Source organism: Macaca nemestrina, chromosome 8 (genome assembly GCF_043159975.1).
Source record: "Macaca nemestrina isolate mMacNem1 chromosome 8, mMacNem.hap1, whole genome shotgun sequence".
Classification (NCBI taxonomy): domain Eukaryota; kingdom Metazoa; phylum Chordata; class Mammalia; order Primates; family Cercopithecidae; genus Macaca; species Macaca nemestrina.
The window spans coordinates 70783610-70855698 of NC_092132.1; the positions used below are offsets into that span (position 1 = coordinate 70783610).

The 72089-nt window shown below is 38.4% G+C and overlaps 1 long non-coding RNA gene across 1 annotated transcript; it reads right to left on the reverse strand.

Annotated features, from left to right (window-relative positions):
* Positions 1-23444: 23444 nt before the first annotated feature.
* Positions 23445-34475, reverse strand: LOC105483570 (uncharacterized). Its single transcript, XR_988418.3, has 3 exons — positions 34245-34475; positions 24874-25121; positions 23445-23471 (listed from the first exon to the last, which is right to left on the reverse strand). It is a non-coding gene; the product is annotated as an uncharacterized lncRNA (long non-coding RNA).
* Positions 34476-72089: the final 37614 nt, after the last annotated feature.

Sequence of the window (72089 nt, forward strand, 5' to 3'; positions counted from 1 at the left end):
CTGCCTCAGCCTCCTGAGTAGCTGGGACTACAGGTATGCACCACCACACCCAGCTAATTTTTGTATTTTTTTTTTTTTTTTAGTAGAGACGGGTTTTCACCATATTGGCCAGGATAGTTTTAATCTCCTGACCTCATGATCCACCTGCCTTGGCCTTCCAAAGTGCTAGATTTACAGGTGTGAGCTACTGTGTCCAGTTTCAGTGTCTATCCTTATCCCCACATTGAGAGAAGCTCCATGTTTGGAAGGGAGTAATTAATTTAAATGCTCCTGATTTTCAAACTGTGGATTAAAGAAGTGAAAGTAAGATAGAACCTAAGTGATCAAACATTAACAAAGGCATTAAAGGAGCTGTTGGTAACATCTGAAACCATGATGGGACTGTGACAAGCAAAACTCACATAAGTACCACCATGGCTCAAGTGGCTCCCATTCAAAGTATTACTGGAAAAAGGGAATACCAGTGTGTAACAATGTCATCGCACTTGCAGACTAGTTCAATGGATACAAATGTCCACATCAGCTCTTTTATTGCTTACTGGGGACCTTAACAAAAAAATGTATGTTTATTGAAAGTTATGAAGATAATGAAATAACAATGCCAAGGCACAACCTAGAATTTGTCAAAAATACTAAAATTTCCAATAGAAACATAATTGACATCACTTTTTCAACAGAGAAAAAATAAAATGTGAAAGAAAATATGCAACAACATTTTTAACAGGAGTTTCATACATATCATGGGCTAAGCATTGAGGATAAAACAATTTGCAGAAATGAAACACAATTATTGCGTTCCCAGAGCCCTAGACTACATTATTAGGTTGGATGTCTTAAAATTCTGCAAAGATAAATAACTGTATGTGACCAGTTGTGCAATCTTCATAATTTGAGCTATTATGTTCCCATTCAAGGCAGAGTTTCTGTACCCAAAAAACTTTCTGGATTAGTAGGATATGTATGCCCAAATGATGAAAGGAAAGGTAGCCTGTTACAAAGATCACATAAGGTGTATAAAATGACAGATGAATGTAAAAGTGAGAATGTGTCTCCGAATGGAGGATCAAAAAGATTTTTATAAAGCAGATTCAACTTTAACTAAATCCTAAAATACGGATGGAATCCTGCAGACTAATTGAAAATATGATATAAACATGGGCTGAAAGGCAGGAGAAAGAAAGAGTTTTAACATCGACCAAGGTCACCCATGACAAATCAAGCCCGCAGGAGAACAGACACTTTTCAAATGTGAATCTCAAGGCTACTCAAACCAATTTACCCATAGAAATACTTTTCCTTCTTGAAATACTCTCTTCCTTTGTTTTCTTTTTATTTATTTATTTAATTATACTTTATGTTCTAAGGTACATGTGCACAACGTGCAGGTTTGTTACATATGCATACATGTGCCATGTTGGTGTGCTGTACCCATTAACTCGTCATTTACATTAGGTATATCTCCTAATGCTATCCCTCCCCACCTTCCCCCAACCCATGACAGGCCTCAGTGTGTGATGTTCCCCACCCTGTGTCCAAGTGTTCTCACTGTTCAATTCTCACCTATGAGTGAGAACATGCAGTGTTTGGTTTTCTGTTCTTGCGATAGTTTGCTCAGAATGATGTTTCCAGCTGCATCCATGTCCCTACAAAGGACATAAACTCATCCTTTTTTATGACTGTATAGTATTCCATGGTGTATATGTGCAACATTTTCTTAATCCAGTCTGTCATTTATGGACATTTGAGTTGGTTCTAAGTCTTTGCTATTGTGAATAGTGCCGCAATAAACATACATGTGCATGTGTCTTTATAGCAGCCTGATTTATAATCCTTTGGATATATACCCAGTAATGGGATGGCTGGGTCAAATGGTATTTCTAGTTCTAGATCCTTGAGGAATCGCCACACTGTCTTCCACAATGGTTGAACTAGTTTACAGTCCCACCAACAGTGTAAAAGTGTTCCTATTTCTCCACATCCTCTCCAGTACCTGTTGTTTCCTGACTTTTTAATGATTGCCATTCTAACTGGTGTGAGATGGTATCTCATTGTGGTTTTGATGTGCATGTCTCTGATGGCGAGGGATGATGAGCATTTTTTCATGTGTCTGTTGACTGCATAAATGTCTGCTTTTGAGAAGTGTCTGTTCATATCCTTTTCCCACTTTTTGATGGGGTTGTTTGGTTTTTTCTTATAAATTTGTTTGAGTTATTTGTAGGTTCTACATATTAGCCCTTTGTCAGATGAGTAGATTGCAAAATTTTTCTCCCATTCTGTAGGTTGCCTATTCACTCTGATGGTAGTTTCTTTTGCTGTGCAGAAGCTCTTTAGTTTAATTAGATCCCATTTGTCAATTTTGGCTTTTGTTGCCATTGCTTTTGGTGTTTTAGACATGAAGTCCTTGCCCATGCCTATGTCCTGAATGGTATTGCCTAAGTTTTCTTACACGGTTTTTATGGTTTTAGGTCTAACATTTAAGTCTCTAATCCATCGTGAATTAATTTTTGTATAAGGTGTAAGGAACAGATCCAGTTTCAGTTTTCTACTTATGGCTAGCCAGTTTTCCCAGCACCATTTATTAAATAGGGAATCCTTTCCCCATTTCTTGTTTTTGTCAGGTTTGTCAAAGATCAGATGGTTGTAGGTGTGTGGTATTATTTCTGAGGACTCTGTTCTGTTCCATTGGTCTGTATCTCTGGTTTGGTACCAGTACCATGCTGTTTTGGTTACTGTAGCCTTGTAGTATAGGTTGAAGTCAGGTGGCGTGATGCCTCCAGCTTTGTTCTTTTGACTTAGGACTGTCTTGGCAATGCGGGCACTTTTTTGGTTCCGTATGAACTTTAAAGTAGTTTTTTCCAATTCTGTGAAGAAAGTCGGGGTGGCTTAATGGGGATGTCATTGAATCTATAAATTGCCTTGGGCAGTATGGCCATTTTCATGATATTGATTCTTCCTATCCATGAGCATGGAATGTTCTTCCATTTGTTTATGTCCTCTTTTATTTTCTTGAGCAGTGGTTTGTAGTTCTCCTTGAAGAGGTCCTTCACATCCCTTATAAGTTGGATTCCTAGGTATTTTATTCTCTTTGAAGCAATTGTGAATGAAAGTTCACTCATGATTTGGCTCTCTGTTTGTCTGTTATTGGTGTATAAGAATGCTAGTGATTTTTGGACATTGATTTTGTATCCTGAGACTGCTGAAGTTACTTATCAGCTTAAGGAGATTTTGCGCTGAGACGATGGGGTTTTCTAAATATACAATCATGTCATCTGCAAACAAGAACGATTTGACTTCCTCTTTTCCTAATTGAATACCCTTTATTTCTTTCTCTTGCCTGATTGCCCTGGCTAGAACTTCCAACACTATGTTGAATAGGAGTGTTCAGAGAGAGCATCCCTGTGTTGTGCCAGTTTTCAAAGGGAATGCTTCCAGTTTTTGCCCATTCAGTATGATACTGGCTGTGGGTTTGTCATAAATAGATCTTATTATTTTGAGATATGTTCCATCAATACCGAATTTATTGAGAGCTTTCAGCATGAAGGGCTGTTGAATTTTGTCAAAGGCCTTTTCTGCATCCATTGAGATAATCATGCGGTTTTTGTCTTTGGTTCTGTTTACATGATGGATTATGTTTATTGATTTGCATATGTTGAACCAGCCTTGCATCACAGGGATGAAGCCCACTTAATCATGTTGGATAAGCTTTTTGATGTGCTGCCGGATTCAGTTTTCCAGTATTTTATTGAGGATTTTTGCATCAATGTTCATCAGGGATATAGGTCTAAAATTTTCTTTTTTTGTTGTGTCTCTGCCAGGCTTTGGTATCAGGATGATGTTGGCCTCATAAAATGAGTTAGGGAGGATTCCCTCTTTTTCTATTGATTGGAATAATTTCAGAAGGAATGGTACCAGCTCCTTCTTGTACCTCTGGTAGAATTCAGCTGTGAATCTATCTGGTTCTGGACTTTTTTTCAGTTGGTAGGCTATTAATTATTGCCTCAATTTCAGAGCCTGTTATTGGTCTATTCAGGGATTCAACTTCTTCCTGGTTTAGTCTCGGGAGAGTGTATGTGTCCAGGAATTTATCCATTTCTTCTAGGTTTTCTAGTTTATTTGTGTAGGGGTGTTTATAGTATTCTCTGATGGTAGTTTGCATCTCTGTGGGGGTCAGTGGTGATATCCCCTTTATCATTTTTTATTGCATCTATTTGATTCTTCTCTCTTTTCTTCTTTATTAGTCTTGCTAGTGGTCTATCAATTTTGTTGATTGTTTCAAAAAAACAGCTCCTGGATTCATGGATTTTTTGAAGGGTTTTTTTGTGTCTCTATCTCCTTCAGTTCTTCTCTGATCTTAGTTATTTCTTGCCTTCTGCTAACTTTTGAATGTGTTTGCTCTTGCTTCTCTAGTTCTTTTAATTGTGATGTTAGGGTGTCAATTTTAGATCTTTCCTGCTTTCTCTTGTGGGCATTTAGTGCAATAAATTTCCCTCTACACACTGCTTTAAATGTGTCCCAGAGATTCTGGTATGTTGTGTCTTTGTTCTCAGTGGTTTCAAAGAACATCTTTATTTCTGCCTTCATTTCGTTATGTACCCAGTAGTCATTCAGGAGCAGGTTGTTCCGTTTCCATGTAGTTGAGTGGTTTTGATTGAGTTTCTTAATCCTGAGTTCTAGTTTGATTGCACTGTGGTCTGGGAGACAGTTTATTATAATTTCTGTTCTTGTACATTTGCTGAGGAGTGCTTTACTTCCAACTAAGTGGTCAGTTTTGGAATACGTGTGATGTGGTGCTGAGAAGAATGTACATTCTGTTGATTTGGGGTGGAGAGTTCTGCAGATGTCTATTAGGTCTGTTTGGTGCAGAGTTGAGTTCAATTTCTGGATATCCTTTTTAACTTCCTGTCTCATTTATCTGTCTAATGTTGACAGTGGGGTGTTAAAGTCTCCCATTATTATTGTGTGGGAGTCTCTTTGTAAGTCTCTAAGGACTTGCTTCATGAATCTGGGTGCTCCTGTATTGGGTGCATATATATTTAGGATAGTTAGCTCTTGTTGAATTGATCCCTTTACCATTATGTAATGGCCTTCTTTCTCTCTTTGGATATTTGATGGTTTAAAGTCTGTTTTATCAGAGACTAGGATTGCAACCCCTGCCTTTTTTCATTTTCCATTTGCTTGGTAGATCTTCCTCCATCCCTTTATTTTGAGCCTATGTGTGTCTCTGCACGTGAGATGGGTTTCCTGAATACAGCAAACTGATCTGTCTTAACTCTTTGTCCAATTTGCCAGTCCATGTCCTTTAATTGGAGCATTTAGCCCATTTACATTTAAGGTTAATATTATTATGTGTGAACTTGATCCTGTCATTATGATGTTAGCTGGTTATTTTGCTCGTTAGTTCATGTAGTTTCTTCTTAGCATCAATGGTCTTTACATTTTGGCATGTTTTTGCAGTGGCTGGTACTGGTTGTTCCTTTCCATGTTTAGTGCTTCTTTCAGGAACTCTTGTAGGGCAGGCCTGGTGGTGACAAAATCTCTCAGCATTTGCTTGTCTGTAAATGATTTTATTTCTCCTTCACTTATGAAACTTAGTTTGGTTGGATATGAAATTCTGGGTTGAAAATTCTTTTCTTTAAGAATGTTGAATATTGGCCCCCACTCTCTTCTGGCTTGTAGAGTTTCTGCTGAGAGATCCTCTGTTAGTCTGATGGGCTTCCCTTTGTGGGTAACCTGACCTTTCTCTCCGGCTGCCCTCAACATTTTTTCCTTCATTTCAACTTTGGTAAATCTGAAAATTATGTGTCTTGGAGTTGCTCTTCTCAAGGAGTATCTTTGTGGCATTCTCTGTATTTCCTGATTTTGAATGTTGGCCTGCCTTGCTAGGTTGGGGAAGTTCTCCTGGATAATATTCTGCAGAGTGTTTTCCAACTTGGTTCCATTCTCCCCATCACTTTCAGGTACACCAATCAGACATAGATTTGGTCTTTTCACATAGTCCCATATTTCTTGGAGGCTTTGTTCATTTCTTTTTACTCTTTTTTCTCTAAACTTCTCTTCTCACTTCATTTCATTCATTTGATCTTCAATCACTGATACCCTTTCTTCCAGTTGAGTGAGTCGGTACTGAAGCTTGTGCATTTGTCACGTAGTTCTCGTGTCATGGTTTTCATCTCTATCAGGTCATTTAAGGACTTCTCCACATGGGTTATTCTAGTTAGCCATTTGTCAAATCTTTTTTCAAGGTTTTTAGTTTCTTTGCACTGGGTTTATAATTCCTCCTTTAGCTCGGAGAAGTTTGATTGTCTGAAGCCTTCTTCTCTCAAGTCATCAAAGTCATTCTCCGTCCAGCTTTGTTCCATTGCTGGCAAGGAGCTGTGTTCCTTTGGAGGGGGAGAGGCGCTCTGATTTTTAGAATTTCCAGCTTTTCTGCCCTGCTTTTTCCCCATCTTTGTGGTTTTATCTACCTTTGGTCTTTGTTGATGGTGATGTATAGATGGAGTTTTAGTGAGGATGTCCTTTCTGTTTGTTATTTTTTCTTCTAACAGTCAGGACCCTCAGCTGCACGACTGTTGGAGTTTGCTTGAGGTCCACTCCAGACCCTGTTTGCCTGGGTATCAGCAGCAGAGGCTGCAGAAGAGTGAATATTGCTGAACAGCAAACGTTGCTGTCTGATCGTTCCTCTGGAAGTTTCATCTCAGAGGTGTACCTGACCACGTGAGGTGTGAGATGTCAGTCTGCCCCTAGTGGGGGATGTCTCCCAGTTAGGCTACTCAGGGGTCAGGGACCCACTTGAGCAGACAGTCTGTCCGTTCTCAGATCTCAAACTCCATGCTGGGAGAACCACTACTCTCTTCAATGCTGTCAGACAGGAACATTTACATCTGCAGAGGTTTCTGCTGCCTTTTGTTTGGCTATGCCCTGTCCCCAGAGGTGGAGTCTACAGAGGTAGGCAGGCCTCCTTGAGCTGCGGTGGGCTCCACCAAGTTCGAGCTTCCCAGCCACTTCGTTTACCTGCTTAAGCCTCAGCAATGGCAGGTGCCCTTCCCCCAGCCTTGTTGCCACCTTGCAGTTAGATCTCAGACTGCTGTGCTAGCAATGAGGGAGGCTCCATGGGCATGGGTCCCTCTGAGCCAGGTGTGAGATATAATCTCCTGATGTGTCATTTGCTAAGACCCTTGGTAAAGCACAGTATTAGGATGGGAGTGACCCAATTTCCAGGTGTTGTGTGTCATGGTTTCCCTTGGCTAGGAAAGGGAATTCCCTTCCCCCTTGCACTTCCCAGGTGAGGCGATGCCTTGCCCTGCTTCGGCTCTCACTTGTTGGGCTGTACCCACTGTCCTGCACCCACTGTTCAACACGCTCCAGTGAGATGAACCCAGTACCTCGTTGGAAATGCAGAAATCACCCATCTTCTGTGTCGCTCATGCTGGGAGCTGGAGGCTGGAGCTGTTCCTGTTTGGCCAACTTGGCGCCACCCCCTTCCTTTGTTTTCTAAGGAATCAATCTCTCCTAATTTTCCTCTTGCTATTGATAGCTCATTCCCAAGCCACTTTATAGGCTTTGTTTTGTTTGTTTGTTTGTTTTTGCTCATGACCTAATGTTCATGTTCTCCAGGACTCCTTTCAACCTTCTGACTCTACATACTCCCCCAAAACAATCACATCTATTTCCATGGCTTTCAATTTCACCCATATCCTGATGATGCCCAGATTAATAACTTCAAGTCAGATTTCCCCACTTAGTTCTGAACATATATCCCTTACTCCTACTCTACATCTTTACTTAGGTATTCCAAGAGACCATCAAGCATGTGTCCAAGTGTAAAGTTATCTTCTTCCCCTCAGAGACAGTGCTTCTCACTGTTTCCCCAGCTTAATAAATAATATCTGCCCAAACCTGAAATCTTGCTGTCATCACTGACTTCTCTGTCTCCTGTATCCACACTACTCCCCAAAATCCTCATATGTGAAATAATCTACTTCTCTCCATTTCTACTGCCACCTCTGTCATACAAAAGCATCAGCATATTTCACCTGAGCAATTGCAACAGCTGATCTCTCACCTCATTTCAACCCCTTCAAGTCATCCTCCATCCTGCAGCCTGTATAACAATGTCAAAATGTAAAGTTGTTTATGTAAGTTCCCTGCTTAAAACACTTCATTGTTTTTCATTACCTTCAGCATGTTTATGTTCATTACACAGTGTACAAAGCCTTCTGCAACTGGCCTCTTCTAGCTCTCATTTCTCTCTCATACTTTTAGGTCAAATAATATTGAATTTCTCACAATCATTTGAAGATTTGAAGGCTTCACATGCTCTCATTAGCCTAGGATACCTAGGATACCTCATTTTGTATGTGCTGTTCTCTCTCTATCCCTCCCCAACTTCCATCAACCACCCCTCTGATAACTCCCTTTATTTTTCAGGAGCTCAAACATCACTTCTTCACAGTGTACACAGTAATGCGTACACTGACTCCCATTGTAAGTAAGATCCCTATAATATTTTGTTCTTTTATAATACTCATCATAATTTATTGCATTTACATGTAAATATCTATCAGTGCCATGAGAACATGAGCTCCTTTAAAGCAGGTTCCACATCTTCTGGGTTCAAAACTACATCCCTAGAGTCAAACACATATTCTGGCACATAGCAGGCATTCCATGCATTTATTTTTCAGTTAATAAAAGATAAATATTCCACTTAGATGGTAAAGTAGAGCATTGAAGGGAAATACAGTAAGTGAGAGGCTAGAAAGATAAATTGGAGTCAAATCATAAAGGACTGTTCATGCCATACCCAAAAATGTAGACCTTATCTGTAAACATGAGGCCCCACTTACAAGGCAACTACATTCCAAGGAGGGAGGAGAGTAGGGCAGATTTGAAGCAGCTTGCTAGAAGAATCTCAGAAAGCTTATGTATGTTTTTCAGAGTGATACTCATGAAAGTTCTCCAAAGTGTGCTATTTATATTTCGTTTAAAAACTCCAAGTTACAAAGTTAAAACATGGCTTAAGGACAAAAATTCCCTGTTAAAATTGACTGTGTTTTTCTGAAGATAAAACTGATTTGTAAGCAAGCAATATGGCAACTTTGACCAGGATCATGTGTGTGTGTGTGTGTGTGTGTGTGTGTGCGCGCACACACAAGTGTGTGTTTGAGTGCTCATTTTACTTAATTTTCTCCCCCTATCTCTCACAAAATTCCTTAACGTGTTTGCATGTGTATCCTGGAAGAAATAAGCGAATTAACCTGCCTTCCTTTTAGTCCGATCTCCAACCTCTTTTCCATGTGCACCCTAAGTCCCAGCCACCTGGGTCTACGGAGCCCATGGATTCTGACATGTAGTCCTTCCATCTGGAAAATCTTCCATGCCTGCTCAGATCCTTCACATCTTCCTAGGTCCAGTTTAATAAGTTTCCTCTTCTATGAAACCTTTCTGAATTTCTCCTACTCTCCACAAAATGAATCCTTTCTTCCTTTCTATTCTCAATGAAATATGTGTATCACTGTATTCAGATTGCCTTATATTTGCTTTTGATGTACCTAATGACCCCATTATATTATGAGTTCTTTATTAAAGAGAATCTCAAAGAGTGTTGCCACCCAAAATGTGGTCCCTCTACCAGCATAGCTGTGAGCGTATTAGAAATGCAGACCTTCAGATCCCAACCCAGACCTCAGAATCGGCATCATAATATACCTCCGGTTCATTTTTATCACAATAAAGTCTGAAAAGTGGTGCCATAGAGTATCTAGTATGCTTAACACAAAAAAGGTATTTTGTATAGGCTTGCTTGATGAATGGAAAGGGCATGGAAAAATCAACGAGAGGCATTTAATATGCTGCTCTCAATGTGCCAATATGGTCTGGGAATTTATCTCAGGGTACACGATAGGTAGCATGGACAATGTATTAAATTTATGGACCACAAAACACCACTAAGAGCCATAAAATGGTGAAAGACATTGATGCAAACCTGGAGTTTTTGGCAGAGAATATCATAAAGTATTCTGAAATTTGAAGATCTTTTTAAAAATCACTCTAACTTGACATATCTTGGATTCGTGTTTTGAGCTATTCCACTGCATTCAAGTATTTGTTTTCATTCTTGCATATTTTCTTCTCCCTCTCCTTCCTGCATAAATTTATATATGGAACTTAGTTAACTCAGACTGTCAGCTGGTAAAACTGTTTTCTGAGAAAAAATGTAAAAGCATCCTTAATTCAAGGACAAGAATTTGCAGATGGTGGATGATTGGAGCACCACACAGTGAGAAATACATTAAAGGCTGTCACCACAGCAGGACTTGGAACAAGGTAAGGTCTACAGAAAGGTAAGTAAGAACAGGTCAACTTCTGAACCTTCTGGATCCCCCCTCTAAAAGAAACAAAATGAAATTACTCCAATTATTTTCAGACACTGAGGCCAAGCATGGCTTACTAAGTTCCAAAATGGTGTCTCACCCCTCATGGAAACAAAAAGGAACTGAAACAGAGGCAACTGAGGACACCTCGGAGGACAAGACATGAGCCAGGAAGGGGGCCTGACACAGAAACAGAGATAAGGAAAGAAATGATGAGTTTGTTTGCTCTTTCTGTGAAAGTTTTAATTCCCACATTTCCATTACTTAATATGTCATTATTTTACTTTTCAGAAATTGGCAAAGCAAAAGCATTCCACCATTTATTTTAAAATTTGTAGTCAACACGCAATACATCAGACTTTTATATTGCCTCAAATAAAAATTCTCTAAAGAATCAAATCTAAATCTGTGCTATAAATTTCCCAGGGGAAGTTAATCCTAAAGTCCTTAGACATCAATATATGCTCCTGACCAAAGGTTGGATTTCAGAGGTCATGATGACATAGATTGATAAAATCCTGCTGCGTAATCCAGCCGCGAATTACGTGTTGACATTGATAAGCAACACTTTTCATTGCCTATTAAATAAAGGTCAAACTCTTCAGCCTGGCATTAAAGGTGACCCCAGTTTGAATTTCGAACTTATTTCTCTCCACTCTAGCCAAGTAGAACAAATTGTGTTCTGTGTGTGTCCTTTAGTTTACTGTCTTTATGGTTTTGCTTACAGCTCCTTTCACTTGCAATTCTCTTTCTTTCTATATCTATGGATCCCAAACCTACCCAGTAATTAAAGACCAGTGCAAATGACATCTCCATTGGGCCTCCAAATACCCAAACAGCTGAAAATGTACTCTTTCAAATATCTCCTATATGCCTGATAAACTTCATCTCATGTTATATTTATTTATGTATATATTTAATGCAATTCACTAGATGTAAAGCTTCCTGATAGTAAAAAAAAAAAAAAAAAAAACAACAAAACAAAACAAAAAAAACTGTTTTTCTGCTTTCTGTACCTAGTATAGTGATTTGCACATAGTAGGTACCTATACATATTTCATAATTCTATAATTGTGGAATTATTATAGGTATTCAGTCAAATGAGACCATAATACCCTTTTTGGTGTGCTGTTCTCCCTTTTTCTCACATTTCCATTCACCCCCAACCCCCCAAATTTCTCTAAAATCTTAATAAGTCATTTTCACTGTAACTTATCCAGTTTTTCATGGAATTATCAGATAAAAATTAGGCTAATGAATATACATTTTCCTTCTTTTGAATAAAAATAAGCCATATTCCTGGCATAATGTCCATATCTGACATTCAATAAATACTTGAAGAAAGAGTGGATCAATTAATCAATCAATCAATTGTCCTGCCAAAATCTCAGTGAGTCTAGCATGACTAGCATAAAGCTATGGATCCCTCAGATTTCGTTGTCCATTTCTGTCTTGTGATACCTGTGAAGTAGTGGTAAATGTCTCCTGATTGTATACAGTGGTCTTATAAAGTGAATAAAAGCAGTGTATTAACAGATTACATGATGTTGCTTCCTTAAAGATAATGTCTGTACTCACTCATGGTAACAAAAGTGTAAGTTTGACTATATTAAGCCACATAAGTCCCCAAGGGGACTCATCCCAAGATTAAGCACTGAGTAAATATTACAATAATTGCTGCTGCTACTTGAAAATTATAGTAAAACTCAAAAAAAATTTTAAGGTGAAAACGTGTTAAGAATGTATTAAGAAATTATTTTGCAAGAGTTATAATCATGACAGATTATAAGTAAAGATACAGGTGACAGCTGTCAAATACTACACGATGTCAGCAACAAGTTTCTCCTGCCTTTGGCCCGATTATTTGTACATAGGTTGTTCTGTGTAAACCTCTGCCTTGTTGTCTCTGCCTCAATTAATAGCTTACTAATACACTGGTAATCTGGTCTTTCTAATTCTGGAAATTGGCAAGTCTTTTCAATCCCTTTCTCCAACCTAAACTGAAATCCGTTTCCTGAATGCCTGTTCTAAGTATTGGTAGTTCCTGAATTCACCAATAGCATGCCCTCCCTACCTTTCAGGAAGCCTAAATCTGAAGAGCAAGAATGCTTTCTACAAGTGTTAGAATAAATAGTAAAATGAGAATCAAGCCTCCCCACCTTACTGAAATAACTTAATGTCCTCCTCCTCCTCCATTAGGCTTTGAGATATTTGAGGAAAGAAACTGTCTATTAATTCAACTTTCATTCTCCCTCTTAAAAGAGGCTCAGTACATCTAATGTGCCCAATGATTGTTGAATAAGCTAAGAAAAGACTGCATTAACCAACTTAGAAATGTACAAACCATTCTTAAGTTTACAGAGCATTATATCTCCATTATAGCAGTCAAAGGCTCATAGTTACATCTCTGTATGTCTTTGTAACCAGTCAATTGCATATCAATACATCTATCAGGACAATCAACAATATAAGCCTAGAACGAAGTTACTATCTTTAGTGTACTCAGCATCAATGCTGAGTGCAGCCCCAATGAACAGTACACATGCAAATACCTAAACAGACGTAACAGAACTAGTAGTACATTGAATGTAGGAAACCCATAACAAGTACAACACATGCAAGTGACAAGACAATGCTAGAAATCAATCTCTGCTGTCATTTAGCAAGATAAGATGGCATTCTGAGGAGGAGGCTTGTGGTTAAGGAATGGAAAGAAGCCAGAACAATAGTAACAACAAAAGTAGTTTGTGAGTACCTGGTACCAGAGTGCTGACTTTTTCTTACTTGTGCCTGACAAGTCATAATGCCTAAGAACTACCACCAGGGGTGTCACAATGGAGAGTAACATACACTAGAAGCACCTAATGAGGAATTAAGAGTGGGGATGTATGCTGGAAAGGGTTCACACCTATAAGCACAGTACTTTGGGAGGCTGAGGTGGGAGGATCACTGGAACCCAAGAGTTCAAGACCATCCTGGGTAATATGAAGAGATCCCGTCCCCAAAAAAAAAAAAAAAAACAAAAAAAAACACACACCATTAGCCAGGGGTGGTGGCACATGCCTGTGGTCCCAGCTACTCAGAAAGCTGAGGTAAGAGGACTGCTTGCGCTTGGGAGGTTGAGGCTGCAGTGAGCCATGATCACACCACTATACTACAGTCTGGGCAACAAAGCAAGACCCTGTCTCAAAACAAACAAACAAACAAAAAAGGAGTGGGATATATCGTATAGTAATGGGAGAGAAATTATCAAAGTTGAGTGCTGAAGGTTGGACTAGACAGGGAGTGGTGACATGAGAGCCAGAAAACAGAGACAGAGCCTGGGAGTCATTGGCTGTATCATAAAACAGAGACTATTATAAAAACAGTGAGGTAGGTGTCCGATCATCACAAGCTGATTATGCCAAGAAGTTTGTCTTCAGAGAAAAGAGCCCTGTAGAATATTTCTTCCAATTCCCATCATAATTATCTCACCCAGGGAAATGGGGAAAGGCTAGCACTGACAACCTTAATATTCATAATTACATACAGAATATTGGTGAAGGATAACACTAAAGTCATACCAAATATATTTACATTGAGATGTCATATGTGTTTTACTTTAAAATGTGCAGCAAATTATAATTTTTAAGCCTGAAATTTAAAGTGCTTTTATTTCCAGAATTAATATAAATTTTTCTCCCTAAGTAAGTTTTTTTTTAGTCCCTAGGTAAGATAGCAGCACCTCAGAGATGATTTGGAAAATAAATGAGTTGATAAGAGGTAAGTGTAGCACTCAGGGAGCACACACGGGTCAAGAAGGCTCTCCCCTGAAAGAAAGTGCAGGAGCACTATGGAATAAGCCCCAACCACAAACGCAGGTTCTTGTGGCCATGCATCCTGCTGGTGGCACCCTGAGACCAAACTTGCTCCTCTGGATCTCCCTGGCAAGAGTCTTGGAGAAACCTGTGCAGTCATGCCATGGTCCAGGAGAAGCCACTATCAATATGTCCTCCGATAGCCACAGTCGGCTCAAGGGGAGGGATGCCCAGATCATAAGGATTGCCTGCAATGGAGCAGTGAGTGGAAAAATGGCCTCATAGAGGTGTTGTGATGCCTAAGCTAGAGGGGTTTCATCCTCTTCCGTTTCTCTTGCTGAGTATGTTTGATATACTCCTAAGTGAAATAAGGAGGCTGCTATGGTCTGAATGTTTGTGTCCCTCCAAATTTATATGTTGAAACCAAACCCCCAATGCAATAGTTTTAAGAGGTGGGAACTCTGGGGAAATTATTAAATCATGAGGGCCTCATGAATGCAATTCGTGCCAATATAAAGGAAGGTGAAGGGAACATGTGTGTCCCTTTCACCATGTGAAGACACAGCATTTGCTCCTTCTGCCATGTGAGGATGCAGCACATAGGTGCCATCTCTGAAGCACAGCAAGTCCTCACCAGACACTGAATCTGCTGGTGCCTTGACCTTGGACTCCCCATCCTTCAAAAACGCAGGAAACAAATTTCTGTCATTGATAAATTACCCAGTCTAAGGCATTTTGTTATAGCAGCCCAAACTAAGACAGAGGGTTTTTGAGAAGTTATTACTACTGGTCCAAAATGTTTCTACCAATTCACAGAAACCATCACACCAACAGCTGTTTAGGTACCTTAAACAGGTAAATATATGATTAGGTAATTATATTAAATCTCTGTGTCACAAAAGGTAGAAGAATCTTAAATGTTAAAGAGTCAAAAGAAGTAGAAATATGCCTCTCAATTTCAAATCAAAAGAATAAAAAGCAAATCAAGTAACTCTCAAAGCTTTCAGAAAAAAAGGATAGAACTAATTATTCAGATACATCAAACATTGTTTTCCATTTATTCTTCTATATCAGAAACCATTGCTGCTATAACTAGCAATAATCTCTTAAGATTTGTTGTTGGAAGAAAAGAGGCAGATGTATATTTAATTTCCCTCCAACTCCAAAGATAACCAAATGAGGAGTCTGGCTGTCACAGGGACTATCTAGTCCACCAGGCCAAAAGGCCTGTGTTTATTGTTAGAGTGTCCTGAATGAGGCGGGCATAGACTCTGAGCAGTGTACCTTACATGATAACTGCTCTGTCCTCAAACTACCCTAATACGAAAAAGTTTCTTTTTTATTACCAACCATAACTCAGAGAAACCCTATCATCCCTAAAATCTCGGATATGAGGAAAATGGAGAACGACATTTGCCTTTAAGTACACATAATTACATTTAAGCATAGATGAAAGCACATGCCACTCAATAAATATATGAAGTTGGGCAAATTATTGAATCTCTGACCTCTGGTTTCCTCATTTTTACAAAGAAGATAGCAAATCAGTCTGAGGATCAAATGAAGTAGACTATAGGAAACAACTTGCGTGGTAGCTGAGGTGTCAGAGGCACAAAATGGTAGTTCCTTAACACTTCCCACTCTTATTGTGAATGGTTAATGTGGTGCAAAATAGAACAAATGGCTAAGGAGATGTAGGTGCTATATTATGCCATCTGGAGCTCACCGCCAGGAATGTCCAGCCAGTGTTTTGTCCTTCAGTTTCCAGAGGGCTTGTTTCTGAAGCTCAGTCGAATGTTTTTGCTAGCTATCTATCCCTAGAGAATTCCTTATCATCAAAGTTTTTTAAGCTGGATTGCCCTTTTTCTTTTCTTTTTTTTTTTTTTTTTCAGAGAAATCTTTGTGCACTGTTGTCCTTTTTCTGAAGATTCTTTCCTCTTTCTGGGGTAAAAGGCTTGCCAAGATAGCCCTCTTAACCATTTCCTCTTGGCTCTTTACCTTCTCTGTCCTTGGACAGAAAAATGGACATTTGCAAATGTTAGGACACCCTTCCAAGCCTGACTTGTCTCTTGCCCCAACATCCAGAAAGAGCAGCAGCCTGCTGCCTGGGGGAGAAAAAGGGAAACTTCGTTTCCAGTCCATTGATTAAATATGTCAGATTTTCTCTCTTGGAAACAATGGGCAAGGAGGGGAGCATTCTTGGGAGTCTATTTTGAGCTGAACAAAAATAACTGTTTTGATTTAGGAAAAAAAAATATGTTTAGCATTATTATCAGATACCACCCGCACATTTTCACTTGTTTTTCATTCTAAACAGACCTGAACTTCCACTATGACATCAATTCATTGTCCTAGCTTTTGAACATGCCTTCGAACAACTCTTTTCTCTGCCTGTAATGATTTTTCCTCCTTCTTCAGTCAGAGAATTCCTAGTATATTTATCCATTCAACAAACGTTTATTTGGAGAAAGCCTGGCTGGACGCATGGGTGAGGGAGTCATGAGGACATCAGAAGGTGGTGCTGAGTTGCAGCAGAGGAGAGGGGACTTTGCTTAGAGAGAAATAACAGTTGTGAGCACAGGGCTAAGGTTGTTGCCGGGGAAACATCCCTATTCAAGCTTTGTGAAAGAGGAGTCACCATTGATATATTTATTATTCATCTCCCAGTCACTCTTGTGGTTGGCCGACGCCGTTTTGGTGCACCATTCAGATACCCTGTACTGGGCCAATGCGCCACCTCCAGCTTCTATGAGTGTTGGCTGCAAAAGGCTTCCAGCAGCTCTCCTTCTCTAAAGAATTGCCCTCAGCTGACAGGAGTCAGCTCTCTGAAAGTTAAGTACCTATGCCCTCAAGGAGAGCCCTGCAGCCTATGACAACACTATACTGGAATGCGAAAGGCTGGCCCCTTGCTGTTTCCTCCTTTCACACCTTCCTTTTACTCTTCCATCCTTCTAGACCACTTCCAAGGCTCCCCCATCCTAGGCATCACCTACTGTAGAAAACCATCCTGGAAGGAATTCTCTCCAACCTGGCTAAGTGCTCCTCTCTGCTTGTTTCAATCACTTTGAAATTTCTAATGTCAAAAATACTTCCTGGCTCTTAACGTTTGGCTTCAATAAATATTTGCTGAGTCAGGGAATAAAGGAATGAGTAAACTGCTAGTGCTCATTTAATATATTTAACAGTTTACCGTGGCCTAACAGCATAGAGCTTCTGTCATCAAATAAGTTGCTTGCCAAAAGCTTTAACTTGTTAAAAATGTTTATGTGATGTTTTAATGAAAGAGTATGCTAGGCAGTAAATTAGTTTCATGAGGAAATCCCTGTGAAAGCAACCAACCCACTGGCTGAATAAGAGGAACTCAAAAAGTCCTCGTTCAATAAAACAATGAACTGGAGGGGATTCTCCTTTAAAAAACCTTCACAATTTTTTTCAAGTGAAATGCTCTCTCCCATCAGACTACTGGAAAATCGTAGAGCTCCTGTCTAGACTATCAAACAAGATACCACCTTTTTCTTTTCCAGCAATTTTCTGCTTCCTGGGCCACCACAGTCTTCTATGCTGTTTTTGATTGAAACCATTTTCGGAGAAGAATCAACACCAAAGGTCAGACTTATACAATTTCATCATCTCTTGAATTATACTTTCTAATATTTCTCTAACTGCAACTCTATTAAGCACCTTCTTTATCCTACTACTGAACTCCTAGAAAGTAAACTTCAATTCTCATACAGTTTGTAACCTTTGATCATCACTTAAGACTCAAAAACACCTCAAAGTAGTTTGGAGCCTGAACTGTGGAGATCCAGACCAATTAGAAGTTGCCCTCAAAATGCCCAGTTTTCCAGTTTGCCAATTAGGCTTTGCCCCAAGCACTGTTTTTACTGAATTAGCTGAACAAGGAGCTAGGCTGAAAAAGGAAGCTCACCACCACCACAACCTTCCACATCTATAAGCTTCTGACAAAATATTTTTCATCTCCAATGTTCATCTGAGCCACACGAACAGAGTTTGATATTTTAACCTGACTTAGAGATTATCACATTTTTTTCTTTTTCTCATTTCTCGAGGTAGTTATGTTTTATTGCTTTGGACCATCCAAGCCCTTGAACGAATGTTTAGTTTCTGCTTTCAAACAAAGACTTTTGTCCAAAGAGTTCCTGGGTTCTCCAGATGCTTTGTTTCCTTTGGTTTTATGCTTCCCTCATCTCTGCATCTGTCTCCAATCCCCAGGACCAAATCTTTTGTAATAGATATCTGTTCTAATTTTGAACTGGTCTTTAATTCAAATATGAATTATTCTCTCTTCCTCGTGCCTGTGTTAACAATGACAAGAAGCAGAACAAGCCAATCAGAAGGCATTAGTCATCACTGTCCTCGCCAAAGGCCCCAAAACCCCAGCACTATGGAAAAGGAGAGCACAATCCTTATGCCATGTTCAGCTTAAACCAACAATCAACTCAGGCTGTCAGCCAGGCTACATGGCTACTAAGCTTGATAGATTTCAACTTAAAGGCCCTTTAGATCCTCCATATCCCTAATTGTAATCTTGCTAACATGGAAGATGTCATTAAGAAAGTAGAGATTTAATCATTTCATTTAAAAAAATGCTTATATCATACTTTAATTACATTCAGACATCCTGGAGGATTCCCTAAATATTCAGCACATGTAAAACAACCAACACACCAACACATCATTACATGGACAACCACATGTTAAAGGAATAACTGACATAATTATTTGGGTCATATAGAACAAATTCACTTTACTCGTACCTGTCATTATCAATCTCACATCAAAGTGGAATTTGGTACTTTTTAAAAAAATCTGTGATCTGCATTACTTAAGTAATAGCTTTAATTTTCCCGTAAAAAATCTAGACCAAAAATAGGAAGGTGATGCCTGAAGATTTTTCAAATAGACATTAAGTGTATTTCATGCTACTGGCATTATTTCTTCTCAGAATGCTTCTACAGTATCCAAATTATTCATATAATGATTTGGGTTTGGCAGAATTTTTATGAGCCCATATTTTCAGATATTCAGCAACACTTATCAGCCATTGATCAGGTGCTTTCTAAGGGTCAGTTCTCAGTCTAGAATAAATAACAAAAAGAGACAAACGTCTTGCTCTCACGCAGCTTATAGTAGGGAGTGGGAGAGATTAAACAAATTATGGCACTTATCAATGTATGATTATAAACTGTGATGTGTCCTAAAGGAAAGGCATATGGTGTCTTGAAAATATGAAACAGCAGAACCTGACTGGACTGAGGATTTTTCTAGATAGCATATGTTCTGAGCTCTGAAAGGTGAATGTGTGTTGGAGACTACGGGCAGGGTGAGAGCCAAGAAGGGTGCAGGCCATGTTAAAGGACATGACAGAGGCCACCGCGGCTGCCCAGCCAGAGGACAGTAGAATATTTTAAGGCTGGAGAATTAAGCAGAAAATAAAACATAAACACTTTGAAGCCATATTAAGGATTTTTGTTCTTTTTCCTAAGAAAAATAGTAAGATATGAAAGGTTTTCAGTGGGCTGTGTTATAATCCGGTCTGCATTTGTAAAAGGTCAGTCTGGCTGCAGTGTAGACAATGTACTGGGGAATGGAGGAGCATGTGGAGTAGCAATGTAGGGGTGTCCGGGTATGAAATGATGGGGACTTTCACCTTGGCCTGTCAGCAAAATGTGGAAATGCCGGATAACTCAAAAAATACAGAAAGAGATGGGTGCAGATGCTGACAAGTTCTTTTCTATTACTGGTAGAGAATGGTAGTATTCATGGCATATAGAAGATGAAGCATCGTGTTGCTTAGAGCCCTGAAATTCAATCTTATGTCCTGGAATTTTTGTCCTAGATCTGACTTCAATTTCCCATTCTATATCCTGAGAATATTCTCTATATTCTCAAAGGAACTGGCATAACTTTGCAGGCACCTTGTCTAGGAGCCCTCTTACTTCCATCCACAGAGAAGGTACTACTAGTTATAAGAAACAAATGGCCCAATCACTGTACTTTGGCACACTAATGCAAATAAACTACAAGTTTCTGAAAGGAAGTTATCCACTCAGCCCTTAGTGGCCAAGCCAGGACCTAGGGGTATAGGAAATAAGGCAAAATCTTTTTTATGATCAGCAGACTGATTTGAAGATCCTAGGAGGTCACCCCAGGAGAAGTGGCTCTAAAGGGGTATCCAGTGATAACTGCTGGCAGCAAAATGGGAGCAGAACCCAGCACTTGCTGCTCTGCTCTGAGTAAGCCAAGGAGGTGCAGTTCTCCCGGGGCACCCACTTCAACAGTTACTGCCTAGTGCTGCATTGTAGACAGGGTGTAGACAGGGTGTCAGGGAGCTGCTGGAGAAGGTCCTGTTTCAGGTGTCCAGGGAGTGCTAGTGTGGAGGCTGGGGGAAGAAAGGAGTCTCTTTGGGGCTCCTGTAATTAATGTTATAAGTGATGTTCCCAAATATTCATCTTTGCAGTTTGGCTAATTTACCATTTAAAGGCATCCAAGATTGCTGTAGCGTGACTGCTTTTATAATGTATGTATAATAATTACAGATTATTTTCAAAAATTTTATCAATTTGAAATGCTTGATTTGAGAAAGGCAAATTGGAATCAAAAATCAACTTATATTATTGCAAGAATCTTTAATATTACATTTGTCAATGAAAGGGGAAAAATTAAAATAAAATAAAAAATATAATTTCAATTGTCAAGGTCTTTAAATGGTTGTAAAAACAGTCTTTAACTTTATTAACTATTTGGGTAAATGGTTTCTTGATGATGGCATCTATTGGAATTTTGGACAGATAATCACTGAAATAATAATTATGTTTAACTCTCTAAAATAGAAACAGAAGCAAGTTTTTCAAAATTTGCTCTTCAAAATTTGTGCTGTCATGTATGTTTATTGCGGCACTATTCACAATAGCAAAGACTTGGAATCAACCCAAATGTCCATCAGTGACAGACTGGATTAAGAAAATGTGGCACATATACACCATGGAATACTATGCAGCCATAAAAAAGGATGAGTTTGTGTCCTTTGTAGGGACATGGATGCAGCTGGAAACCATCATTCTTAGCAAACTATCACAAGAACAGAAAACCAAACACCGCATGTTCTCACTCATAGGTGGGAACTGAACAATGAGATCACTTGGACTCGGGAAGGGGAACATCACACACCGGGGCCTATCATGGGGAGGGGGGAGGGGGGAGGGGGGAGGGATTGCATTGGGAGTTATACCTGATGTAAATGACGAGTTGATGGGTGCTGATGAGTTGATGGGTGCAGCACAGCAACATGGCACAAGTATACATATGTAACAAACCTGCACGTTATGCACATGTACCCTAGAACTTAAAGTATAATAATAATTTAAAAAAAAAAAAATTTGTGCTGTTTTACCAAAATCTGCATTTTGGTAAAATTTACATTTAAAATTTTACATTTTAGTTTTTATGATTATATGTCACCAAACACTATATAAATGCCTTCAAATCTTTTCCAGCTTACCTCAGTGTGCTCTACAAATACTATCATTTTTGTGCACTTCATAAAAGGTACTCATGGCTGGGTGCTGTGGCTCATGCCTATGATGCCAGCACTTAGAGAGGCTGAGGTGGGAGGACTGCTTGAAGGCAGGAGTTCAAGACAAGCCTGGGCAACATAGCGAGACTCTGTCTCTACAAAATAAAAGTTAAAAAAAATTAACCAAGCATGATGATGTATGCCTGTAGTCCCTGCTATTTGGGAGGCTGAGTCAAGAGGACCACTTGAGCCCAGGAATCTGAGACTGCAGTGAGCTGTGATCACACCACTAAACTCCAACATGGACAACAGAGCAATACCCTGTCTCAAAAAAAAAGGTATTCAGGTTCCATAACAGCAAGTTACAAGAACCAAAATAATAATCATTATCAGAACTTTTACTCCTGGATCCATATGGTTTGTGAATACAGGTTTTCATCCTTTAATGTACTCATCTGTGCTCTGTCCAACTTTCCATGATCTTCCTTAACTCCTTCGCAGCTAAAGCTCAAAAAAAAGAATCACATTTCTTCCTTCCTTTGCATTTGTGGTTGAATTATTTTAGAGACAGAGTGAGAAAAGAATACAGAATTCAACAGGCAGGTATGATCAGAAAGAACACAACACAAAGTATTTAAGTGTTAGGAATACACAAACAAATATAAATATATGCACAAGTGCCATGAGGCCTGGAAATTTTAAGGGAAAGCACCATATTAATATGACTCTAAAAATCAAAATTTCATCAGGTCGATCAAATGTATTTACAAGCATTTTTGTCAATGGATAAATACTGCTTTTCAATACATGGCAAGTATACAAACTCCGGAAAATTACTCTCTCACAGAATGTCAGGTAGGAGATAGTTGGGAATCTGGATTTAAAAACAACAACAACTAAGGGAAGAGCCAGTTGTGTACTGAATGATATGAGAACCTGATTAGAAGCAAATGCTTCATTTCAGTAACAGACTTAGGTTCCACAAAAATTCTCCAGTGTATTTACAGAAAGTCAATCTAATCATACCACACTGGTTGCCCAGAAGAAACATCAAGAACATGCTTGAAGTGAAATCAACCCCCTTGGAACTTTAGGCAAAGTGACATAAGCCCTGAAACTTGGCTGTAGTACCAATGATGTGGAAAAGAATGATATGCTTTCAATTTGAAGAGACTCACTTGGCCCTTGGGTGGTGCCCTAAAAGCTATACAACAGTTTGTGGCTAATTGTTCCCGGAAAAAAATGGAAAATCAGTTGGACCAAAATCTCCATGATTTCTATCTTTGCCGAAACTAAAACACATATTAGTTCTTTTTGTAAAACTAAAATATTACCAATTAGTCACAAGCTGGCTCTTTTTGGTCGTGCCGTAAATAGCTTTTGGAAAGGTACTACATCCAGGATGCCAAATATAAAAGGGAATATAACTGCTTGGCTCCACTGCTTTTGAGATGGGTAAGAAAAAGTACCCTTCTAATTTCATGATTAAAAATGTTAACTTTTTAACTTTGTTCACCCTGGCAGCCTTTAACAAGATTTCTCTTTCACTGGCCTAATCAATGTTCAATATCCCTTATATACAGATCATTAAGCCATGTAGCAATTCAGATAAAGACCTAACATGAAGAATTCTATTCTGAGATCCAGAAGAAATGAATCACAGACCCAGTTTGGTTTTTTTCACATCTTTGTAATACTGAATATACCCCTACCCTTCCCAAGTCTTTGGTTACTTGGCGTGTTCAGAGTATGCTTTCCACAGTCCTAGAGAGAAAAAGTAAGTTTTGTTAGTACCTGACTCCATTGAAAGATGTGCCATTTAAAAGATCGTAAAAGACCTTTTTAATAATGACTTTGTATTTCTTTTAGAATAAAATTTAAAATTAAAAAACATTTTATCATGATCTTTAAGTCCTGAACAGTTGACGTTCCTGCCTATCTGTTCAGTCTCCTTTTGTACTTTTCTCCCTGATACTGTGTACGCTTCAGTGACATGAATGCATCTTCTGTTACACTGACTGCATGTTCTCCTTCTTGCCCCAGGGCCTTGGCACATGTTCCCTCTGTGTAAAATGTACCCAGTTGCCACTCCCACCCAAGGAAATTTCTCTGAGCTTTCAATTTTATTAAACTGACAAATAAAAATTATACATATTTATGTGGTACAGCATAACTTTTTAATATATGTATATATTGTGGAACGGCTAAATCAAGCTAATTAACCTAACAATTACCTACCGTTCTTATATTTTTTGTGATGAGAACGCTTAAAATATACTCTTTTACAAATTTTCAGATATACACTATGTTGCTGTTAAATATACTTACCATGGTGAACAATAGATCTCTTGAACATATTCTTCCTGTCTTACTGAAATTTGTGTTCTTTGACCACCATCTCCCCAAATCCCTGCCCTCAGTCCCTTGTAACCACTACTTTCTGCTACTGTGACCCTTATAAGTGAGATCATGTGGTATTTATCTTTCTGTGCCTGGCTTATTTCACTTAAGGTAATGCTCTCCAGGTTCATCCATATTGTCGCAAATGACAGAATTCCATTTTTAATTTTTTGAGGAAACTCCCTGTGATTTTTCATAATGGCTGTACTGTACTAACTTACATTTCCACCAACAGTGTGCCAGGTTTTTTCCCCACATGCTCGCCAACATTTGTTATTGTTTCTCTTTTTAATAATAGCCATTTCTGATAGGTAAGGTGATACCTCATTATGGCTGATGATTAGGGATGTTGAGCATTTTTTTTTATTTTTTTGTCCTTCCTTTTTAAATTTTTTTTTTTTTTTTTTTTTTTTTTTTTTTTTTTTTTTTTTGAGATAGGGTCTCACACTGTGGCCTAGGCTGGAGTGCAGTGATGAGATCTTATCTCACTGCAACCTTCACCTCCCAGGTACAAGCAATTCTCACGCCTCAGCCTCCCAAGTAGCAGGGACTACAGGCACATGCCACCACATTCAGCTAATTTTTGTATTTTTAGTAAAAACAGGGTTTTATCATGTTGGCCAGGCTGGTCTGGAACTCCTGAGCTAAAGCTATCTACCTGCCTCAGCCGCTCAAAATGCTGGGATTACAGGTGTGAGCCACCACATCCAGCCAGCATTTTTTTCATATACATGTTGACCATTTATATACCTGTTGGTACATTTACCTTTTCGAAAACGTCCGTTCAGAATCTTTGCCCATTCTTTAAACGGATTATTTATGTTCTTGCCTTTAAGTTATCTGAGTTCTTCATATATTTTGGATATCAGTACCTTATCATATACATAGCTTGAAAATATTTATTCCCATTCCATAGGTCATCTCTTCACTCTCTTGATTGCTTTCTTTGCTGTGCCGGTGCTTTTTGGATTGATGTAATCCCATTTGTCTCTCTCTGCTTTTGCTGCCTGTACCCTTGGGATCATACCAAAAAAAAATCATTACCCAGACCAGTGTAAAAGAGCTTTTAACCTATGCTTTCTTTTAGTAATTGTATAGTTACAAGCCTTACATTTGAGTCTCTAATCTATTCTGAGTTGGTTTTTGCATATGGTATAAGATAAAGGTCTAGTTTCATTCTTCTGCATGTGGATATACAGTTTTTCCAAAACTACTTACTGAAAAGATTGTTCTTTCCCCATTGAGTGGTCTTGGCAGCCTTGTTAAAAATCTGAGTTCTCCATTCTGTTCCAGTGGTGATATGGTTTGGCTCTGTGTCCCCACACAAATCTCACCTTGAATTGTAAGCCCCACATGTCAAGCATGGGACCAGGTAGACACAATTGAATCATTGGGGCTGTTTCCCCCATGCTGTTAATAGGAAATCTCATGAGATCTGATGGTTCCATAAGCATCTGGCATTTCCCCTGCTTGCACTCACTCTGTCCTGCTGCCCTGTGAAGAGGGTACCTGCTTCTCCTTTGCCTTCTGCCACTATTGAAAGTTTTCTGAGACCTCCCAAGCAATGCAGAAATGTGAGTCTATTAAACCTCTTTCCTTTATAAATTACCCAGTCTCGGGTATTTTTTCATAGCGGTGTGAGAATGGACAAATATAGTAAATTGGTACCACAGAGAGTGGAGTGCCGCTATAAAGACATGTGAAAATGTGGAAGCAACTTTAGAACTGGGTAACAGGCAGAGGTTGGAACAGTTTGGAGGACTCAGAAGAAGACAGGAAAATGTGGGAAAGTTTGGAACTTCCTAGAGACTTGGAGGGCTCAGAAGACGTGGGAATATTTGGAGCTTCCCAGAGACTTGTTGAATGGCTTTGACCAAAATGCTGATAGCAATATGGACAATGAAGTCCAGGCTGAGGTGGTCACAGATGGAGATGAAGAAGTTGTTGGCAACTGGAGTAAAGGTCACCCTTGCTATGCAAAAAGACTGTTGGCATTTTGCCTCTGCCCTAGAGATCTGTGGAACTTTGAACTCGAAAGAGATGATCTAGGGTATTTGGTGGAAGAAATGTCTAAGTGGCAAAGTGTTCAAGAGAAAGCAGAGCATAAAAGTTTGAAAAATATCCAGCCTGACCATGCAATAGAAAATAAAAACCCAATTTCTGGGGAGAAATTCCAGCCTGCCGCAGAAATTTGCACAAGCAATGAGGAATGGAATGTTAATCACCAAAACAATGGGGAAAATGTCAGAGACCTTCATGGCAGCCCTTCCCATCACAGGACTGGAGGCCTATGAGGGAAAAATGGTTGCAGGGGCCCAGTCCAAGGCCACTCTGCTCTGTGCAGCCTCAGGTCATGGTGCCATGTGTCCCAGCTGCTTCAGCTCCAGCCCTGGCTAAAAAGGGTCAGTATACAGCTCAGGCCATTGCTTCAGAGGGTGCAAACTCGGAGCCTTGGCAGCTTACACGTGGTGTTGGGCCTGTGTGTGCACAGAAGTCAACAACTGAGGTTTGGGAACCTCCACATAGATTTCAGAGGATGTAGGGAAATGCCTGGATGTCCAGACAGAAGTCTCCTGCAGGGGCAGAGCCCTCATGGAGAACCTCTGTGAGGGCAGTGCAGAAGGAAAATGTGAGGTTGGGGACTCCACACAGAGTCCCCATGGGGGCACTGCCAAGAGGAGCTGTGAAAAAAAGGCCACTGTTCTCCAGACCCCAGAATGGTAGATCAACCAACAGCTTGCACCATGTACCTGGAAAAGCCACAGACAATCAATGCCAGCAGTGAAAACAGCCAGCATGGGCTGTACCCTGCAAAGCCAGAGGGGCAGAGCTGCCCAAGACCATGGGAGCCCACCTCTTGCATCAGCATGACGTAGATGTGAGAAATGGAGTGAAAGGAGTTAATTTTGGAACTTAAGGTTTAATGATTGCTCTATTGGATTTCAGACTTGCATGGGGCCTGTAGCCCCTTTGCTTTAGTTAATTTCTCCCATTGGAATGGGTATACCCAATACCTGTATCCCCATTGTATCTAGGAAGTAACTAACTTGCTTTTGATTTTACAGGCTCATAGGCAGACAGGACTCACCTTGTCTCAGATGAGACTTTGGACTTGGACTTTTGGGTTAATGTTGGAATGAGTAAAGACTCTGGGCAACTGTTGGAAGGGCATGATTGTGTTGTGAAATGTGAGGACATGAGATTTGGGAGGGGCCAGGACAGAATGATATGGTTAGGCTTTGTGTACCCAACCAAATCTCATCTTGAATTGTAATCCTCATGTGGGACCAGGTAGAGGTAATTGAATCACAGGGGCTATTTCCCTTAATCTGTTCTTGTGATAATGAGTGAGTCTCATGAGATCTTATGGTTTTATAAGTGTCTGGAATTTCTCCTGCTTGCACTTACTCCATCCTGCCACCCTGTGAAGAATATGCCTGCTTCTCCTTTGCCCACCATGATTGTAAGTTTCCTGAGGCTTCCCAAGCAATGCAGAACTGTGAGTCTATTAAACCTCTTTCCTTTATAAATTACCCAGTCTCAGATATTTCTTCATAGCAGTGTATGAATACACTAATATAATTGGTCTATGAGTCTGTTTTTTTGCCAGTACCATGCTGTTTTGATTATATAGCTTTGTAGTAAATTTTTGCAATCTGATAGTGTGATGCCTCCAGCTCTGTTCTTTTTGCTGTAGATTGCTTTGGCTACTGAGGTCTTTTGTGCTTCCACACAAATTTTAGAATATTTTTTCTATGAAAAATGTCATCAGAATTTTGATAAGGATTGAATTTTATCTGTATATTGCTTTGGGTAGAATGGATATTTTAACAATATTAATTCTTTCAATCCATGTATATAGGATATGTTTTTATTTATTTGTGTCTTCAATTTCTTATATTAATGTTTTATAATTTTCAGTGTACAGATCTTTCAGCTTTTTAAAAAAATTTATTCCTAAGTACTTTTTGTAGCTGTTCTAAATGGGATTGTTTTCTCAAATAGTTCATTGTTAGTGTATAAAAATGTTATTGATTTTTGTATGTTGACTTTGTATCATGAAACTTTACTGAATTTCCTTGTTAGCTCCAACAGCTTTTGCATAAAGTCTTTAGGGATTTTTATATATAAAAGCATGTCATCTTCAAACAGAGACAATTAAACTTTTCCATTTCCAGTTAGGGTGCATGTTATTTCTTTCTTTTGTCTAATTGTTGTGGTTAGAACCTCCAGTACTATGTTGAATAGATGTGGTGAGAGTGCGCATCTTTGTCTTATTCCTTATCTCAGAGGAAAATCTTTCAACTATTCACCATCAAGTATGATATTATCTGTGGGCTTGTCATATACGACTTTTATGTTGTTTTGGTACATTTCTTCTATATCTAATTTGTTGCAAGTTTTTACGATGAAATGATGTGAAATTTGTTCAAATGCTTACTCTGCATCTATTGAGATGATCATATGGTTTTTGTCCTTCATTCTGTTAATGTGATGGATCACATCAAATATATTCTTAATGTACTGTAAGACCCCTCCCTTCTGGCGCTCATTATCATTATTTATGCATTTAATGAATATTTATAGAGTGCTGACTATGTTCCAGTTACTTGGGGCACTTGGAATAGAACAGTGAACAAAACAATGTCCCTTTCCTCATGGAGCTTTTATTCTGATGGGAGGAGAAAATTAATAAACGGGCAAATTGATATGTAAAAACTGACAGTGATAAATTCTATTAAAAAATAAAATTGGGCAAGAGGACAGAAAATGGTGAGCAATTCAATCTTGATCAAGTGGTCAAAGAGTGCCTGCTGATGAGAAGAAACATTTGAGAAAAGAAAGCCCTGAGGCAAGTTTCTAAATAGTGCTTAAAGCTGTGCAATTGGCGGCCATCACTTGGTGAATAGATGCATCTAGAGAAGCAGAGAAATGGTTCAAGGACTGAATAGTACGGCACTTATCCATTTAGAAGTTGGGAACATGAGTCTTGTGCAGCCAATGAGACTGAGAAGAAACAGCCGGAAAGGTAGAAGAATCAAGAGTTGTATCCATCACTAACCATCAGAGAAATACAAATCAAAACCACAACGAGATACCATCTTACACCAGTCAGAATGGCTATTACTAAAGAGTCCAAAACAATAGATGCTGGCAAGGATGTGGAGAAAATGGAATGCTTATGCACTGTTGGTGGGAATGTAAACTAGTACAATCTCTATGGAACACTATGAAGAATTTTCAAAGAACTAAAAATAGAACTACCATTTGATCCAGCAATCTCACTACTGGATATCTACTCAAAGGAAAATAAATCATTACATCAAAAATATGCCTGAACTTGTATGCTTATCATAGCACTATTCACAATAGGAAAGTAATGAAATCAACTTAAGTTTCCATCAACAAAGAATTGGATTTTTAAAATGTGAGAGAGATATATACACATATCTGTATATATATTTTATATATATATATACACACACACCACATTTTTATATATAATGTGTGTATGTATGTGTGTTTATGTATGTGTATATATGTATGTATGTATACACACCCACACACACAATGGAATACTACTTAGCCATAAAAAATAATGAAATAATGTCTTTTGTAGCACCATGGATGGAACTTGAGGCCATTATCCTAAGTAAAATAGCTCAGGAACAGAAAAACAAATACTACACGTTCTCACTTATAAAAGAGAGCTAAACAATGAGTACACATGGACATACAGGGTAGAATAATAAATATTGGAGACTCCAAAAGTTGGAAGGGTGGAAGGGAGTGAGGACTGAAAAATTACCTCTTGGGTACAATGCTCACCATTTGGGTGATGGGTACACTAAAAGCTCAGATTTCACCACTATATGATATATGTAAGAAATCCATACTTGTACTCCTATATATTAAAAAATTAAAAATGTTTAAAGAGTTTTGTCTAAAGGAATAGTGAAGAAAGAAAGTATTTAATCAGAGAGTAGAGTATGATCAACTTTTTCAAAGGATGTTCATAGAATGCAAACTTTGTAAAGGCCAGGATTTTTTTTTAATATTTTTTTCTTTTACCTTCATGGCCCCAATACCTGAAACAGCGCTGGCATGTGGCATAGCCTCAGAAACATTTGCTAAATGATACCTCGTCTATAGGAGGAGGACTCGCTCTTGACCATTAGATTTAGCCATGCAGAGGTCAGGTCAAGAGTAACCAGAGCAAGAACAGTTTTGGTGCTGTGATGGGTCAAAAGCCCAAGTCAGGTAGATTTAAGACAGAGTAGGAGGGAAAGAAGCAGAGAAAACAAGTCTATCTATGGGCTTTAATGTATGTTTACTTCCTTCATTTACACTGAAAGCTCACCACATATCCACAGTGCCTGGTATATAATTGCTGTTAGATTATATTTTTATAAGAATAAAATGAAAACCAGAAACAGGGATGCAAAATAGAATATTGCAATTATATAAGCATAAAGTCCTCAGAGTATAGGGACAGTGATACTTAAAAAGAAAGGAAGGTGAGACATGGTATTAAGCACAAAATTTAACAGACATGATAGATAATTGTATATATAAAATATAGAAGAATCAAAATATTTGCATTTCTCTGATGGCTAGTAATGATGAGTATTTACATGAAAAAATGCTCATCATCACTGGCCATCAGAGAAATGCAAATCAAAACCACAATGAGATACCATCTCACACCAGTTAGAATGGCAATCATTAAAAAGTCAGGAAACAACAGGTGCTGGAGAGGATGTGGAGAAATAGGAACAATTTTATGCTGTTGGTGGGACTGTAAACTAGTTCAACCATTGTGGAAGACAGTGTGGAGATTCCTCAAGGATCTGGAACTAGAAATACCATTTGACCCAGCCATCCCATTATTGGGTGTATACCTAAAGGATTATAAATCATGCTGCTATAAAGACACATGCACATGTATGTTTATTGCAGCACTATTCACAAAAGCAAAGACTTCGAACCAACCCAAATGTTCATCAATGATAGACTAGATTAAGAAAATATGGCACATATACACCATGGAATACTATGCAGCCATAAAAAAGGATGAATTCATGTCCTTTGTAGGGACATGGAGGAAACTGGAAACCATCACTCTGAGCAAACTATCGCAGGGACAGGAAACCAAACACCACATGTTCTCACTCATAGGTGAGAACTGAACAATAAGAACACCTGGACACAGGGTGGGGAACATCACACACCGGGGCCTGTCATGGGGTGGGGGAAGTGGGAGAGGGATAGCATTAGGAGATATACCTAATGTAAATGACGAGTTAATGGCTGCAGCACACCAACATGGTACATGTATACATATGTAGCAAACCTGCCCGCTGTGCACATGTACCCTGGAACTTAAAGTATAATAATAATTTTTAAAAGCAGAAGAATCAAAACATTAGAGAACATAAGACAAGGGAGTTGCCAGTCACACTGAGAGCTGAAATGCAGAGCTAGTTAAATTGTATTTTGAAATACTGAGTTTGAAGAGTGGATACAGTCAAGTGAGATGAAAGAACACTGGACTAAAAGGAACACGTGCTGGATTCCGCACCCATCTCTGCCAGTTTTGTGTTTTCCTCATCTGCAAGATGGGGATGAGGCACAGTGGACTCAGCTTCTGGCTGCAATAATCTTTGATCCTATGAAAGGAGCTCACACTTGAAGATGAGCTATTCTCAAGATGACAGTAGAGCTAGAGTTGTGAAAGTAGGTGTAATTACGAGGATGGTGACAGTTGAAGCTCAGAGAGTATTTGAGTTTGGAGGGAAAAGCGGAAGATGGTGGATTGAGCCCCGTGTGTCATTAACCGGCTCCGTAGGGAGGTACAACCCACACAGCTGGCTGTCTTACCTCTCTTCTCTGACCTATTCACTTGGCTGGTGCTGTCAATGAAGTAGGCTAGAGAGCAGCTGTTCTAAGGAGGAAGTGTGGGAGAGACAGCAAATCATTAAAGAAAATAAGAGACTAGGAAGATGGATAATTCACCCAAAGCAAAGTCAAATTAAAATTGGTTCTTCCTTTGATGCTTTGAGCTATAGAGTAATTTTGAAACCTTATTAAGAGGAACTTAAAAAAAAAATTCAGGGATATTTTGCCTCATGGGAAAAAATTGTATTCAATCTAGTGGAAAAAAAAAAAAGATGAAATTGTCTTTTCTATAACATCCCTAGTGATAACAGTGTCAAAATATTCATCCACCCTATATCAGAGCAAAATGTTGGTCTGAAAAATTCCTATTGTTAAAAAATGCTAGATTAAAAGAAGTAGCATGTATTTTTTAAATTGGGAAGAAAGGAAAGGAAAGCAAAGTAAAGAAAAGAAAAGAAAAAAGAAAAGAAAAGAAATAGGAATCAGAATAGAAATAAAGAAAAGAAATACAAATAAAGGAAAATATTATAGGAGGAAAGCAATGTAAAGAAAAACTACCCAAAGATTAGAAGACAACTTGCCTTTGAGGAGTTCAAGTTATAAAAGAACTTAATAAGCATATGAATTCAAGAAAAACTAGAACCCAAATATATGATTTTTTAAAGAATGAGACAACAAATTGAGAATTTAAAAGCACCATTATAGATCAAATAGATCAATTATAAAAGCAAGGACCAGGATAGCCACTGTCAAAAAATCAAATCACTGTCTTAGACAACAGGTAGAAGATAATGATTGTGAATGCAGAGAAAAAAAGACAGAAAGATCAAAGTAAAAAGAGGAAATATTTTTAACAGATATTTTAACAGGCATAAAAGGCCAACAAAGATTATCTGACTAATAAATTAGTGTTTTTATTAAACACTGACTAAAAAAATTAGTGTTTTTAAAATACTGAAACTACTCGGTGGATCAGAGAAAGGATTCAACAATATTCAACTCTTAGAAGTTACTGTTGTCACTGTTTCCAAGCCAAAGGAGAAGAAACAATGGAAATAATTTAAAATGTTAGGTAACTGAGTGAAATCACAACATTTAAATCATCCGAACGACTATTTGAATCCTCTGTTACTCTGAGGAAGATGTGAAATCATTTATTAGGATTTCTCAAATTACAGGAAAAAGTCCCTGATAAAGATTCAGAAAACTAAATATGTAAAACTACTGTCTCCATCAATCAAATTCATGTAAATATCTAAAATTCAATGCATAACCAAAACACACATAATTCATGGCCACTAGCTTCTGACTAGATCTGACCGTCATATTTTAAAAAAATCCCTCAAAACCAGATCAACAAATCCTGATAACGGCTTAAAAATTGAATCCCTGCAGGCCAGGCATGGTGGCTTACGCCAGTAATCTCAGCACTTTGGGAGGCTGAGGCAGGTGGATCACGTGAGGTCTGGAGTTCAAGACCAGCGTGGCCAACATGGCAAAACCCAGTCTCTACTAAAAAATACAAAAATTAGTCGGGCGTGGTGATGGGCACCTGTAATCCCAGCTACTTGGGAGGCTGAGGCAGGGAGAATTGCTTGAATCTAGGAGGCTCAAGTTGCAGTGAGCCAAGATCATGCCACTGCACCTCAGCCTTGGCGACACAGTGAGACTCTGTCTCGGGGGGAAAAAATGAATCCCTGCCATCAAGCCTCTTAGGCTATTTATCTCCATCCCATTCAGTTTAGTGCCTCATGCAGATGAGAGAAACATAGTCATTGTCACTGGCCTAAAACACATGGACTCTCTCTTTGCAAGTGGTATAGCTATTCTGATTTCAAAATCATGAATATCAAGAATATTATCATTGATCATCATTGTATGCCTTCCCCTTCTTGAATACTAAACTCAGATTGTTTACAATATTGTGTGATGTTCATATAGTACTGGTCACTTCAAAGTGCTAAAAGTACATTTTGAGAGCAAGAAGAAACACACTTGCTATATTTGTAGTCACTGGTCTCCAGTTCTTTCAGCCTCAACCCAGAGATTTCTGTCTAAGCATTTTAGCCCTCATGACTGAACCTCTACCCACAAAACCGTAGCCGTGGCCTCTCTCATCTGCAACCCTCTCCCTTTTCTCCCTTTAGTGAGGTTTCACTGTCTGATTCAAACAGCTGTTTGCCCATTATCATATGTGTCTTCCCACACAGTGCAGCTGCACTCAAAGACCTTTCCCACCTTCCACCCTAGTTCTGGATCCTTTTCTTGGCTCTCCACTTGCTCCAAAGCTGCCACCTTTGTCTCTGGATCATGGGATCTCTCAGGAACTGAAGAAAAACATTTTTGTTTAATACATACATATTAGATTATTTTCCTGCTTCTTTCACTACACTCACATGAAGAAAAAAAAGTAACTAAAATGTATTAAAAGCAATATGTTTTTACAGCGTAAAATGACTTTTAAGATTTAAGTAAAACTAGTAGTTCAGTTATTCATACAAATGGTCATTTTCCAGACTTTCTAAAGGTAAAGATGATTAGAAGGATACTCCTCTTTTCTTCTATGGCTAGCCAAATCATAACTTATGCTTTGACCGCATCTTGGTTTTCCAGATTACACATATATAAATTACCTAGTAATGAGCACAACCTCTGTCCAAGCAGAAGGCAAGCAGGGGAGATGATTTAGCTGCCCAACTACAGTTATTCTCTCAACCCAAGCTAAGGTATGTCAGTTCTCTATTAAAATCCTGGCTCCTTTACCTCGGAGTGAGCTTACATAGAAATGGTGTAGCTACAGACACAAATAAGTGAAGATATGAGAAATGCTGAAATAGACACCTCTAAACATATCTGCAGGACAGTTCTCTGAATGAAAGTGGACCAACTCTGAATGGAAGTGGACCAACCCAATTCTCTCCACTTTCTCACTTATAATTCTCAAGGATACCTGTAGAATGTGCTGGGAATGGAACATTGTGAGATAAAGAGGAGGTAGCTGGAACAGTCCAGGCTCTGTTCCAGTTGGCCCTAGAAACAGGGTGTCCTTCAACACTTTTGCCCAAGGTGTCATGTGGCCACTGGGGTATAAAGCCCAAGGCAGGCTGTTTTACACCTGTGGTGCAAGTGGAGAACTTGAAGATAAGACTCTGTTCACCCTGGGTAGCTTTTCTGAGCTTCGTGGGATGAGCTTGTCCTGAATCCCAGTCTTCGGTTCTCCCTTGCTGTATATCTGTAAGTAACAAATTTGGTTCATGTAACTTTGTGTGAGTGTTCTATCACACCCAAGTCAGGCAAGCAACTGGTGCAGAGTAAACCTGCTTCACAATTTCCTCTACTGGCTTTCCAAATAGTTGAACATCCTATCAATCATGATAGGTGGTGTATGGATGGATGAATGGATGGATTTCTGCAAATTTACATGAGGAGTCATAAAGCTAAGGGAACAGATAACTACATGAAAACCACAACTTAAGAGATTTATAATCATGAAACTACATTTTGTTCCAAGTGTCCTTACAAAGTAAAAAAGAAAAGTATTGTGTATTATATAATTCTCCTTGTCTGAATAAATAAAATGTACTATTTATGAGAGATTTTCTGAAGCAAGTTTATTAAAGAAATGTGTGTTTTACATTACAGCAGGGGATGTCAACAGAGGTCTTGCAAAAGGCTCACAAATACTGTTCACATGGCCATTTGGGAAGGGTCATTTTAAAATCAACTATTAATCAAATTAAATGGCATGTAATTTATGTAATTTTTAAAGAAATTGCCAAATTCAGGCCGGGCGCGGTGGCTCAAGCCTGTAATCCCAGCACTTTGGGAGGCCGAGACGGGCGGATCACGAGGTCAGGAGATCGAGACCATCCTGGCTAACTCGGTGAAACCCCGTCTCTACTAAAAAAATACAAAAAACTAGCCGGGCGAGATGGCGGGCGCCTGTAGTCCCAGCTACTTGGGGGGCTGAGGCAGGAGAATGGCGTGAACCCAGGAGGCGGAGCTTGCAGTGAGCTGAGATCCGGCCACTGCACTCCAGCCTGGGCCACAGAGCCAGACTCCGTCTCAAAAATAAAAAAAAAAGAAATTGCCAAATTCTTTCAAAAAATAGTTTTACTGCTTTATATTTCCACCAACAGTATATGAGAGTTCCAGTTTCTCTTCATCCTCTCCAAATTTGATGCTGTCAGTGTTTTTAATATAAGATGTTCGTAATAGGTGTGCAATGGTATCTCATGGTGTTTTACTTTCCATTTCCCAAATGAAAACTTGATGTTTAGTGTTTTAATGTGCTTATTTGCCATTACATATCTTTTCCGATGTAGTGTCTATTCAAATATTTTGCCAATATTAAATTATTTTTATTATCAAGTTTTGAAAGATTTTTATGTTCAAAGTATAAATCCTTTATCAGATATATGATTTGCAAATATTTTCCACCAGTCTGTCACTTGTCTTTCACTCTCTTAATAGTGTCTTTCTAAGAGCTGTTCTTCATTTTGATGATGTTCAATTTATCAATGTTTTATTTTGTGAATTATGTTTTTGGTATTATATCTAAGCAGCCTTTACTTAATCCAGTTTCCTAGATTTTCTTCTAGAGATTGTATATTTTTAGCTTGATACTTTTTGTGTAAAATTTCTTTTGAATTCATTTTTGTACATGATGTAAGGTAGGCAGTAGGGTGTTATTCAATTGTTATTCAATTGAATTGCTGTTATTCAATTGTTATTCAATTGAATTGCTGATATTCAATTGTTACAGCAACATTATTGAAAAAACTATCTGTTCTCCACTGAATTGCCTTTGGTTCCTTGTCAAAAATCAATTAACTGTACTTGTGAGTATATTTCTGAACTCACCGTTTTTTATCCTTATGCCAGTATCATATTGCTTTGATTACTGTAGCTTTATAAAGATTTTTGAAGTCAGATAATGTAAGTCTTCCAAGTTGCTTCTCTTTTTCAGAGATTTTTTGGCTATTCTAGGTGATTGGCATTTCTGCATAACTTTTAGAATTAGCGTGTCAAATTCTATTGAAAAGAAAAGGACTGCTGAGAAATTTATAGATTAATTTAGATACTTGACATATTAACAATATTGAATCTTCCGAACTATGAACATAACTCTCCTTTTCATAAGTTTTAAAAAAATTTTCTCAGCAATATTGTATAGTTTGTATTTTGCAGGTCTTGCATACCTTTTGAAGATTATTCTCTATTTCATATGTAAGTATATTATTGTATTTGATATTGAATTTAAACTCAATTTAAAATTATTGATTACAAGATTATATAAATACTATCAAATTTTGTACATTAATCTTGCATCCTGCAACCTTGTTAAATTCACCCATTATTCTAGCATCTTTTGAAGATTCTATAAAATTTTTTTTGGATGATTATGTTGTCTGCAAATAAAGAACAGAGGTAAGCTGAGATGATTGATTTGAGACATTTCTTCTTTTCTATTACAGGTAGTTGGTGCCATACATTTCCCACAGGCCTACTATTTTCCAATATTAACATCTTCTATTTATTTATTTATTTATTTTTGTTTTAGTGCACTAGCTGGAATTTCCAATATAATGTTAAATACAAAGAATGAGAGTAAATATTCTTACATTTTTCCTGGTCTTATGAAGAAAGAATTTTCTTTCACCAGTAAGTATTATGTTGCCTGTAGGTTTTTCACAGATATTCATAGTGGGTTGAAGCACTCTCTTTTTAGTCCTAGCTTGCTGAGAGTTTTAGGTTAGGAATAAGTATTATTATTTATTATTATCATTATTTATTGTTATAAATAAAATTCATTTATTACATTAAATGAGATTATCTTTTTTTAGTCTAATAATCTGGCATATTAAATTGATTGATCTTTATATGTTAAACCCATTTTGCATTCTTGGAATAAATCATACAAGGTTTTGATTTATTATCACTGTTATATGTTGTTAACTTTGATCAATTAAAATTTTGTTAGAAATGTTTGTATCACGTTCATGAGGAATATTGGCATACGGTTTTCTTCCTTTGCAATATCTTTGTCTGCTTTTAGTGAGTAATGCTAGCATTGTATAATTGGTTGAGAAATATTTTTGCTTTTATAATTTTCTGGAAGAACTCATATAGCATTGGCTTTATTTCTTGTTTAAATATTTGATAGAATTCCCTAGTGAAGCCATCTGGGTCTAAAGTTTCCTGTGTAAAAAGTTTTTTAACTACAATTCAATTATTTTACTAAATATGGGACTATTCAGGTTATCTATTTCTTCCTCAGTAAACTCTGTTAACTTTTATCTTTCACAGCATTTGTTCTTTTCTTGTAAGTAGTCAACTTTATTGACATAATTTAAAAGATAATATTCTGTTACTATCCTCTTAATATCAATAAACTCTTTAGTGATATCACATATCATTCCTGATACAGGTAATTTGCATATTTACTCTTATTTTTCTCATTGGTTAGCAAAAAGCCTATTCACTTTATTAATCTTAAAAATGCTTTTGTTTTTACTAATTTTCTCTATTACTTTTCTGTTTTCTCATTCATTAACTTCTGCTCTGGTTTTTATTATTATGTTCTGTAACATTAAAAAGTACTTACTTCAGATTTTATTTTGTTTTATTCTTATTTCTTAAAATTTAAGCTGAGATTACTGATTTGAGACCACCTTCTTTTCTAACACAGGTAGTTGGTGTCATAAATTTTCCACTAAGTTTTGTTTTAACTTCATCTCACAATATTTGATGTGCTGTATTTTCACTTTCTTTCAGTTTATAATACTTTCTACATTCCTTTCTTGACACACAGTTTACTAGAAATGTCTTTATAATTTCCAAATATTTGGAGATTTTTCTATTCATGATTTCTAATTGTGGTCTGACAACATACTTTGTACGAGTTTAACGGATTGAATCTTAACTTGTGACTCAGAATATGGTCTATCTTGGTAAATATTTAGTGTGAACTATACATTAAATACACATAAAATATACATTGAAAATGTGTATTCTGATTTTTTAGGATGAAGTGCTCTTTTTTTTTTTTCTTTCTTTCTTTTTTCTTTTTTTTAAATTATACTTTAAGTTCTAGGATACATGTGCACAACGTGCAGGTTTGTTACATATGTATACTCTTTATAGGTCAATAAGGTCAATCTGATTGATAGTGTTATTAAAACTTCAATATTCTCAAAGGTTTTTTTTTCTCTTCATCTTATCATAACTGAATACCCCCACTTGTTAAAGAAAAAAAGAGTTACAATTTTTAAAATTATTTTCTCTTCTTTTCTCTTTTCTCCATTTTCCCCCATTCCCCATTTCCTATTTAGCCCTTTAGAAATGCAATTATAACCTTTTACCTCTTCTTCCCCAGACAATCCCTATAGGGCAAGTTCATCCAATTATGTGTTTAGAAGCTCTAGAGCAGAACTCTTACCCACCAAAAAGTTGATCCAAGAGTTAACAGTTGACTTGCAACCCAAAATATGCCTGCTGTGAAATTTTCACCCACCAGGAAACTGCCTGAAGAGATAGTCGCCAATTTACAACCCAAAGTCCCATACAAAACTCTCTCCCATCTAGAGAGTTTTTGGATACCTTTACAATCTATTAATATTTCTGCCAATGAAGATGCCAATTCAACTGCCCAATAGATAAGGCACCAAGCTAACAGGTAGACCCCTCCCACACCTGCTTGCTTTCTCCTTTGTGTGCCATTCATAATAGGCCCTCTTTAAAAGCACCCACTTTCTGATCCAAAGGTGAAGTGGTACCCTTAAGGCAGGAAGGTTGTACTTCCGCTAAGCCGGTTTTGTAATGAAGAGTCACTTTCTTTATGCCAGACTTTGCTGTTATTAATTGAACGCCATGAGCAGTGAGTGACTAAACCTGTATTTCACTTATACTATTAATTATTGAAAAAGAGTTAAATTCCTGAATAAAATTGTAGATTTGCTTATTTCTCCTGTTTGTTCTATCAGTTCTGGTTTTGTGTATTTTTATTTTTTTAGATGGAGTTTCACTCTTGTTGCCCAGGCTGGAGTGCAGTGGCATGATCTTGGCTCACTGCAACCTCTGCCTCCTGGGTTCAAGTGATTCTCCTGCCTCAGCCTCCCGAGTAGCTGGGATTACAGGCGCCCACCACCATGCCTGGCTAATTTTTTATTTTTAGTAGAGATGGGGTTTTGCCATGTTGGCCAGGCTAGTCTCAAACTCCTGACCTCAGGTGATCCACCCACCTCGGCCTCTCAAAGTGCTGGGATTACAGGTGTGAGCCACCATGCCTGGCCTGTTATGTGTATTTTTAAGCTCTATTACCAAGTGCTTAAATGTTTAATATTATTTTCCTCTAAAAAATTCACTCCCTTTATTATTGTGAATTAATTATCTTATAGCTACTATTATTTTTACGTTCTGAAATCTACTTTCTTTGATATTAATATAGCCACTGCAGCTTTTCTTTGACTGATGTTAGCAAGCAAATCTGTTTTTTTCTTTTTTAAGTTTTACTCTATGTGGGTCATTATATTTAAGGTGGGTTTCTTATAGGTTGCATATAGTTGGATCTGGCTTTTTTCTCCAACCTTTCAATTTTTTTGCCTTTTAGTTGGGATTTTTAGGCCACTTACATTTAACATGGCTATTGGTCATGTTCAATTTGTCCTTTCTTGTCTTCTTTAGGATTGAGGGTTTTTTATTATTTCAGTTCATCTCTCTTTTTTTTTTCTTTTTTACATACTAACTACGTTTTTGTTGTGTTCTTTTAATGCTTGCTTTAGGATTTAAAGTACAATTTTGTAAAGCTTTTATTTTAAGTTCAGGGGTACATGTGCAGATTTATTATATAGATCACAGGAATTTGTTGCACAGATTGTTACCCAGGTATTAAGCCTAGTACCCATTGGTTATTTTTCCTGATCCTTTCCCTTCTTCCACCCTCTACCCTCGGGTAGATCCCAGTGTCTATCATTCCCCTCTGTGTGTCTATGTGTTCTCATCATTTAGCTCCCACTTATAAGTGAGAACAGTTGTATAAATTTTTAACTTATTGCAATCCACCTTCAAGTGAAATTATACCACTTTTCATATTACATCAGAACTTTAAAATAGTAATTCTTTTATTTCTTCCCTGCTGGCCTCTGTGCTTTTATTGTAACATATTTTACTTCTACATATGTTATAAATATCATAATACATTGATACTATAATTTATTTAAACTTAGTCTTTTAAAGAGAAATAAACAGTTAGAAGGTCATGTTTATATTTGCCCTTGTTATCATTTCCAGTTCTTTATTTTTTTATTTCTAGTTTGTGATTCATTCAAATTTGAATTATTTGACTATCAAAAATGTTCTTTTCTTTGTTGGAACTCTTTCAGTACAAATAACTTGATTATTTACAAAGTGCTAAAATTTCCTTTTGAGGTTGTATTGCAGCTAATTTCCTCATCGTGGCTCCCCAAAACACAGGCATTATTTTCAAGTGTCTTCTTTCCAAGTATTTTTTTCTCAAGTAACACTACTCTAGATTTCCTTATAAAATTTGTGAGGGAACTCATAACTTATAAAATTAGAGAGGAACTCTTAAATAAGATACTCACAAGCTTATTTCCAGTTCCCTTCTAAATGTCACAAGACCACAATAAATGGGAAAATTTTCAGTGCTTCATTGTGAAATGCCCTAAGGAATCAAATCAGTGAGCAGTGATGTTAAATGCACTCCTGCTTAGCCCATGAAGCTTTTGAGTCAGATTACAAAGTTCCTCCCTGGGCAGAATTTGCTGTGTCTGTATTATATCACAGCTAATTAGTATTAAAATTCAGTCAGTTTACCCCTCATGTAAAAATAGTATGCAAGTAATGGCAACCTAAACCACAGATACCGCATCTTTGATGAGGGGAGGAAGGCGGTGTCCTAAGGAACCCAGAAAGAAGAGCTTTCTTCTAGAGAAATGAAATTAGGGTGCAACAAGGGCCCATGTGACTGATAATCATGAAGGACAGAATATGAGTCTTAAGACACAGTGACATAAAACAGTCATTTTGTTACCAGAAAGCTATTCTGATCCAGACCCTAAGGAAGAGTTACTGAATCTCATGCAAGAAATTCAGGATGAGCTCACAGGGTAAAGTGAATGCAAGCTAACTGAAGTAAAGAAACGGCTGGGTGCGGCAGCTCACGCCCGTAATCCCAGCACTTTGGGAGGCTGAGATGAGAGGATCACTTGAGGTCAGGAGTTCAAGACCAGCCTGACTAATACAGTGAAACCGCGTCTCTACTAAAAATACAAAAATTAGCCAGGCGTGGTGGCACATGCCTGTAATTGCAGCTACTCGGGAGGCTGAGGCAGGAGAGTCGCTTGAATCTGGGGGGCAGAGGTTGCAGTGGGCCAAGTTTGAGCCATTGCACTCTGGCCTGGGCAACAAGAGCGAGATTCCATCTCAAAAAAAAAAAAGAAAAGAAAAGAAAAAAAAGAAGTTAAGAAACAAGGCTGGACATGGTGGCTCACACCTGTAATCCCAGCACTTTGGGAGGCTGAGGCAGGTGGATCACAAGGTTAGGAGTTCAAGACTAGCCTGGCCCAACATGGTGAAACCCCGTCTCTGCTTTAAAAAAAATACAAAAATTAGCCGGGCATGGTGGCATGCACCTGTAATCCCAGCTACTCGGAAAGCTGAGGCAGGAAAATTGCTTGAACCCAGGAGGCGGAGATTGCAGAGAGCCGAGATCGTGCCACTGCACTCCAGCCTAGGTGACAGAGCAAGACTCTGTCTCAAAAAAAAAAAAAAAAAAAAAATAGAAAGAAAGAAAGAAAAGAAACACAAGCATGACCACTCCTGGTTGTCTATTTTTATGGTTATTTCTTGATCATATGCTAAACAAGGGATAGATTATTCATGAGTTTTCTGGCAATGGGGTGGGTAATTTCTGGAACTGAGGGTTCCTTCCCTTTTTAGACCATATAGGGGAACTTCCATACCTTGCCGTGGCATTTGCAAATTGTCATGATGCTGGCAGGAGTATCTTTTAGCATGCTAATGCATTATAACTAGAGTCTAATGAGCAGTGAGGATGACCAAAGGTCACTTTCATCACCATCTTGGTTTTGGCAGTTTTGGCCAGCTTCTTTACTGCATCCTGTTTTATCAGCAGGGGCTTTGTAACCTGTGTCTTGTGCTAACCTCCTACCTCATTCTGTGACTAAGAACGTCTAACCTCCTAGGAATGCATTCCAGTAGGTCTCAGTTTCATTTTACCCCGACCCTATTCAAGATGGAGTCTCTCTGGTTTTAACGTTTTTGGCAATTTCAAGTGTGAAAACTAATTAAAATTTACTAGAGCAGAAGTTCTAAAATACAGGTATTGACTTGTGAATAATCTGCTTTTCACTTGGACAGTGAAGTATGCTTCTAGGGGAGAAGATAATGAGATTTATTCACTTAAATATGATTAATAATGCTTCTTAGTAATGTAAGACAAGCCAGTCAGAATCTGGTATTAGTAAGTACAGTCACCTAATGTCAACTCATCATCAAATCAGGTATCAATTAAATGTTTACTGTGTTGATATTTTGCTGTGGCTTAAGGGATACAAAAATTAGTAAGACTGAGCTCTTATCCTAAAATATGCTATGATTTAGTGGAGAAAACAAGAAAGGTTTTGTACATATATTAGGAATTAGCTATTTGTCAAAAGCATTAATCAATATAATTCAATATAAAGTTTAGTCAATATTATACCAGGAGATCCACGGGGAAATGGAACTGAGAGAGATTTATTCCTATTGAAGACACTGAAGAAAACTTCCTAAAGAACTGGGCCTTGGAATGTGGGGTGATTTTAACACATACAGTTGAGGGAGTCAAGCAGTCTCTGTAGGAGACAGGAAAATGTCTGCCACTCCCAGCTTACCCTTATTTATGGGCACACTCTCTTATACACAACAGCATGAACAAAGACACCAGAATGAAACGAGAAGAACAGGTTCCAGGAATGACAATTCCAGTTGGAGTGCTTTGAGACATAATAAATTTGATAAAGCTTACATGATTGCAGAAAAATGGTAGTGGACTATGAATTTAAGAATAAGAGGTTTGGCCTCTGCAGTAAAGATGCTTGTATAAATACAAATAAGTAAGAAGACATTGAGGAAAGGAAACAAATTGGCTCAGTTCCCAGTCAACCTCACTGCATTAAAATTCTCAAGACTTTATGAATCCCCTTATTCCTATAAATCCTGTACTATACTCAAATGACAAGTTCTTAAAAATAGATTTCTAAATGCCATTCTGGCTTTTTGTAAAGCAGCAAAGAATACTGTGGAAAGAACACAGGTTTAGGGCCAGTAAGACCTATGTCCCAGGTTTCTCACTCTACCATACACCTATACTTCATAGCATTATTAAGAATTAAATAGGCCAGGTGCGATGGCTCATGCCTGTAATCCCAGCACTTTGGGAGGCCGAGGCTGGCAGGTAAGGAGGTCAGGAGATCGAGACCATCCTGGCCAACATGGTGAAACCTCATCTCTACTAACAATACAAAAATTAGTTGGGCACGGTGGCACGCACTTGTAATCCCAGCTACTTGGGAGGCTGAGGCAGGATAATCGCTTGAACCTGGGAGGCAGAGGTTGCAGTGAGCCAAGACTGTGCCACCGCACTCCAGCCTGCTGACAGAGCTCCGAATCTCTCTCTCTCTCTTTTTTTTTTTTTTTTTTTTTGAGAGGGAGTTTTGCTCTTGTTGCCCAGGCTGGAATGCAGCTCACCACAACCTCTTCCTCCCTGGTTCATGCGATTCTCTTGCCTCAGCCTTCTGAACAGCTTGGATTACAGGCATGCACCACTACAGCCAGCTAATTTTGTATTTTCGGTAGAGACAGGGTTTCTCAATGTTGGTCAGCTAGTCTCGAACTCCTGACCTCAGGTGATCCACCCGCCTTGGTCTCTCAAAGTGTTGGGATTACAGGCATGAGCCACCATGCCCGGCCGAGACTCCATTTCAAAAAAAAAAAAAAAAAGAGATAAAATGATATAAATAAGGAGCTTATCACACAATAGTCACTCAGTAAACTTTTCTTCTCTAATCTCCTAATTTTTTTCTGTTAATTCTTCATTCTTTCTATCTTATATCCTAAAAGTACATCATACGTAACTTAAAATGTTATAACTTAAGTGATTAAATATGTGTTGATTAATCATTTTTATTTTCAGTTTTCTAGACTCCCATTTCAATCCAAGAGGAAGTAACAGGAACCAGATTTACCTTCCAATCTGAATCAATCAAAAACACCAAATAAAATATATGAAATAATGGTTTTCAAGACACTAGATACCAGGCAATGAAGGCTAGTGATCCCTGATCCCTGAGAGACAGAAGGCAAACAAAATGAGCCCTCTAATTGCCGGGCTTACTCCCTTCAGGACATTTCCAGGCTAAGATATAGCATAGGGGAAGCCAGGCGAAGCCAGGAGACTCTCTGAGTTGAGGACCCAGAGCTGAGTCTTTGGGGGAAATCCAACTGGCTATAGAGTTCACAGAATTGATCACTGGAGAGGAAAGAGTTGCACAGAGAAAGAACTCTGGACATCTGAGAGTCCTCCTTGAGTATTTGGCAGAGAACTGAAGAACATATGCATATGAAGGAGGTCTCCAAGGCTAGGGAATTATCTAAAAGTATTAGAGGGAACCCTAGAGATGTTGATACAGGGCTGGGAATAGTACCTGTTCCCTCTAGTCGGATGGGGAAAAAAAAAATTCACATAGCATGGAATATTGCCTAGAGTATTCAGAAGATTCTTGCCTCCCTAGTAGATAACAATTAGCCCAAGTCTAAATGATGCTCTGGCCCTTGTTAACAAATCTTAAAAGCAAGACTCAAAGGGACCAAATTTTTTTGAGTAGCTTAACTACATCTCAGAACAAAGCTCAAGATATTTATAAGAATACAACAAATATCCAACACTCCAAAGTATAACATTTGCAATGTCTGGAGTAAAGCGAAAGATTATCAAGCATGCAAAGAAGAAAGAAAATATGACCCATAATGAGAAAAATCTATCTAAACCAATCCAGAACCAACACAAATGTTAGAATTTGTAGACAAATACCATAAAACAATTATTTTCAGTTTTCTAGGTTTCTTTATTTGTTTTAACAAGGCAGTACCTCGTGTCATACAAATTTAACAGTAAGACATTTACCACAGACAATCAACAAAGTAACAGATTTTCAAATCGCAGAAAAAACACATATTTTTAAAGTTTTGAATAAAGTTGCTCTTTTGACAATTACTATCCACATTAAATTTTGTTTCATACTGACTAAAAAGTTGGTCTAAAGTCTTAATTTTTTCTGGAATTGGTGACAGTTCTTATCTAGTAATTGTCATCCCTTCTTTTCTCTATGATGTTATTCATTGCTCTAGTACTTTTGTTCAGAAATCCTTGCTTCGAGTATTCCTTTACTTCTCAAGTTAAATGAAGCTTTTAAAAAAATTGCTTCTGTTTATTATATGGCTTGTCTTAGTAACCTCATAGGACAACTTGTCATTACTTAGTTTTCTAACTGGCAGAATGATATAAAGATGTAATAATCTCATGCGTGGGGACAGGGGTTCAAATTCCAGCTCTGTGAAACACAAGTTCCATTCTCAGAGCACTTAACCTAACTAGAGTTTCCAGAGAATCACTTTTGGAACTTTATACAACATGTGGATAACCAGGTTCCATTCCAAATGAACTGATTCAGAATCTTTGGAGATGGGACCTGACCATCACAGCTTTTGTAAAATTCCAAAATGATGGGCAGTCCAGGTTAAGAACCGCTAAGCCCTAACTTCTCTATTTCTGAATGCAGGCTAGTAAGAATGATAATACTTTATTTATTTATCTCATAGGGTTGGTCTAAGCACCAAAAGAGAAAATATATGACAATATATATACCTCAAAACACTTAAAAGATTTTCTCATGTCTAGTCCAAAAAAAAAAAAAAAACACTATGTTAAGTGAAATAAACCAGGCACAGAAAGACAAATATCACATGTTCTCACTCGTATGAGGGAGTAGAAAAAAAATGTTAAATCATGGAGATGTAATAGAATGATGGTTACCAGAGGCTGGAAGGGGTAGTGAAGATGGTTATCGGGTACAAAAATACAGTTAGATAGAATGAATAAGAACTCATATTTGGTAGCACAATAGGGGAACTACAGTTAACAATAATTTATGGTACATTTTAAAGTAGCTAAAAGAATGGAATTCAAATGTTCTTAGCACAAAGAAATGATAAATGCTTAAAGTGATGGATATTCCAATTACCCTGATTTGATCATTACACATTGTATGCTTGTATCAAAATATCACATGTACCCCATAAATATATACAACTATTGTGTGCCCATGACAATTAGAAATTTTTTAAAAAGCTTAAAGACTTCTGGAAAAAATAAATTCTCTTTTTGGTAAAGGAATATAAATATTATTTTTATATAATATATGTAATATTTATATATATGTAATATGTGTATATATATATAATATATAAATATTCCTCCTATTTCCTAGAAACATTGAAGTATGACCAAACCAATGATTCTTTTTATTTCCCTTCAACTTTTATTTTAAATTCAAGGGTACATGTGCAAGATGTGCATGTTTGTGATATAGGTAAACGTGTTCTGTGGTGGTTTGCTGCACAGATCGACTCATCACCTAGGTATTAAGCTCATCATCCATTAGCTGTTCTTCCTGATGCTCTCCCTCCCCTCCACCCCGACAGGCCCTAGCTTGTGTTGTTTTTTGCCATGCGTCCATGTGTTCTCATCATTCAGTCCCCACTTATAAGTGAGAACATGTGGTGTTTGGTTTTCTGTTTCTGTGTTGGTCTGCTGAGGATAATGGCTTCCAACTCTATCCATGTCCCTGCAAAGGACATGATCTTGTTCCTTTTCATGACTGCATAGTGTTCCATGGTATATATGTGCCACATTTTCTTCATCCAGTCTATCATTGATGAGTATTTAGGTTGATTCCATGTCTTTGCTATTGTGAATAGTGCTGCAATGAACATATGCATGCATGTATCTTTGTAATAGAATGACTTATATTTCTTTGGATATATACCTACTAATGGGATTGCTGGGTCAAATGGTATTTCTGCCTCTAGGTCTTTGAGTAATCGCCACACAGTCTTCCACAGTGGCTGAACTAATTTACATTCCCACCAACGATGTAAAAGCATTCCTATTTCTCCACAGCCTCTCCAGCATCTGTTGTATTTTGACTTTTTAGTAATAGCCAGTCTGACTGGCATGAGATGGTATCTCATTGTGATTTTGATTGGCATTTCTCTAATAATCAGTGATGCTGAGGTTTTTTTTTTTTTTCATGCTTTTTGGCTGCATGTAGGTCTTCTTTTGAGACGTGTCAGTTATGTCCTGTGCCCACCTGTTAATGGGCTTCAAGCCAGTAATTCTTACCTTTCAGGTGGTAGAAGGAACAATGGCAGATTGGCAGATTGGGTGGCCAGGAGGCTTCACAGAGACCCCGTTGAGAATCCAATAAAACCTATGGTTCCTCTTTTAAGAAAAATACATGGGCACGCACAAAAAACCTTGGTCTTTGTTTCCCTGGCCTTTGTTTCCACACATGCCCTGAAGCCCAGCTGTGATGCAGGTTAAGAATCTCTACCCTGGATTCCAAAGTGATTAGTAGCATTTCTTGTTCTGTTCTTTTTGTTTTCTAAAGGCCTGAAAGCCTGAAGCCATTTGTTAAAGCTTTTAAAAAAAGAATTATTTCACGCTTATTTTATGATTATTAGAATGTCACTCAAACTGAGCTATTCATAGAATTCCTCCCTCTCTGGTAAGCAAGGTAATTCCTGATGAATTAATAAAGCATTCCTTCTCATCAGATAGGAAGAACAGGAAATGATCTATGGAACTCAGCACTTTGCTTCCAGGGATTCCTTCAAGGCTCTGTGATCAGAGCTCTGCTGTACCTAAAGCACTAATCAGTGAGGAGAGAGAGCAGTTCATCTTCCAGAAGTTTGCCCTCCTCCCCCTTCTCCAGTCATCAGGGAATAATACCACCACGCAGGTAGTTCTTCCAGTCATTACTAGAAAGAAACAATGAAGAGTAGCTCATTTCGTCTGTTCCCAGACTAGAAGCGATGTTGGCAGACCTATAGGGTTTTGTGGCAGCTGTTCACTCACCTGCAGTAACTATGGCTCTTTGCTGATGGTAGGAATTTATTGTATGCATAGATGTTGTTTAGCTATTTAATAGATTCCTCTATTGTGTTAACTAATCTTATCCTATTTTCCATCTTGGAACTGTTTAATTCAATAGAATATATGTTTATGGCTTTTATCTCACCTAATAAAATGCTTCTGTTTTTAGGCAACTTTGGCATCTTTAACCCTTGTTTATATCTAATTAATTATCATTTTCTTTTCTAAAAGCATCTCCTTCAAAATTGTAGACCAGGCCAGGTGTGGTGGCTCATACCTGTAATCCCAGCATTTTGGGAGGCCGAGGCAGGTGACTCACCTGAGATCAGGAGTTCAAGACCAGCCTGGGCAACATGGTGAAACCCAGTCTCTACTAAAAATATAAAAATTAGCTGTGCATGGTGGCATGCGCCTGTAGTCCCAGCTGCTCAGGAGGCTGAGGCAGGAGAATCGCTTGAACTCAGGAGGTGGAGGTTGCAGTGAGCCAAGATTGCACCACTGCACTCCAGCCTGGTAACAGAGAGAGACTCTGTCCCACAGAAAAAAAAAAAAAAAAAAAAGACCATAAATCAAAACTCAAATCTGGCATTTAAAGCTCTATATCAGATGGATATAACAGTGTGTGGGTAAATGTTTAACAAACAGCTTTTCAGACAGCTCCTCTACCCCACCCAAAAAGGCCCTGAATTTGCTCATTTTCATGGTATGCATATTCCCATTACCATAGCTAATTTCAAGCCATCAAAATGATATCAACTATCTAACAAGATTCCTGAAAATTTAACAGTTAGCTCTCACAAGGCAATACCAATCAACTCTAGCACACCGTTATAATGGTTGAATCAAACTTCCCACTCTATTGTTCCATGTTTTCTTTAATGCATTTTGTGTGTAAAGAACTATTGATTCATTTTTCAACATGGAATCCTACCGCTTTGTTCATTTACTTACTCTCTGGAAAGCACTTGCCTCGTCACCACACATCAAACTCCTAAATACCCTTTGAACATGAGCTTATAGGAGATATCTTTCACGGGCATTTTTTTAATGCTTCCAAGTGAACTGAAATCTTCTCTGCTTTGATATCACCTAACATTTTTATGCCACATTTCAGTATCTGCTTTGCAATCATTTATTTATGCAGTCTTATTTTCCCTAAGACCTTGTGTACACTTCGAGGGCAGGTTCTGCATCTAATTCATCTTCATAAGTCTTAAAATACTTAAAAAGATGTCTTGTTCATAATAGATGCAACACAGATATTTTCCAATTTGTTAATTAATTAATCTTAAATGTTTGCAAAACTTTAGCTGCTTGAATTATAAAAAACAGAAATTTGATTTTAACCTTCAAATATAAGCTGAAAGTTTGAAAATGACTACATGATTTAACAGAACTATAATCTAAGCCAAATGAATTCTGTCTGAATACTCTAGTAGGCATTTTGCTAATTTATAAAACTAAAACTGTGGTGTTACACTATCTGACTAACTAGAGACATATATAGCCTAGATGAATGATTTTAAAAATATAAAATTTTGGGATAAAGAATATTATCAAAAATATATTTAAAAATTAATTTTGAAATGTTAATAAAAGAGAGTAGAAATGGAACTTGATAAAAATATTAGAAGAAATGTCATTACCACTTAACAAAGTCCTCATTTTTTAGGTTGTGTCTCTCCCCATTTTTGTCCCCAAAAGGTTAACAAAATATGAAAATAGAATTTGAAGGACTTCAAATCCTAAGGGAGAGCTTGATCTTAGTAGTTTAGAAAATAACGCACTTCTTTCAATTACTCTTTCCAGCGATGGTTCTTTTCAGTATGATATTTAAGGAAAGGAAATAACTCAGTGACTCAGTTGCAAGTGACCAAGTTTCAAGTTAGATAAAAACTGGGCACATGGCAAAGTGACCCAAACAAGTACAGAGCCATGGGAAAGAGTAAGAAAAGTTGAGCTTAGAGGACTAGCAGTAATAGAATGAAAGAATAACGGCGGATATGCAGTCATAAAGAGAGGATAGAGATTTCTTGGAGAATTTTTAAAACTCAAGGGACAAATTAAATGAATATTTTTCTGGAAAGAAAGTTCAAAAACACAGATGGTAGGCAATATGGTCCTACATCTTTGAGAAGTAAACTGTGGTTTAATATATAGAATCCCTTGAGACTTTAAAAAAAAGATATTAGAATGGGAAATGGAATAGTCAACACAGGAAGAGATTTTAAGTAAAAGTGTCTGCCACCTGTTCAATACGTGATGCAATCAAACAAGACTCCCTAGGCCTTTTCTCACAGACCAAGTAAAGACATTCTATTTGGACTATCTCATGGAAGTCACCATGAGCAACTGAGCAAGGCGGACAAAATCTTCTCCACTGAATTTCAAATTTATTTTTGGTCATTTGAGTATTCTTTCAGAAAAACTCAAAATTCTTATTTTTTTCTCACATATCTACTTGTAACAAATGCATGCCCAAAAAAATCACTTTAAATTCTTTCTGAATATGTTTTCTGTCCGATACAAACATAATAAATGATGTTTTTATACACCAAGCATTCTTAAAAGACTCTTCCCCTCCACTCATAACTTCTTATCACACCATGAAACCTATTTCAGATTTCACTCTTTACACGATTGGTTTCCATTTAGAATACATTCAGAGAAAGCTATAAAAAGACACATATTCTCTGGGCTCTCATAAAGAATTCATCGCCCCTTGGTTTCATTGGTATTCGCCTTAATATCATCACTGTATTTATTAATGCATCTGATACAAGTTGGTTGAGAACAGAAAGCCTACATCTTTATTTTCGCAGTTCTTCTAAAGAGCCACGCTATTTCACGCACATGCATCTTTGACATCAGTAGCCTCTGCCTGAAAAGAATCCCTGTTTACCTTATCTTACTTCCCCCTGTCTAGAAACACCTGCTCAGATCACCTTCGGTAGAAATTTAGTTAGAGTCTTCTACTGCATTAACCTAATCGTATCCTCCTTTCCATCTCAGAACTGTTTAATTCAATAAGAGATCGTTTTTATGGTTTTTATCTCACCTAATAAAATGCTTCTGTTTCCAGGCAACTTTGGTGCTTTACCCCTTGCTTATACTTAATGAATTATCACTTTCTTTTCTAAAAGTGTTTCCTTTAAAAGAGTAACACATGTATCAAAACTCAATATCATGAACTTCATTGCACTGAGTATCTAGTGTTCAAGGGTCTGTATCAGATGGGTGCAATGGTATGCTGGTAAAGGTTTAACAATCAGCTTTCCAGACAGCTCCTCACCACCCCCAAAGAAAAGGCCCTGAATTTGCTTTCCTGACTCCTTCAACTGAATTGACCACTTAAAATCTCTACTGTATTCTTTTCTCACACATTTGTAATGGATTGTATTTGCTTGTTTACATGTCTACCTCCCCTACACACTGACTATATAAGATCATAAATTCTTAGAGGATAAATAGTATATCATTTATCTTTATTTATATTCAGCCTACTAATATAGCATAGTGTTTAATAGATTCTCTGTAAATGTTAAAGGGTGAATGACTATATAAACTTTATAGTTTATCAAATGCTTCATCACATTTTGACTTTTCTACATCACAGGTACTTAGGGAAGAGATTATTTATCCCATTGACACTTAAATGAAGGCTCAAGTGTCTCCTGTCCAAGATCCCAGAGCTAATATGAAGCAGATTTCACAATCAGCTGCTCTACATTGTTCTCAATCACCTCTCATTAGAGAGCTAAATACATTTTTGAAATTGTATTTTTAAAAATTTGAGAACGGTTTTGGCTTAGCCAGCCATATATTATCGACTACACATATTTGAATCTGGAAATATATTTTTTAATTCCATATTTAAAGCCAGCTTTGCCAGATCCAACTAGTCACATAAGCCTGAATTAACCTCAACATAGCACACATTACATTATTCCACATGTAAAATGGATGTGCACTTCAGCTGAAAATGCTTTATCAGTTTGTTTTTACTTCCGGATTGTTTAAGATTTTCAACAGATGGTTTAATGCTTCCTGTTTCCACCCTAAGCTGAATTCCACGTTCCATGTAAGGGGAAGGTGATCCCAAGAGGTGGAGGCCAAATCTACAGACAGACACAACACAAACCAACAAAGGGAATCATGTTCGTGAATCAGAGCTTAAACTTTGACCAAAGGCCTCTTCTTAAGTAAGTGATACTCTGAAGAGAAAGAGCTCCATAAAAGAAAGCCATTTCATTATAGAGGTAGAAGTAGAACTGGGTTTCAAACAAACTTGTGTTAGTGACTGAAGGAATTCAGAGCATGCCACCCCCAAACGATGCCACTTGGCATATTGACTATTTTGAGTTAAAAGCCCTTGAAAAACAGCAGATGCAAAAAGGACATTCTGACTTTCCTTTTTCTTCCTGAAAGCACTAAACTCCCATGTGAAAGATGCCATCCCTGTACCAGAAGGAAAGTATCATTTTTACCACCAAAGAGGAAAAACAAGAAGTTAAGGCTGAGAAAAATCTGTACCAGTCTCGCTAAACTAACCCCTATCTTCTTAGTCACTTCATCATGACTAACTACCCTAGTCCAAGCCCCTTTGCCTTGTCACATTTTTACAATTTATTACTTTGTCCAACTTGATATATGAGCACTCTATTAGACTCTAACTGCTTTTGGGGGGTTTTGATTTTCCTATGAAGATTACTCCCATGGTCATGTAGAAATCTGTATGCTTTTTTCTTTTTAGAGACAGGGTCTTGCCCTGTTGCCCAGACTGGAGTGCAGTGCCACAATCATAGCTCACTGCAGCCTTGAACTCCTGGGCTCAAGCAATTTTCTCACCCCAGCCTCCCAAGCAGCTAGGACTACAGGTGTGGGCCACCACACCCAGTTAATTTTTTTATTTTTTTTAAAGAGGGGTCTCACTATGTTGCCCAGGCTGGTCTTGAAACCCTGGCCTCAAGTCATCCTCCTACCTCAGCCTCCCAAAGCACTGGGATTATAGGCTTAAATCTGTACACTTTTTTTTCCTGCTAATGTGTTTTATGTCAATTTAATTGCCTGCCCCAGTCAAAGACCCTAAGAGGGCAGTGTGCTGGGCATGGAAGCGAGGGAACCATTAGCAACAGTTCTCTGGGACTCTTCTTTCCTTGGAGGCTGGGATATTTGTTCCATAAGAATGAATTGGAGTTTAAAAACATATCTCGGATTTGATGATCCAGCTAGTGCACTTGGTAATGATCTTAGTGATCTTTGATGAATAAAACTTCCAAACTAATATCCCAAGATCACCAAAAGTATTTAGTTCTCTGAAATACAGGGTGAAAAACTATTCTTAAGCAAAAACTAAAAGGTTTACTATGTGCAGGCTCATTTCTTATTTTATCCTTTCACTCTTCCTCTCTGCTTATGCTCTACCCCAAGCTAGACAACTGATAGTGGGAGAGAGAGGTAGAACAAAAAAAAAGGATAGACAGGCATGCTTCCATTTAAGAAAAGTCTATAGATGGAAAAACTTTCAAAACAGGTGAAGTAAAGGGCTCAATTCCCTTCACAAATGGATTCTACAAAGAATTTATCTTCAAACAACTATTCCTCCTAGGAGATTTAAACACAAGGTTCCATTGACTTAGGTTCTTGTTATACAGGACTATCATTGATCGAATAATATAAATCCATGGAGAATAATGGGCAAAGAAGCAAGATAAACAGCAACAATATCCAGAAGATATTATGAACTGCAGGGACACAGAGGGTTGGTGCTTCCTTGTGTGTTGTTTTTTTTTTTTTTTTTTGAAACGGAGTCTCGCTCTGTCACCCAGGCTGGAGTGCAGTGGCCGGATCTCAGCTCGCTGCAAGCTCCGCCTCCCGGGTTCACTTCATTCTCCTGCCTCAGCCTCCCGAGTAGCTGGGACTACAGGCGCCTGCAACCTCGCCTGGCTAAGTTTTTGTATTTTTAGTAGAGACGGGGTTTCACTGTGTTAGCCAGGATGGTCTCGCTCTCCTGACCTCGTGATCCGCCCGTCTCGGCCTCCCAAAGTGCTGGGATTACAGCCTTGAGCCACCGCGCCCGGCCTCCTTGTGTTTTTATAGGTTTTTCTGCCTCCAAGTGTCATCACAAAAAAAAAAAAAAAAAAAAACAACTTGGTCAAAAAAACTTTCGGTTAAAAAGAAATGAAATGATAAAGGAGCCTAAGAACAAAATATGAAAAAAAAAGATTGCACTTAAGAATTTTCTTAAGTAACACACCAGATCCGTGGTCTTCATGAGGCAATCCAAAACCCATGCTAGGATGCTTAGCCCTGAAAATAAAACAAAAACGAAGAAAAAATAACAAGCAAACACCCTCCTAATCCCGAATAAATTAGTTTATTTTAAAACAACTTTACAAAAGGAGGGCTGAAATAAACATTAACCTGAAGAAATAATAGTCTGTGCCTGTTTTTGTCTTCACTTCTCTCCAGTCTCAAAAATTGTATTTTTCAAACCAAGCCTAGACCGTGCATTTCATCCCCTCATTTCCTGTCCTTCCTCCTCTGTGTGACTTGCTGGGTTAATTATTCCCCATCTCCTCAACCTCATCTTCCCATCAGCTTCTTCCCTGTACTTCAACTTGGTTACTGTCTCTCATATACACGATAATAATAATAAAACCCTTCCCTAAACCCTGACTTGTCTTCACAACTTCAGCACTTCCTTTTACAGGTACTGATTTGTCTTCCTACTTCCATTTAGCAAACTATGGCCAGCAGTCTAAGTCCCACCTCCACCTGTTTTTGTAAATAAAGTTTTTGCAGAATGCAGCAGGGCCATCTGTTTACATATTGTCTTTGGGTTCATACAACAGCGACAGAGTTGTATCATCACAACAGAGACCTAATGGCCTGCAATGCCTAAATTTTTTACATAAAACACTTAGGGGTCATATGGAATCAAATGTCCTGAAAGAAGAGTCTACATTTGTTGTTACTTCCTTCCCTCTTCTCACCAGTCAAACCACCATGCTCAGGCTTCCACCACAACCCTTGTAAACTGACACGATGTTTAAAAATTATTAATATCCTCATTAAAAATTTCTCAAACACTAAACTCTTGTGTCTGAATTTAAATTTTGATCACTCTTTTATCTCTGGCTTCTCTTGGTCTTATTCCTCCATGTCATTATTTTCTGGGTTTTTTTATTTGTTTGTTTTTTTCTGTTACTCTCTTCTCTCTGCATTCTAGTTCTAAGCAATCTTATCTACTTCAGTGACTTCAATTGAGCCTATGTGGACAATGTCCAAATTACTCCCAGGCCTGATCTCTCTTCCAAGCTCAACATTTCATATCATATACAGGACACTGAACATTACATGGAAAATTCCAAATGTCAAAACTAGAACATCTTATTCTTTTGTGATCACCAGTTCTTCTAGGGATTAGTAATGGCATTACTAATTTCCTAGTTCCCAAGCCTGGAAATTCTGGAAATATCATGTTCTTTCATTCCAACCATCTAAATGCTTACCAAATGTCACGGTATGAATCCATTCTGCACCCACAATAGCTATTGCACCCATTCCTCCTTTTCATTTCCACAATCCCATCTATAATTTAGGCCCTCACACTCTTCCTCCCAGACAGTTGTGAGACTCCTACATGGTTTCCTGTCTCCTCTAATACACTGTATATGTGGCTTCTGTGTTAATCTTCCCACAGCACAATCCAGTTCTAGCCTTCTCCTAACCCTTTTTTTCTCGTTGCCTACTAAATGAAGTCCCAAGTCCTTAATGCATGAGTCAGTCTCAGCAGGAAACAGATGACTCAAGCTGGATGACTGAGGAGAGTTTGGTGAGTATAGGCATACTAAGTATAGGCAGAGTGGAAGGAAATCAAGTGTAATGTAGGATCTGAAGGCTAATGATAATGGAGAACCTCTCTACTCCTAATCCTGAAGCAGCAAGAAAAAGCAGAACTTGCCAGAAACTAGAGGGGATAACACGTGGAGAGGGCTGCTTGACAGGAGCTGTGGCCCATTGTAGAGGGACTCAGCCAACCTGCAGAGAAGAAGGTCAGAGAGTAAACTCAGACCTCACTCCCCAGGTACATGCCATCACCTCCGGTGCTCCTTCATGGCTGAACTCACCTGGAACCCAGTGACCAAGGAAGAACAGTCAACACGGACCAGCATCCTGGGGCATAACATAGAAAAGAGCAGAATGTAAGCTGGAAGAAAGATATCCAGCACATCACCTTAACATTTAATCGCTCCCTGATCTATCCTCAAATGACCTTTCTACTTTACTGCAAATCCCCTTTACACTTTCTGTAATCGAGCCAAACTAGAATTTGCTCTAAATATTTAGAGATTTTTTTTCCTTTTGCCTTTTTTTCCATATGTTCAAATTAAAATTTTAAATTGCGTAGTCTTCTAGCAAAAACTTAAGATGCCACTAGGTGTGAATTTCATCCCTTCTAACATCTCGGTTTCCAAACTTGCCTGTCATTCTGGTAGGTTGCATTAATAACTTCAGTCCTTCACTGCCCACCATATCTTTGTGGTGCCCTTGCACTCTGATATTGAGCTAGACATATGACTAATTTGGGGCAATGGAATGAGGCAGAGGTGGCGATGTACCAGTATGTAGGCCACAAGAAATCCTGTGCCTCTGTCATCACCATGAGAAGAATTTGCCTGAGCTTTGTCTGATGATACCAGGAGGTGAATAGGAGAACCAAGGAGCAGATCTGACATGCAGACATGTGATAGGGCTGGCTGAACCACAGGTGCATGCAGGAGTCCAGCCTAAATCAGCTGAGCCCTGCAGATGCATGAGAAATAACTGGTCATTTATATATACCACAAGTTTTGAGATTGCTTGCTCAACATCAAGTACTACAATATTATATATTCTAACCTCATTTCCTGCTGTCTAAGAGATGTCCCTACACTTCCTCAATGTTACCCACCCAGTTTTGTCTTCAGCCCTATGTATAACCACTTCAAGATATTACTGCAGGGAAAAAAAATCTCTAATATCTTTAATCTCCCCTTCTCTACTTGTTATCTTCCCGCTACCTGCAACTGTGTGAATCTAAACCACACAAAACCTAACCTTCCACACTGTGATAGGAAGAATTTTGAGATAATCTCAATGACTCATGCTTTGTATAATCTTCTCCCATCTGAGTCTGGGAGGAACCTGTGAATATGATGAATACCACTACTGTGGTTACTTTATGTTACATGCCACAGTTGACCATAAGAAAGGAAGATTGTCCTCAGTGGGCCTGACCTAGACAGCTGATCCCTTAAAAGCAGATGGGGCTTTTCCTTGATTAAAAAAAAAAAAGATTTGAAGTGAAAGAGAGCTAATGCATGAGACAGTCTCTATTGTTGGCTCTGAAGATGGAGGGGGCTACATGGCAAGGAATGTGGGTAACCTCCAGGAACTGAGAGTGGCCCCTGTCTGACCCCAGCAAGCAAAGAGGGACCTTGGTCCTCCAGCCACAAAAAAACAAATTCTGACAACAACCTGAGTGTGTTCAAAAGCAGATTCTTCCCAGAGTCTCCAGAAAGGAAGACAACCCAGCTAACATCTTGATTCACACTTGTGAGAAACGAGCTCTACCCAGGCTCCTACCCTCCAGAATGGTGAGATAATAAATGGCTATTGGTTTAAGCCTCAATGTGGATGGTAATGCATTATGTACCCATAGAAAACTCATACACATGCCTCTCAACTGTTCTTCTCAGAGGAGCTTCTCTAAAACATAATAACACTTTTACAGATAGCACTTACCATAGGACATCTACAATTCTAAGTGTTTTATATACAAAAGAACATATTTAATCCTCACTGTCATCACTACTCCCATTTTCCAGTTGTAAAGCCTGAAGTACAAAGTGGTTACTAATGTTCCCAAGGTCATAGTTACTAAACTGACAGAGCAGGAATTCAAGCCTACGTGTCCTGGTTTTTGAATCTAGACTCTAAACCATCCCAATCTACTCCACTCTCCAGTTATGACTTACCCCTCCACCATCAGATTGTGACTCTGCCCCCAAAACTCTACTGAAATTTCTCTGCTAAAAATACCAGGCCCTCACTAATTTTCAAACTCAAATATATAATACTCTTCAGCCATTAAGTTCTCCATAGCAGTTATCATTGTGTACTGCTTTCTCCTTCTTAAACCTCTGTACCTTTCTAATGGTCTTCCTACCCATGGAAGTGCTTTGACACATCTTCCCTTTCTTAGCACATAAGTGTTACTGTGACTCTCGATTGTCCTTGGCCTTTCCATGGTACATCAATTCCCTGAATGGCCTGGGTTTCTTTCCTGACGAGAGCTGTTGTCTACGTGCCTGTGACTCCCAACGAGCATAATCCTCTCTCCAAAATTCAGGACCCATGTTTCTAGCCGCCAGTGAAACAAACCCAATCTGATGTCCTTTTGTAGATCATTGGGAGTTAAGTAAAAGAAAAAAATAAACAAAAAATAAAAAACAACTTGGTGGCCCACCTCAATCAGAGTACATCTAAGATACCCAAGACAAAAGCCCTTGTCATCTCTCTCAACCTTCACTCTGTTGCAACATTCCTTCTTCCACCATTTGCCACCCTCCCTCATCTCAAGCCCAATAATTTTCTGCTGTTATGATTTTTCCTTTTTTCTCAGAACCCATTCTGCTCTTATTCCCAAACAGTGACCCACTTCAAAACTTGCACAAAATAAATTTCCCAAGACATATCTTAATCTTTTTGATCTTTAGTTTCCACTAGGTGCCTGTGAAACAATCAGGTAAACTGATTTCTTCAAAAATGTCAACTGGCTACCATTCTCCAGATAAGCCCCAACTTAAGCAAATAAAAAACCCAGACCTTTCTATCAAAATCCTGAAGAAAACAAAATAATGCTAAGATTTAAGAAAGCAGAGATTTATTTTTCAAAGGCAAGGAATCTTTAGAGTTTATCCCTCAAATCTAACTTCAGTGATTTTATCTCACTTTGCCTTACAGGGCAGTCCAGCAAGCCTGAGCACTTCCCGGTTTGGGATTATGCTTCAGACAGGCCCAGCTCTGCGTAACCATGTCTCCATCTGCAAAATGTCCTCACTATAAATACGGATCACAATCGAACTTCTGAATCTTGTTGCCTCCAGCATGAAGAATGCTTAATGAGATGAGTTAAATCCAAGGGAATTCTCTATTGCCACCAAACAATAAAAGTTCAAAATAACTTTTTCCACTTGTAGTTCCAGGAACATCTCTGTTCTCTCCTCTCTGGTATCAAGCCTAAGAGCATATATCTAATTTTTAAAAATGAAATTACTTGAGATATGGTTCAAATTATTTTCTCAGCACTCAGATATGCCACTGTGATAAGTGCAGTGAGGTCATTGTCTTTTCTGCTGGCCTGCAACCACTGCACTTCACAAGCTTACCTGTATTGCCAAGAATACAGAATACACATCCTAGCTGAGACCAGAGCCTCACTGACAGCTCAGGGCCCAGAGTTGGCTACACACCTTAATTGAGTGCCATTCCAGGAAACATAATCAAGTGAAACCATCATGAGTAAAAAATAGTATTAAATGCACAGAAACCAAAATCAGCAGACTATGGAAGTCAACCAGTGTGAGCATTCTTTCAAAGCCTCAGATGATCACTCGGTACCTGACAATACCTTTGCCCAGTGAATCAAGTATTAACCAAATGCTTTCAAAAGGAATGAACTTTAAATGGCCATTTGACCCTAAGAAGATTTCAATTCCATAGGAAACAGGCCTGGGTAAGTGCAGGCTGAGGGTGTTGATAGTGTGCCCTCAGTATAAAATTATGTATCATTTGGGTTCCTTTCACATGTACTCACACAAACATTTTTTATTGAAGTACAGTAAGAAAAGGAGAAAAGGACAATTAAACTAAAATAAATATATAGAAGAAGCTGAAATCTAGTAACGGAGGTTGTTTCAACCTAAAATTCAAAAACAATACATTTTCTTTGTTGTACTAGAAATGAAGCAATAATCGATTCTAGTCCTGGATCTATTCCTTATTAGCCCTGTGACCTCATCCATAAGATTAGCCTCATCTATGAAATTGGAGTGATAATAACAGCTCACAGACTTTTTAGGAGGAAATGAGGTCATGGACGTGAGAACACTTTATCCTTTGTAAAGCACTCTACAAATGAATGGCGTTGTTACTATTGGTTTATCCAAAGGTAATGTAATCTGTGCACCTGTCTAAAGCCAAGAGGTACAAAACCAAGAACAAGACAAGATTAGACTGATCATGGCTGTGCAAGTTTGTTTTTTTGTATCAGTGAAAAAGGTTCCTTTCTCACTTCTTCAAAGAATAGCCAATTTAAATGGTAATGGAATAATTATGTTTAAAGTCCATACATTATTTTTTTAAGTTGCTGCCTAAGTGAAGTCATTTGTAATAATACTCTGAGTGTGATGGGTAAGAAAGTTTGGTTTCTGAGTAGATATTGCCTGCACACCTTCTTTAACCCTCTGTTGCTGTCCTCTATCCCCACTTTGCCACACAAACATCCCCAGCATTAGAAGGGACCAGCAGCAGGAGCACCTTCTACTTTTACAGCATTGATCTGAAACCATCAGCACCTCTGGAAACCTCCCTGATTCCAAGCCCAATGCTTATCTTCCATTTACAGTGTCATCTCCAACTTGACCTTCAACCCTCCTGGGAACCTATCCTTCATTGTACTTCAGATTCTTTTCCCATTTTTACCCTAGACCACCCATCAAGCTCAATGCTGACCTCAGGATCCCTCTGTGGTGTGAGTTCAGGATCTTCAGGACTCAGGATCCCTCTGTGGTGAGTTCCTGGGCAGCCACCTTCCTTTCAGATTCACCATTGAACTTATGATGGATCTGGGCAGGTAGGCCAGGCCATATGAGTTGTGTTGCTAAGTTGTGCTCATGGGTTCTATGAGAAGAGCCAGACTATTCTGCCTCCCCTACCTGACTTCTGTTTCCCTGTGCTTTTCCCAGGGCTCTGTATGCACTTGTTTTGTACACACTCTTCCAGCCAAAGTACACAGGTGGTCACAGTGTTTCTCTCTGTTGACATGAGCTTTCTTCAAGCTAAGTCCCAAGGCCAGTGTCTATCTGCCAAGGCACTGCAAAGCCTCCAAGCTAAAGATGAAATCATTAACTGTCTTATGTTTCCCTTATGAGATAAATCACATCGAGCCTTTCTTGACCCACCCTTTTGGCCCATACTTAGGAGTTACGGCCACACTTCTCACTGCCAAAGGTGTTGGTGTCAAATGCTGGCTTGGGGAGAGTGGATCCTGTAAACTTGCCTCATCAGTAGGCTTTGAGGAATGACCCCAGGGAGCTAGATATGAACTTGCTGCTAGTTTATTTTTCACAAATATTGTCCTCCTGAGAACACCCAGGATTTCAGCCGCAGCAGTAAAACAACTATGTGTCTTGTCGACATACACTCAGTGCTGATAATTCTAGGGGAAGCAGAGGGCAGTGCAAGTCCCTCAACCCCTAGACTTACAAGTGACAGCAAATGCCTAAAAATTCAAAGTCCTCCTGTTTAGGGAGGTGAATTCCCCTATTTTAATGATATAAATAATATCTTTTATTGCAATTTATATAGCAACTTACAGTTTCAAACAATATTATCTCTCATCATAAACTTTCATTCTTTTATCTTTCCTTTCTTACAGTCCAGTCTTAGGTTCACTGTTGTAAGTGTTGCTGGTGGCAGAATAGTAACTTCTCTGTTTTCAATGATTGAGTGTGATTGCTCCCAAATTCACTCCTGGTCTGATGTACCAAGTTTATAAAGATAGGGCTTAAAAACACTAAGGTGCTGGAACACAAAACATATACTTCAAGGGTTTATATAGTTCCAAACTGACAGTGCATAATCCTCCCACAGATTAAAGTCTGCTCAAATGTTACTGCATAATGAAAGCCTTTTTCTGGAAAAAAAAAAAATCTTAAAGATATTCTGTATATATTTTCTGCTTAGTATATTATATGGTTGGGATCTGTATCTCTATCCTAATCTCATGTTTCATTGTAATCCCCAATGTTGAAGGTGAGGCCTAGTGGGAGGTGATTGGGTCATGGGGGCGGATTTCTTGCTTGGTGCTGATCTCGTGATAGGGAGTGAGTGAGTTCTTGGGAGACCTAGTCGTTTAAATGTGTATGGTACTTCCCCCACTCTCCTCTCTTACTCCTGCTCTGGCCTTGTAAGATGTGCCTGCTTCCCCTTCACCTTCCACTGTGATTGTAAATTTCCTGAGGCCTCCCCAGAAGCAGAAGCCACTATGCTTCCTTTACAGCCTGCAGAACTGTGAGCCAAATAAACCTCTTTTCTTTATAAATTACCTAGTCTCAGGCATTTTTTTATAGCAATGCAAGAATGGGTTAATACAGTATACTGGCTTAGGACAGAGCCTTTTAATTTAGATGGAGCCTCAGATTAATATTCTAGGTTGCTTAATGTATTGTTAAAAAGGCTTTAATGTTCTACAGTTAATAAATGAAGATGACAAGGGCTCCTTAATAAAGCAGACTTAGCTGAATTCCCTGGTAAAGGTTCATAGAGACTCTAGAACTTCTCGCATAATAGCTAATGTTTATTAAATGTTCATTATGTGCTAGACACTGGATTAAATGTTTTACGTACATTACTTTATTTAGTCCTCCCAAAAACTTCTTAAAATGAGAAACAATTTTGATCCTGGGAAAGTACTATCATTGCTCCATTTTGTGAATGAGAAAACTGAGGCACAGAGGAGTTAACTAAAGAGCCAATTTACACCTAGCAAATGTGGAATCAGGATCTGAATGACAGGCAGGCTGGGTCCAGAGCCAGCCCACTTCCTGAAACCACACCTCTGCTCATTATATCAACTTTCACAACAGTCCTTTTGCTAACAGTTGGGTCACCAGACAGCAGAGGTTTTTCCACCTCTAGGTCAAAGATAACCCACAGTATTCAGAAACAGACATAATTTTGAAGAATCTGGTTGCATCCAGAGTCAATCAATGAATGCTATGGATCCTGAAATGAAGAGGAAGAACCAATAACTACAGTTTTAGTTTAGCAAAAATTTGCAAGCTCTGTTAGTGTTTATTGCAGCATGCATTCACAATTGCTGGTTTCTTAATGTGACAAACATATATAACCCATAACCTCTTTCACTTTACTCCAGCAATAGCCAAACATCATAATCCCCATAGCAAATACTTTCAATCCTTCAAGTTAAAAATATTTCTACACTACTCATCAGGAGTAAGATTACCAGATTGGGGATGGGGGTAGGGAGCTATGTATCTTCTCAGTTGTGACAATGAAATCAACCCTAGGCAGGGTCAGCCCTTAAGAACCTCCCTAAGACAGTCAAGGAATGTTGCTTTCCCTCAGGGCCTAGCCTCAGAGTACCTCTTGCCTCTTCCCTTCATAAACAAAAGGATGCCTTTCAGCAATCGTGGTGAAGAAGACTACAAGCATCTACACTCTGTCACTCTCATTCTTTGTGAGATCAGTGACAAGATTTTGCGAGAGAGGCAGGGGAGACTGGATGTTCCATTTAGATGGAATGCAAAAATTGACCTCATGTGAAATCCCGGAACCGTCCTAGAAAATGTACAATCATATTATAATCCAAAGATTATTAGAAACCCTAAAGGAAAAGGCAGACAGAGAGAAAGAAGGCAGTTACGTTGTTTGGGAAAATATTACATTATATTTCCAAATAGAAAGGAAGTCATACATGGCTATGCCTTGGGGATCTTAAAACCCAAAGTTTACAATTATTTATAGCACAAAGTATGGCTATAATGTGGCAGTTTTTGAATAGGAAGTATGGGATTAGGAAATAAATTTAAAAGGCTAAAGACACAGATGGAGGAAAATATTTAGACACTCTCATTATTTACTTTGACAACTGAAATAGGATTGAAATGACAGACACCTCATGACATAGGTTAGGTATTACCCCACGCCTGCATGTTTTCATAACTCCCCACACTTCACCTGTCCTATGCCTTTTGTTATTTCTTGTCTTTTTCACTAAACTATTTGGAAGACTTCATCATCCCTGAGCACTCTCAGTCCAGGCACAGCACCCTTCTAGGGCACTAGCAAGTGCTTAGTAGGTATATTGTTATGTCCTGAATGTTTATATCCCTTCAAAATTCTTATCTTGAAGCCCTAACCCCACAGAGTGATGGTATTAGGAGGTAGGGACTTTGGGAGGTAATTAGGTTTAGACGAGGTCATGAGGGTGGGGTCTTCATGATGGAATTAATGTCCTTATAAGATGAAACCAGGGCTATCACCTTCTCTCCACTACCCCCACCCCCACCATATGAGGATACAACAAAGGCAGCTGTCTACAAGCCAGGAAGCAGTCCCTTACCCAGAATTGAATTGGCTAGCATCTTGATCTTGGAATTCCCAGCCTCTAGAACTATGACAAATAAATGTTTGTTATTTAAGCTACCTAGTTTATGATATTTTGTTATAGCAGCCTGAGCAGGCTAATACATACATCTTCACTAACTGACGATGAATGGATAAACAGTGCTTCTGAAGAGCTAGATGTAAAATTCAAGTGAAGATCAAAAACAATTTTTTCCCAACAGTGGCAAAGAATGCTTCAGTTTCCTGCTTCTGCTTTACTCTACCCTGAAATCCTTTGAAAAACTGAATTATATCAAAGGAAGCATCCAATCTGATTTTTTTTAAAGAAGGTATTGATCTTCTTCCAAGGAGTCTTTTATGTGAACCATTAATGGTGGTGGATGTGCAGAATCAGATGCCTTGAAATGACGGTGACATTTATTTTCAAGTTTATCAGTCAGTTGGTTAGTCTAAGCAAAAACACCTCTCTTTTGTAACTTTTCTAACAGATTAGTTTGTTGACTAAACATTTTAAATAACACCTGAAAAATTACTTTGAGTCTGCTTATATACTTGATTTGTTTCTGATGACATTGTCTAATTGTTGCATCCAGAGAATTATTAAGAATAATGACACAGCAAATGGACAGAGGAGAGTAAACAAATTGTTCTGCTGTTTATTGAAGATTAAAAGCATCTGTTCTGTTTACTTTGATTAATCAATATATTAGAGCTCTCTGTGAGGTTTAGCAAAGCTGACATGTCCAATATACATGCATTAAGGAGAAAATATCTCAGCAACTTAAGGTCTTACGCTATGAAGCCCAGTGGACATAAGTTTATTGCTTTAGATGTTGGCTTTTTTTTCCTCCTTAAATTAACTGAAAACAGCTTGGAAAGAACTTCACAGTAACTTTCTGGCTCATCAGCACAAGGACAGCCTAGGACCTCCTGGCAGAAATGTCAAAGGAAGCTTATATTCATTGCTCTCCAATTTGGATCAATTAAATAGAACAATACAAGGGACTTTTTTCAATTAGAGTAGAAGGCCCTAAGTAATCTGTTGGATGGGAATTTTTAGGGTTCATGTTTACTGTGTTTAAAAGAGAATAATCTTCACTTGGACTTTAAAAAGATGAAAACAGTGAGACCTCCAGAGAGCAGACGACAAGTCCTCTTTTCAGGGCAGTGTCCCTTCCTCTCCTGAAAGTAGAACTACAGTTTTCTTGGAAAATAAATAAATGAATGAAGAGCTAACCTGAAGCCAGCAATTTCTAGTGGCCATTGGTAATAAAGCATCTCTATCCCTTTCTCAAATCCATCCAAGAACACAGCCCACAGGAAGTATGTGGAATGAGGGCAGACAGAGACGTCACATGAAGTGGTGGCACAAAAGTGAGAAACCAGGTAAGACATGCTCTCCCTTTCTCAAGAGTTTCTGCTTTTCTGACCTTTGGTTATGCATATTTTACTTGTTCTCTGAACCCTAAGAAAGAATGTTCATTCATTAGGAATTTTTACTCCATCCACTATGTCAGGAAATGTTAAAGATAAAATAATTTTTTGGTGATATTTTGGTTATCTCTATGATCATATCACAGTGAAAAATCAAATCAAAAAGCAGTAAATAGAATGTCTATGAACAGGCTTAAATATCTATAATGCAGCTATTAAATACATTTGTGTGATTTAATTTTTAAAGGTCTGAAGACATCAAGTTAATGGACCAGTGCTATAAACAGAATACGGAGACCCCCAGGCCATTATCTCACCCCATAAAAAATGACACAAACACATTTCTTATGCACCCAAAGTAAAGCACAAATGTATCTTTTCATAATAGCTGAATCTTACATGTGGTGAAATAATGTCGCCAACATATCACAAAACCAGAAAATGTCTATTTATGGCCACTTTGTCAATTATGCTGGTACCCAAGTCCTCAGTCAAGCACATTAATTTAAAATAGCACACACAAGTGAGAGGAAAAAGACTTCTCTGTTCCCTTTTCTTTTGATCTACACTCAGTTTCAGTTAGTCAGTAAAGAGCTTTTTAACTGTTTAGTGTACCAAGAATTATGGAGAGTTAAAATGCAAAATGAATGTTCATGAAATTAAGGACAAATACAAGGATGATCTTTTTGCTTTGATCAGCTCAGCAACTACAAAGACAAATCTCCAGGTAAAGAAGCAGCAGTGGTGTGCTCCATCTACAAAAGGAAGGATGAGAACTAAATTGCTGTGGAAAATTCTTTCAATGTGGGGAGAAAGAGGCAGAGAGAACAGACTAAATTGACTTTTTTAGTGTCTGAATTAATGAGAAACTGTGTAACTATATAAAATGAATGTCAGAGTCTCGCACATAATAGGCACTCAATAAATAATACAGAAAATAAATGCTATATTATTAGCTTCTCAATTACTTCTCATTATACCACTCATTGCCTCCAGACTGCTATGATTGTTGGCTCAAACTACCTCCCACTGGAACTCTAGCTCCCCTTAACTCCCATAGTGGTTTCAAGTTCTGTTTCTACCTGTCATACAAAATCAATCTTTTACAACATGATAATAATTCCGTTACGTGAAAGAATCCACGCTTGCTAGGCCAGTGCTGCAAAACATCCTCTCTTCTCAATTTTGCAGAAGCAGCAGCTAAAGCATAGAAAGGTGAAGTAACTTAGTGAGAAAGGTGGAGTAACTCAGTGATATGGTTTAGCTGTGACCCCACCCAAATCTCACCTTGAATTGTAATAATCCCCATGAGTCGAGGGTGGGGCCAGGTGGAGATAATTGAATCATGGAGGTGGTTTCCCCCATACTGTTCTTGTGTTGGTGAATCAGTCTCACGAGATCTGATGGTTTTATAAAAGGGAGTTCCCCTGTACAGGCTCTCTTGCCTGCCGCAACGAAAGACGTGACTTTGCTCCTCATTCACTTCCTGCCATGATTGTGAGGCCTCCCCAACCATGTGGAACTGTGAGTCAATCAAACTTTTTTCCTTTATAAATTTTCCAGTCTTGGGTATGTCTTTGTTAGCATCATGAGAACAGACTAATACACTTAGCTAAACAAGACTCAAAGTTAGTAACAGGTACAGTAAGGCTTTGAATTCAGATCATGTAAATCTAAAGCCTCTGATCTTTGTGCTACAAAATGATTATCATCCCTGATATTCACGGTTTTTTTTGCTGTGAACATTCTAGGCTCTCTCCTGCCTTGGGAATTTTGCACTGGCTAATTTCTTTGCCTAGACCACTCTTCCTGAAGTGAGCTGGGAGTTTGCTGTTAAGCTGAAATAATCAAAAAGACGAGAATCCAGTTTTAAAGAGTTTCATTCAAGCTCTAAGTTGACAATGGCCATTAAGGTAATACAGACTCCAAAGGAATGGGGGCAGTGCTCTGGCAACTGAAAAGTTAGGTCTTGTTTATATAGGCAGAAAACAAATAAATTTAACAGGATTACAATATGTTTTTCATAAGGCTAGTTTATGAGTTACCACAATTTGATCAGTTACAGTTGTTTTTCTTTTCCTTTCACAATCTAAACGTATATTTAATATTCCACCTTAGACAATGTTGTCAGAGACATTGGAATCAGAACCACTCCATCTTAAATAGGTGCTGGGTAAAATGAGACTGAGATCTACTGGGCTGCACTCCCAGATGGTTAATGCATTCTAAGTCACAGGATGAGACAGGAAGTCAACACAAGACACAGGTCATAAAGACCTTGCCGATAAAACAGGTTTTCAGTAAAGAAGCTGGTCAAAACCCATCAAAACGAAGATGGCAATGAGAGTGATCTCCAGTTGTCCTCACTGCTACATTCCCATCAGCATCATGACAGTTTACAAATGCCATGCAATGTCAGGAAGATACCCCATAGGGTCTAAAAAGGAGAGGCATGAATAATGCACCCGTTGTTTAACATATCATCAAGAAATAACCACAAAAATGGGCAACCTGCAGCCCTCGGGACTGCTCCGCCTGTGGAGTAGCCATTCTTCTATTCTTTTACTTTCCTAATAAACTTGCTTTCACTTTACTCTATGGACTTGCCCTTAATTCTTTCTTGTGTGAGATCCAAGAACCCTCTCTTGGGGTTTGGATCCAGACCCCTTTTCTGTAACAGTTTGATAATGATAAGGTCTTTGTGTAAGAGACGTAAGAGGGAAGCTAATCTATAATAGATATGTTAACAGTGAAGAGGGCAGGGTCTTCTTCTCTTGCACCCTGTATTCTTTTAAAACATTTTTAAAAACTGTAGGTAAGAAAAGGCTAATCTATCATTAGAAAAATGAGGGTCACAGCTTCCCAGGTTACAGCTGCAGAGGGGGTAGCTGTCTGTCAAGTGACTCAGGTCCCATAATCACATTCCTTTAAGGCTCATTCACATGCTACCTTAAAATTTCTCATGAAAAGTCACTTTCTCAATGAGGCCAACCCTCACAACCCTTTTTAAAATGGTAATGTCCCACACTGTACTCATGCTTTAATTTATTTCATAGCACTGATCAACTTCTAATATATTATATAATTTACCAGTTGTATTTGGGGTTCATCTTCTTATACTACAGCAAGGGTTTTTCACTCTTTTGTTCATCGATATATTCTAAGCACCAACGACAGTAACTGGCAACCATGGTTCTCAGCCAAGATACCTGGCTTGGCCAATAGAGCAACCCCTCTTGGTCAAGCTCCCTTGTAAAGAATACAACCTACACAATTGAAATACCATAATCATATCTGTTGAATAACTTAATGTTTAAACCAAACTTGTCCAACTTGCCTTATTTTGTTGTTGCTCTGTTTTGTTTTGTTTTAGGTTTTTAGTTTCTGTCTCTAGTGATAAGTAGAAAAGAGGGATGAGGAAGGGTCTTTACTGGCCCAACTGGAAACAGAAACTAAGAACTCTGACTGTATTCTCTCCCTAGGAAACTCATAAGTCACATCCTCCTTAGGCTGCTATGATTGTTATATGCTCTATAAAAGCATCACCACCCCTTCAACTTCAATAAATTGTTACCAGTCCTATTTCTTACAGAACGTAAAGTTAATCTGCTTTCTTCATCTACATGATCATGTGATGTCAGTCATGTGACAACAACCCTAAAACTACTCCCAAAGCCTCAAAAAAGTCCTTCATTGTCTAAGCTAAGTATTTCACAATATTGTTTTGAGCAAAGCTCTCATCTTCTTTCCCCTTTAAAGGCAAGGTAGTTGGCCATTATCTTCCTTTAAGAGTGTTGTTCAAAATTAAAACCATAAAATATCTATTATCTCCAGAAGATAATAGATTCTTCCAGTGGGCAAAACAAACTAAAAGAAACTTTTTTTTACAACATCATCCATCACTGTAAGTAATTCCTACATATGTTGAGCACATAAAAGCTGCAACTTCATTCTGTTTACTACTCGAAAAAGGGAGATTCTTATGCAAATTAATCAGTTAAAAAGATGTTAATTAATTAGAATGCAGAAACATTGTGAGAATCAGTTTAAAATGTGCCACAATTTCTCACTTCATGCTCAGTAGTACACATAATTATTGACAACAACCTAATTACAATAAAAGTTCTGACATCTGTGGTGAGTCCTGAATTGAACAACCTAACAGTTATATAAAAAGTCTTTTAACAATCCAGTTTATTTTGACTAGTTATACTTAGGCTTGAAGCACATATGCCTCCAGAAGTACCTGTAAATAATCAAGAGGCAACAAGTGTGGCTCATGAGATCAATATTTCCATGTACATCTATGAAATCTCTGCGACTGAAAATATTATTTTCTCTGAGTGCTTGCAGATTCTGCTTCCATGAATCCTAGCATACTGCAGCTACCTCCAAATTTTCTCATAGCTTCTAGTCCTCTACCCATTCTCTATATGGCACTCAAAGAAACATTTCTAAGATGAAAACCTTACCCTTTTGCTCCTGATATGGTTTGGATCTGTGGCCCCACTCAAATCTCATGTCAAATTGTAATCACCAATGTTGGAGCTGGGGACTGGCTGGATCATGGTGAAACGGGAGAGTTCCCTCATCCCCTTACAGGAAGTTGACAGGGGTGTGGCTCACATGTTTGGTTACCAATGCTCAAACCCCTGATGGGAGAGGGAGCATGCAGATGGGCAGGTGCAGGAGTCGGGGCAAGTGCTTCGGGCTCTGACTCTGTGATAGTGTCTAGGGGTGGGTGCCTGCAACCCCAGTGTTACAATGCGCCTTTAGCCTTGCCATCCATAGACAGCTTAAGTGTTAACCAGTTCAATGGACCCTCTGCCTTTTCACAAGGGAGGAGGGCTAGTGTGACAAAAGCTCAATCCTGAGCTTTTGTCCAGCATCCCAGAAGAATTGGGTCACATGTGAGCTTGAAGGATGAATATAGGGTTTTATTGAGTAGTGGAGGTGGTTCTCAGTGAGATGGATGTGGAGCTGGAAGGGGG